Genomic DNA, 72,089 nt, shown 5'->3' on the forward strand with positions numbered 1-72,089 from the left:
TGAGCAGACCACGCAGCGTCCCCCAGACGTTTGGGTTGAACCATAGCTGGCCTTCACCGATGATGATTTCTGCTTCTGTTGTGATTGTGTCTGACGAACACCCCTAGTGTTAACAGACCTCGATGGTAGACAGTCCAATACCTGGATTCTACGATGCAGAAATTCAGTCCGATCCGCTAGCAAATCTTGCTCCTTCGTTGCAGATAGCTCCTCCCACCCCCTGTAACAGGGTCCAGTCGAGCAGTAAGGATATTCAGCAGCAGAAGATCCTTATAATCGGCTGGCTGGATAATCTGATCGAGAGTCTGCACTATCCTCTCAAAGCCTTCCACAAGAGTGTGCAGTTCAGTTCCAGATTCTTTGGAGAGCGTAGGCAGCTTAAACAACGACTGTACCTGCCGCTTTTTCAAGTGCTTGCTGTTATTGTACCGGCGCAATAATGATTCCCAGGCCACCTGGTAGTTGGCCTTCGTGATCGGTAGAGAATCGATCAGGTTCCTTGGTTCCCCTTGCAGACACCCTTTAAGGTAGTGGAACTTTTCCACATCTGGTAGATCCACCTTCCAATGGATGAGTGACGTATATAAATCACGGAAGCTAAGCCATTCATCGATGTCACCATTGAAAGTTTGCAGTTTGATCTGTGGCAGACGAACGTGATCAACGGATCCGTGCACCGAAGCATCACTTGTTCGCATGGACTGTTCCAATTCCTGTGCTCCTTGGAAATCCTTGGCTTTGTCCATTAAAAACGACTTCGCTTCATAGTAGCGATCGCTGAACTCCGTACGCTCCTTCTCTAGCGTGGCACTTTCCGGTTTGTAGTCATCGTGGGCGAAGATTTCCACTAAGACTTCACTGTAACTTTCCCAAAGTTGATCCAACTTACCCAGGCGTACCTCAACCTCAGTAGCGGTGTTGGTTTCTCTAAACGTTTGCACAAACCGCAAAATATCGTTGAAGGACAGGTTGATTTCCTTCAAACGAGCCGTCAATGCCCTCATCGACGGTGGCTTCTTGGTAGCGGTAGGTAGCATGGTAATATGTCACGATAATCGGGAACCAAAGAGAGAAGCGTTGTGTAGTATGCTGCGAGTTGACCTAGCTTCGCTTAGGCATATACTGCATTAATTTACCCGAGAAAACGAATAGTGGTGCTCCAGTTCAATCGAGTAAAGATGATCAACCCAAACAAGTCGTATGACGTCACACAATTCACCGAAATGCAGCAATAACTCAGGCGGCGAAGCGGAGATGCAAGCGAGGAGAGAGAATATGGTGTAGTAACCGAATAAGTTGGCTTCGGCCGGGCATATACTGAGGCAACTTACTCGTATAACCAACAGCAGTACAATCCCGGTTAAGTCCGAATATCCAAAACCAAAACGTAAATGATTCGCAAATAGATCGTTCAACGATCTTTCAGGGCTCAGCAAGTGGATGGAAAAGTGAAGAGGATAGGTTCCATTCAAAATTGTGTATTTATCTATTTCTAGCTTCGGCAGTACACAGTCACTCACCCGAGAAAACTAATGATGATACCGCCTCTTCGTTCTAAAATGCCGACGCAGTTGAGTTGCTATACGAGTCCTATCGTGATGGCTTGATGAATGGATGCAACCCCACTGATACCACAGTGGCTACTGGTGAAACTTGCCGTTCCAGGTAATCGGTAGACGAAAAACCAGTACTTCGTAGGCTCCGATGTGTGGTTGGGAGGACGGCTTCCCTTGCCGTCGGTTGATGATCGCAGGTCCAGAAAACACGTCGAAAAATTGCGTTAGTATGTTGTAGGGTCCGATTCGACCGGACATATACTGCACTATCTTAGCTTACCTGAGCAAGAATGCGTTGCGCCAGTCCAGCGATCCAAAAACGATTTCCAATTCCGGGTATTCGTCAGCACAGACCGTCCGTGGTTTGACTATCATGCAGTGGCCTATCAATTTCGTTGCATGCAAAACTCGTTTCCAGTAATTCAATTCCAAATGGCTGTCCCAAGCCAAATCGAGCCTAAGAAACCGCGATGGCGCTCCAGTCCATGCGACTCTAAATCCCAAGCGATCAGGCTTTGTGCAAAGTGCGATGGCTCCCATGCAATTGTTGCAGAGTGCGGTGACCTCTGATGGTGTAGTGTGTGGTGATGCAATGGCGTTCGAAAGCGATGGCCGAAACCAGCGTCGACCCAGTGCCGACGGAGTATTCCAGAGCACGCAGATGGTCCACCATCCGGCTCGAAGAACCAAAATGTGTGGTTCCTGCTTGCTTACCGGTTCGCCTTATCCTTCAATAGCGGCGTTGAGCGAGGCAGCCAAACCAACATCGAGCAGTAGAGGTGACTTCCGACGAACAAGGGGAAGTAGGCATGCATAGTCCACATTCAATCGTGGTAGCAGAACTTAAACGCCATCGAATTTCTTCACCGAACGGCCACTCTTAAAAATGCGAAGCAAAGGGCACTTATAAAAAAAAAACTCTACACTTTATTACACGCAACGACATTTAATTCTACGGACACTACATGGGTTTATTCTTAACTTAAATGAACTTATACTAAACACATTAAAATTTAGTTTCCGACGTGCGGGTCGAGCACCCTTTCTTCACCGTGACCTAGGCGATACTGATATGACCTACATCCAGGCAGTTCATCCGAAGGTCTTCAGCAGCCGACAATCCTGCGATGTTTTCCTCTCCCATGCGAGAATATCTCACGATCAGCCATCCTTCTTATCACGCCACAACGGTTGATAAGAGCGATCGTGAAATCGTACCTAATGTTTTCTCTTTCGTTCCAGTCCTTGTTTCGGTGATGATGTGATGATCATAAGTGGATGAGAGTGAGAGTGGTCCAGCTCAGGGTTGACGCATCGGGGGGTCGTACTCTTCAACACCATGTTTCACATATATCACAATCAGCATTATGAAGTAAACATTTGAACGAGTCTAGTTTAGGCACTAGACTACGGCAGTTCCACTGTAGCACAGTGATCATATCTTCAACCTCGTTCGACGAATTATCCATCGAAAGATATGATTGATGCAAGGAGGGGCCATGAAACAGTCAATTGCTTAAGATATGATTCTAATGTTGGAAGCAAGGCAGAAACTAAGCTTCTAAGAGGGTCTTGTATGTTGAACATATTTAATATGAACTCCACAATGTCCGAAAAAGCTAGCAAACCTCGTTCGGACTTGGATTTCTTTTGAGAAGTTTGAGGAGCAGCTTTATTATTTTTCTTATCTTTTTTGGGCAATGGTGGAAAATTCCTGCTGCATCCAGGGATTGGTTCACCAGGAGCCTTCGGTTTCGTTTTTTCATCCCCATTACCCTGGGAATTTGCCAATCTTCTGGAGGTGACTTTTGTTTTCTTACGGCGCACTTTCGGGGAGGGGCATTTTCTTTTTGAGGATCCGTCCATTTTTGAAGGTGCGTGTACCACCGTAGAATCACCTTCATCGGATGAGTCAGAGTCCGATTCTTCAGCTGACAAAATCGAAAATTGGTTTGCATCTTGGACGGCTGATGCAGCCTTCACCATTTGAGCATATGTCTGCTTGGAACGTCCAGAGATTGAACGCTGCACTTTATCGGAGTGCTGCTTGTACATCGGGCACTCCTGCAAGGGGTGAGGATTCTCGCCACAATAAGCGCATTTTACTGATTCTTTGTGGCAAGAATCCTCTTTGTGGTTTTCACCACATTTGCCACAACGAGTTTTGTTGCCGCAATGGCTGGCCGAGTGTCCCAGCCTTTTGCAGTTGGTACAATTGTATACCCTCTGTACAAACAGCCGCACCGGAAAAAAAGCACCATCAATTTTAAAAAAGTTTGGGAGAACCGAACCTGCGAAAGTCACGCGAAACGAGTCTGAATGCCGATAAACTTTTTTACCGTCTAGCAAAGATGCTGAATGCAATTGCCTTACATTCAGTATCTTCACTAGCGCGGTAGCGAATGTGGAGTTTTTAAAACTTCCCGAGGCACGTTTCAAATCCTCGACAGTCAGACTTGCGTCGGAGACCACGCCTTCTATCTCCACATCTCGAGAAGGGATGTAGATGTTATACTCAACACTAAAAAGCTCGTGTTCAGCAATTTTATTTGCCACATCATACACACTTAAATTTTTTCGCCGAAATTCCAACAGCCGAGTAGTTCTGCAATTTATTTTGCTGAGATATGGTAAAACAATTGCCGAGACTCAGCTAACACATAAAATTTTGCTGAGATCTCAGCTAACAAACACATATTTTGCAGAGATATCAGCAAAAGTAAATGCCGAGGTAATCGGCTGTTGGAGATTTTACCGAGCTAGATTAAGTGTGTAAGTCGTTGCTTCTACCCGCAGTTTGTTGAATCTTTCCTTGTGTACCAAGATTCCCGGATACTTCCGCAGCAAATCTCTCGTAATGTCGAGAGTTTTCAAAGGTTTATTTTTGGGCCGAAAAAAGACAACCCATGGTCCTTTCGAAGACGGTTGGTAGTATCTGCGCAGACAAACAGACGTAACTCTTCATTGTGTATCTTCGTTCATGCATTTAACGGTTGATTTGAATATTATCAGTTCCGCGAACTACTCGCCGCAGCGCTGGCATCGGATCACTTTGACGTTTCTATATATTCTATAGAACTTTTATGCAATATTGTTTACGAGTTAGCGAGCAAGCTTGTTTTCCGCAAGAAGCCAGAGAGATGTCGCACATGATGCGAAAAAAACCACGCGGGTGGAAAAAAAAATCACAACTAATACTTTATGTCAATATACTCCACAATATACTCCAGGACATATTTCTTCAGAAAGTATAACACTGTCTTCATGTACGTCGATATTGTTCAGTTGTTTTATGATTTCGCATCTACCAGGTACACAATTTGAACTAATTTGCCTGTTTATTATTGGAATGTTAAGTGTTTCAGATTGATTTGACAAAATTACTAGCCAGGATTCATAATCAACTTTGCATTTATGTTTCACCAGGAAATCTCTTCGTAGAATTCCATCGGTTGCCTTTTTGACCGACATTTGAGTTTCGACTGATACTGAGTGGTTGCGGTACAAGCACATATCGTCGATAATAGACGATTGTTGTGTATCCGAGAACGCTTGCACAAAAAGACTAGGGTGGGGAACGGATTCGAAACTCAAATGTCATTAGCCCAATACATCCGTAGACCATAGGTCCACCGTTGTATCACAAACGAAGTGACAGACGGAGCGGCTCGAAAACTTTGGTGACTAACCTTCTATTGCAATTTTTCAGTGTACCACATGGCAACACCACTACTACTGGATTGTACCACATGGCAACACTACTATTGGATTGAACTAGCATTTTCACCAAATGTACTAGAATATTTTGGTTCTATCTCTTTCACTCTACTCAAAACTGAAATGCATAAAAAAACGACAAAATGATACGCACTCTTTGCACACTGTCAAAGAATCATTGTACACAAAATCAACTTTGTTCAAATCAAAACAAAAAAAAACTAACCCATCTGGTGGATGATGGCACAAGCTTCCAAGAAAATTCTATTACAGTGAACACATTATTTAAATGGATTTCTTCGCCAGTAAGTCGTCTGTCACTTCGTTTGTGGTTGTATCAACAATCAATACGAAACTAACGATTTTAAATTGGCTCACTACTTGACTAGCCTATTGGTCCCAAGCAAATCGATTACGTACCCCATTCTAGTCAAAATTCCAGTACTACACTATGTTTGTTTTGATTCGCTATAAAAGTTTGACAGATAAAATGAGGGGTTAGTGGATTTTCCTATGTTTCGAGGGGTGAATCGATTAGCTTGGGACCGAAGATTGTACCAGAGCTGAGCCAAAAAGTTGAGCATGTTTCTTTGGGACCTACTAGTCTTAGAGTTACCTCTATGGTTGTATAATTGGCAATGCACCCGTGTACTGAATGGGAATTGTGGATTCGAATCCCACCGGTGCCCTTAGATTTTTTCGCAAATTTTCTCACACACAGGTCTCTAACCGATGATATGTGCTTACCTCTCAGTATGTTCAAACTTTCCTGTAAACATAAACAAAGCAGAAATTCATATGAGCATTAACTGCCAGCTCTACTGTGATCTGTCAAAAGTTCTTGGTAAACAAAAAAGTCAGCTGATCGCAACTGTCTCGTGGACTGCCTTATTGTCTTTTTTTCAACTTTCTCCTTTTTCCGAGGAGCATTTTTTTATCTACTTTTTTAATGTTTGTTTCAATTCTTCTATCGGCTACTCCATCACTGAGTGCGTCAGGGAGCCTGCCAAACATTATCTCCTCTACCGTCCTTCTGACGGGGAACTTCTTTCATCTCCCGGTTTACTCCACTGCTCTTCCATCAGGGATCCTACCGGGAACATTTTGTTTTGTTTTCGTCTTTCGGCGTACTTCACTGGCCATTCTACCAGGAAGCCTACCAGAGACAGTTCTCCTCTACCGTCCTTCTGACGGGAAGATTTTATTTTTTTATCTCCCGGCCTACTCCACTGCCCTTCCGTCAGGGAGCCTACCGGGGACATTTTTTTTTCGTCTTACTCTTAAGGCCCACGCACATTAGATCCGGATCGGACGCGTTGCGCAAAGTGACAGCTAAATCTATTGTCTAACTGTCAAATTTACGTCAACGCAACGCAAACGGATCAAATGTGGGTGGCCCTTTACTGGATAATCTGCCATGGAGCCTACCGGTGACATTTTTTTTTTCATCACCTTCATATATTTTTTTTTTTTTGGTTTCCAGCCTACGAATCTCGGCTGATCTGCTTCCTTCCACTGCTGCTGGTATTTCTGCTGCTGATGCTGTTCCTGCTGTTGCTGTTTCTGATGCTGCTGCTGTACATCCGTTGCTTTCAACAATCGTCACAAGAATGCTTCAACGAGCTCAGCTAGCCCGTATTTATACCCTACTTACCCCTTGTTCACACTACTAGCTGTGTCGGGATTTCCCCTCATGAAAAATGAAAGCTGTATTGAGCCACACGAGCAGCTTAATGGAACCTGATCCTTTTAGCTTGTGTACAATCTATGAATTTTTACATGGTTTTTTAACTCGTCCAGATAACCTGGAACAAACACAGTGCATCCGAAAACAGGACAAGATAATCCTGTTAAATATCGGATGAATTGCAGAAAAAAAATTAAAAAATAAATGAAAACTATTCTTACCTTCCAATTTCTCGTATTCCTCCGGATTCAGCTGTTCTTTTAGGCATTCCGTACCGGTAGGGTATCTCGGATTAGGAAATTACAATTACAGTCGTCAGACTCTACCGATTTGCAGTTCAGCGGTGTATTTTCTTCTGCGTTTTTTTTTAAATGGCGTCACTTTCACACTGAATCAGTAATGAATATTTTTTACACATTTTTATTCCAGAAAATGTTTTCAAAAAAGGGTAAAAAGCACCAATTTTTCAATATTACGAAAATACTCATTTTTTGAAATTTTAGAACCAGTTCTAAAAATCAGTACAAGATACTCATTTAATGGGTACTTTCAAGTTAGCGTATATATATAGTCAATAATATCGAGTCTTTTATACACAGTAACCGCAAAATACCCAATAATGACTACAAAGTAAGCATTTTCAAGGGAGACTGGGACAACCCATTAAATGAGTAAAAATATTACTCATTTATGGGTATTTGTTATTCAAAAATGAATACTTACTACGTTGGTGTTGAGTACTTGGCACTGATGAAGACTGCAAGCAGTAGACAAAATACCCGTATCTGTCAAAGATAAGCATTTATAACGGAATTTAAAGGAAATAAACCAACCCACTCAAAGCTCTTCATAAAGGGATTCCGTTAAGAGGTTCGACAAATTTAAAGGACTTACACGGTAACCGCAAAATACCTAATAATGACTGCAAAGTAAGCATTTTCGAGGGAAAATGGGACTACCCATTAAATGAGTAAAATTTTACCCATTTAGTAATTACAACTACAAAAATAAGTAGTAAGAATTCAATTTTGAGTAACAAATACTTATAAATGGGTAATATTGTTACTCATTTAATGGGTAGTCCCAGTCTCCCTTTAAAATGCTTAATTTGTAGTCATTATTGGGTATTTTGCGGTTACCGTGTACTACTTGTTTTTATAGTTGTAATTAATCATAAATGAGTAAAATTTTACTCATTTAATGGGTAGTCCCAGTTTCCCTCGAAATTGCTTACTTTGTAGCCATTATTGGGTATGTTGCGGTTACCGTGTAGTCATTATTGGGTATTTTGCGGTTACCGTGCACGCTATTTTAAGGCTGTGCACGCTATTTCAAAACTTACCAAATTTGGGTAGAATCCACCCAGATCAGTCAAAACTGAACCTACCCAAAAATGGGTAAACTGTGTTGGGAGTGACAAGTTGACAATTCACGGAAAAACGAGTCTATGCATTAATGACACAGGTTAGTTCAATGGTAAAATACATGTATAGTAATTATAGACAAATAATGTTAATAAACAATTTAGAATTATAATTTTCTTTCTATTTACAGCATTTTCATGGTGCGGTAGCCCACCAACAACAATTATAAACGTAAGCATTTCCCTTTTGTTTTGTATTTTACTATGTAGATAATGAAAATGTCGCAATCAGCAGTTCACCAGTTCCTTACGGACAAGTGCAGGTCGTGCCGGCGATTGACACCAAGAACTACATCGAGTACACGAAGAATACGAAGTTTATCGGTTGGTTCCGGAGATGCTCCGCTGTCAATCAATCGACTTATTGGACCGGAAGATGATGGCGAAAAGTAAGATGGTAGGTATATCTATAGATTGTTCAAGTCCTGTAAATAATCCAACCTCTTCCACAGCAGCCCGCAGACGCCTCCGGAATCACACAACCAACGAGATACAACGATGATCGCAATCGATGAATCAGCTCTTACAACACAGGTTAACAGCAATCCGACGTGACCAACATCCGATATGGCTAACATCCTGTCGGCATTCATCAACAATCTTGCCCAGCGCTTGCCAATGAAATCGGATGTAATATTTATTAATTTATTTTTTTTATTTTTTCTTAGTTTAAGATATTGAAAATATAAGAAAAACACACAAAACATTCCAGTGTATAAGTACTAACCACTTACGAGAAAAACGTCTTTATTCATTAATGATTAAAATATAACCATTACCAAGAAAAACGCGTTTATTCATCCGATGAGTAAACAGCGTTTATTCATTTTATGAATATGTGCGGGTTTTCTCGAAACTGTTTAAAATTTAAACATTATTGCATACTTTTTTCTTAGCGTGTAGGAACTCAAGGCACGCTCACGCAAACCAACATAACCGTCGGGTAGGGGAAGTCTTCTCCTACCCGATGGTGTTGTTGATTTGCATTGGCAAGCCTTAACTATCTAGAAATTATCAAAAGAAATCATTGTTTACAAAAGCTGTTACGCCCTAATTCCAGCTTTATCTAGGTATAGTGTAATAGCAGGAACATCGATTGACACTGATAGCTCGACTTTGTTTACCTTTGTTACTTTCGACGTAATGAAAATTTGCTCTTGAAAAATTTATTTTCGAAGTGTCAAAAATGTAAGTGAAAATTCACTAAATGGAATACACGCTATTTGTAAACCAACCAAATTTGGGTACAATCCACCCAGATCGGTCACAACTGAACCTACCCAAAAATGGGTAAACTGAGTTGAGAGTGACAATTTGACAAATGAATGTGTGTGAATGAGTGACAATTTGATAAAACAAATGAACAACATTGACATGAATCCGATCGACGTTCCACATCCACATCCACATCCACAGACCACCCTTAATCGACCCCGACAAAGAGCGGGAATTTACATGTCCTGTCTGCAGACATTTTATTTATATGCTATCCATTTTATTTTTCTGTATCTCGCTTTCAAATACTAAAATAGTTTAAAAATTATGTTTGTTTTTAAAAAGAAAACATTTTTAAAATAAATAAATTTATTTTTGTTCACTTTGACAACAAAAATTATCACGTTTATTTTAAGCTTGAATATTTTTAAAATAAACGTAACATTATTTTTATTTTAAACGTTGAAATAAGGCTTTTTTATTTTTGTGGCCAAAACAAACTGAGTTTACGTTTAAATTTACCTCAAATATTTTTGTTTTAACGATGGATTTTTCTGCGTGTAGTTTACCGATTAAATGAAGAGGGGCACTTTTAGCGGAAATGGGTATTTTTATACCCAGTAATGAGTGTTCGCGAAACACCGTGTATTGTTAGTCATCATTTCATTGCCAACATTTCAAAGGGGCGTAATTGTATTTGTAAACAATGGCTTTAGCCGTCGATTTCTCGCGAATAAAAACTCACTCATGATAAATAATGACACCAATAGGTAGAGGAATGTTTTCTCTATCATCTAGCATTGTTATTTTGAAGGAGTGAGCTTTAAGATGCGAGAAATCGACAGCTAAAGTCATTGTTTACAAAAGCAATTACGCCCCTTTGAAATGTTGGCACTGATTTTTGCCCATAGAACTGCTTAAACAAGTTTTCATGCCAATTTATATTTTCAAACTATATTCTAATTACCTAGTATGATACATTCTTATTACACGTTAAGCTAAGTAATGGAATTCCATTTGATATAAACTTAAGGTTTAAAACAAAATGATCAAAAAATCGAATGCGGCAAGGAATATGGAATGCGGCAAGGAATATGGAATGCGTCAAGGAAAATGGGATGCGTCAAGGATAATGGAATCGCCTTTTACCATCAAAACGATATCCGTAAGCAGCAGCGTTACGGACATCAACTAATGAAGGATTTCTGTTCTTGAAGAAGCTTCCATGCGAGAACGGTGCTCTTGCGTTTCCATTACGTATACCATACATTTCGCGTGGGTAAAATGCTGCAAACGTACCGTTGGGTGGAATTACATTTTTCAACTCGACATCTTCTGGATCGTACGCCAGTGAAGTAATAAAACACGTTAATGTGAACAGCACAAAAAACACTAAGCTATATTTGTACTGTGGGAAATATAGGTAAAAAAAAAACATCAGCAAGAAACAGGTAACAATTATAGCGAATTCGTTTATTATTGGAGTTGGAACCAGTTCCAACCTAGTGCGAAACCGAACTTTTTGTCAATGCGAACCTCAACCTGAGCTGTTTTAAAAACAAACGAGCAAACTGACGTTTGTCAGAAAACAAGCAGACCCAATCTTGATACCCGATCCAGGTTAGAACTAAATAACAAACGAATTTCGCTATTAAGTAAATATATACACTTACCATATTACTAGTTTATCATGAGATTCAAGTAAGAATGTCAATTTCGCCGTACTGATAATATGTTCAGGCTCTTCCTGAGCTTAATAAGTATTATATTATTTGAGCATAATACCCAGTATTTGGAGAGTAACTACCGTAACTACAGACGATTTGATAGAGTATCTACAAATAGGTTACTACACGGTAAGAAAAAAGTCCTCACGGTCAGCTCACTTTTACCTACTTTTGACTAGTTTGTCTCCTTTTCTCCTCACGGTAACCAGCGTTAACACATTAATGTGTAAAATTTCACACATTTAGTGAAAATAGGAGCCTACACGGTAAGAAAAAAGTACCCAAAATTAAGTTCTTTTCACTCATCTCAGCACTATAGTGCAGGAACCCAAAAGTAGGTAAAGCGGGCCAAAGTAGTTTTCATTTACTTGTGTGGAATTTTCCACTCGCTTTCTACCCAAAAGTAAGTTAGTTGTACCCAAAAGTAGGTAAACATGATTATACTCAACGTTGAGTTCCCACACTTTACTACCCCTGTTGGGTGGTTTTGCTCCTCCGTTTTTGACAACATTAGAAGGCGAAAAGAAGACAAACTAGTCAAAAGTAGGTAAAAGTGAACTGGCCGTTGGGTACTTTTTTCTTACCGTGTACTCATAAAATGTGAAAACTGCGTTTACACATTTATGTGTAAACCCAGCAAACGTCAATAGAAGTGTATTTTTTTTCATTCCGTATCGAGCGCTGAGTCAGTTAACACGGTCCCGGTCTCTCACACGACATTAAGGCCGTTCGCAATGCTGTTGTATTTTATAAGGCCGTTCGCAATGCTGTTGTATTTTATAAGGACTGTTTCAATTTGAAACTAGAACAGAAACGCACCTCCCCTAATAAAAATTGTATGGTTAATTTGCTTAACGACGTGTTCTGGGTATCATCCAAACCATTTGTGGAATAGTTCAATGATTTGGGTTGTCGTTCGTTTATGGTTATTTTTTATTAGGGTCTCGCAATGCTGAGTTGCAGTTTCATTATTCGAGCACTATTTTGCACCAGATTTGCAACTGCTCGACTATTCTGTTTTATTTCTGAGCGAGTTTGAAACACGAATGGAACTCTGTTTCAAATTTCTTTGGATGTGTTTAAGATGTTTCGAAGAGCTCCACAAATAAAAAACGGAGAACTTCATAGAGAACAGTAAGGCCGTTCGCAATGCTGAGTTTCAAAATTGTTTCAAACTACTCGTCAATTCTATAATTTGAAACTGTCAAAAATAAAACTGCAACACGATCAGCGCAACGCACAGTTCTAAAACATGTTTGTAATCATCAAGTTCCATAAACTTTACTGTTCTCTATGAAGTTCTTCGTTTTTTTTGTGGAGCTCTTCGAAACATCTTCAACACATCCAAAGAAATTTGAAACAGAGTTCCATTCGTGTTTCAAACTCGCTCAGAAATAAAACAGAATAGTCGAGCAGTTGCAAATCTGGTGCAAAATAGTGCTCGAATAATGAAACTGCAACTCAGCATTGCGAGAGGTGCGTTTCTGTTCTAGTTTCAAATTGAAACAGTCCTTATAAAATACAACAGCATTGCGAACGGCCTAAAGTTTATGGAACTTTATGATTACAAACATGTTTTAGAACTGTGCGTTGCGCTGATCGTGTTGCAGTTTTATTTTTGACAGTTTCAAATTATAGAATTGACGAGTAGTTTAAAACAATTTTGAAACTCAGCATTGCGAACGGCCTAAGGACTGTTTCAATTTGAAACTAGAACAGAAACGCACCTCTCGCAATGCTGAGTTGCAGTTTCATTATTCGAGCACTATTTTGCACCAGATTTGCAACTGCTCGACTATTCTGTTTTATTTCTGAGCGAGTTTGAAACACGAATGGAACTCTGTTTCAAATTTCTTTGGATGTGTTTAAGATGTTTCGAAGAGCTCCACAAATAAAAAACGGAGAACTTCATAGAGAACAGTAAAGTTTATGGAACTTTATGATTACAAACATGTTTTAGAACTGTGCGTTGCGCTGATCGTGTTGCAGTTTTATTTTTGACAGTTTCAAATTATAGAATTGACGAGTAGTTTAAAACAATTTTGAAACTCAGCATTGCGAACGGCCTAAGCATTACTTGTGATTTTGTTTCCACCCGCGTGGTTTTTTTCGCATCACAGTACAGTGTCCAGGTGATAAGCGCGCGTGTTTCGGAAGCACCGAAATTCGGCGAGCCCGTTTATTTCGAGTGTCCATCTCTACCCATCCCGGTGAAAGATCACCATCATCACGACGTATCCATTGTATCGCCGTTATCGACATCTCCATTGTATCGCCACCTGCAGCTGCAAGCAAGCAGTAGCAAACGGTATAAGTATTGTTCGCACCCCTCCGGTGCGAATGAAAAACGATTTTCAAAAGTAGGTCTTTTGACGGACAAACTCAACTAAAATATATTCAAAATTAACAACTATTTACATTAAACAAACTTACAATCGACAACTTACAATTTAGTTTTTCAACGCCTGCAACTCCTCAATGCCAATCTACGTTCGGCGGGCTTAGCGAGGTCCTATCAATTAATTAAATAAAAGACACTGAACAACATGTCACCTTTACATAATATTTAACTTACGGTAATTGAACAGTAATACACTAAATGAAAACATATCTGCTTCCCGCGGTACAACCATAGAGGTAACTCTAAGACCACTGGGTCCCGAAGAAAATCATTATTATTTTTGGCTCACTCAGTACCAGAACAACGATCCCAAGCAGTCCCAAGCTATTTCACTCACCCCTGCATGTTCTGCATGAATCCACACACCCCTGATGTTATCTGTCAAACTTTCATAGCGAATCAAAACAAACATAGTGTAGTAATAGAATTTCAACTAGAATAGGGTACGTTAATCGTTTGCTTGGGACCAATCGTCCCCCAAGGCTCTCATTTGGGACCTCTCCTTTTTATTCTATACGTAAACGACATATCTTACATTCTCAAAAAACTTAAATTGCTTATTTATGCCGACGACATGAAGCTCTTTTTGGAAATAAGAAATGAAGAAGACATCAATATATTCCGGAATGAAATACACATATTCTACATATGGTGCAAAAAAAGTCTACTAGAATTGAATGTAAAAAAATGTAACTTAATATCATTTAGTAGAAAAAGAACAACTTCAAATATTTCAATTGCATTAGGAAATCAAACTGTAGACAAATGTGAAAGAGTTAGGGATTTAGGAATTATCTTAGACTCTAAGCTAACTTTCATAGACCATTACAATACAATTATTCACAGGGCAAATAACATGCTAGGCTTTATCAAGCGCTTTTGCTATAACTTTCAGGACCCTTACACAATTAAAACACTATATATTGCCTATGTGAGGTCAATACTGGAATATTGCAGCATTGTATGGTCTCCATTTTCAATCACGCACGAAGAAAGATTAGAATCAGTACAAAAACAATTTCTATTATACGCTCTTCGTAAATTAGGTTGGACTTCATTTCCTCTTCCATCATATGAAGCACGCTGCATGCTTATAAACATACAAACATTAAAAGAGCGTCGTGAATATGCAATGGTTTCATTTGTAAATGATATCGTTTCGCAGCGAATTGACTCAACAGAACTTTTATCAAAATTAAATTTCCATGCACCCACTCGGCAACTCCGAAATCGAAATTTATTTGCCATAAAACATCATCGCACAAATTATGCAAAATATGGGCCATTAAACCGCATGATGGCCTCTTACAATAAACACTGCGAAACCATTGACTTTACAATGTCTCGGCATAAACTAAAGCAATATTTTTATTCCATAAGAAATAACAACTCATAAAAGAAAAGACAAGAAAGCTGACACTACTTTTTTATATAAATATATATTTAAGAAAACAAAACTGTATTAATTAATTGTACTAGTCTACGTTGGTTGACGAAATAAATAAATAAATAAAATAGGCTACTAAAGTGGTGAGCCAATTTAAAATCGTTAGTTTCGTATTGATTGTTGGTACAACAGTGGCGAACAATCTATGATTTCACAATATTTAAAAAGCTACAAATAAACTAATAAACTACAAGTTACACAACTTACTAGGTACAATAATCGGCACAAAACATAATTCGCAACAACAAAAACACATCTATCGCGATGGAGTCTATACTCTCCTCTTTCCAGGCCAGCTGCTGGGGTAAACAAACAAAGTAGTGCGAAAGCGATGGCCGTGTTCAGCTTATCCCACTCGCTATCGCACCTCTTTGTGAATACATTCATCTATGCGCCTCACTGCTACAGCGACGGCAAGAAACGTCAAAAACAGGCGCATCAAAGGGGCGCGTTCACGGTAGTTATGCTACCGCAACCCTTTCAGGCCTGACTGCAACGGCAACATTCCCCCGCCCGTAAACCCTGTGGCTGGTTCCATCAGGAACAGTACGGGGATTACTCCTTCGAAGTGACCTCCAGAACGGCTAGCTTCGCTACCGGTCTGACCTTCTCGCCTCTGCTTGTCTGAACGGACGCTGAACGGACTCTTCCGTCACTCCCAACGAACACCTTCTTCACCACGCCTCGCTCCCAGACGTTTCGCTTCTCTCCATCTGCCACGAACACCAAATCTCCAACCGCTACTTGTCGCTGATCCACGAACCACTTAGACCTCTTGTTTAACATCGGCAGGTATTCCCTCTGCCAACGATCCCAGAATCCATCCGCCAAGAACTGTGCGCGATGGTAGCTACTACGCAACGTGTTGGCCAGGTCAATGGGATTCCTCGACGGCAGACACTCGACCGATGAACGACCACGCAAAAAGTGGTTCGGCGTCAACGCTTCCTTGTCTTCCTTCACGTTGGTGGACACGTAGGTGAGTGGACGAGAGTTGATCAGGTTCTCCGCCTCGATCAGTGCCGTCTGCAGGATCTCGTCCGTCAGCTTCCGACCATCTGTGAACGTTTTTAGCGCCTCTTTCACCGAGCGCACCATTCTCTCCCACGCACCTCCCATGTGTGGGGCAGCCGGTGGGTTGAAAGTCCAACGAGTCCTCGCACCGGTAAAGGTATCCGCACATGCTAGATTTATTTCCTTCAGCAGATCTCGACTGGCACCGACAAAGTTCGTGCCGTTATCCGAAAGGATCTCGATCGGACTGCCACGCCGCTTTACGAACCTCCTGATCGCCATTTTGCACGACTCAGTCGTCAAGTTGTACGCCACCTCCAAATGTACCGCTCGCACAGTTAGGCACGTGAAAAGTGCCACCCATCGCTTTTCCTTCATTCGCCCAATAGACACTTCCAGTGGACCAAAATAGTCTATGCCGACGTACGAAAACGGATCGACCCTCGCCGCCAAACGCTGCCCTGGTAAGGGTGCCATTCTCGGAACAATTGGTTTCGCCTTTTGAATCTTGCACCACACACAGGCTCGCATCACTTGATCTACTAGCGCTCGGAGACACGGAATGTAGAATCGCTGCCGAACTTCGTTTACAACGGTTTCTCTGCTGCTGTGCCCATACTGCCGATGGTAGTGTTCTAATAACCTTCGAGTCACCACGTGGTCCTTCGGCAGAATGATCGGAAACCTCGCATCAAATGCCGCATATTTCGCCGCTTCTGTACGACCTTCCATCCGCACGACACCATCCTCATCCAGGAACGGCGCAAGACGATACAGCTTACTCGACCTCTCTAGTGACATTTCATGTACTGTCGAATCCTTGTTCTTCACCAGGGTCCTCACTTCGTCGGCAAACTCGTCTGCCTGAATCACCTTCCACAAAACTGTTTCTGCAGCCTGGTACTCCTCCTGTCGCAACGGCACATCCACGGCGGGGAACGTTGATCCTTGCAGTCGCCGGCAGTTGGACGCGAATCGGAACACTGTTGCTAGGGTCCGCACCATTACTGTCCAACGCGAAATATGCTGCAACCTCTCCGTAAACCCCTCGGGTAACACGATGTGATGCAGCAGCACTCTCGCCCGGAGCTCTTCGGCACCTTTGGACGCTTTTGCTTCGGCCATTCTTCCACTCCGTGATACAGAAAATCCGGTCCATGGAACCATCGGCTTCCCGACTTGATCTCCGTTCCTTTGCCCCACTTCGTCAAATCGTCCGCTGGATTGTCCTTCGTTCCTACCCAACGCCAATCTTCTGGATTCGTGATGCTGAGGATCTCGCCAATACGATAGGCAACGAACGGCTTATACCTTCGTTGGTCCGATTTCACCCATGATACTACCGTATCCGAGTCACACCACAGGAAGTGCTTCGCAACCGGAACGGAATTGGCATCGCAGATCGACTTTGTCAATCGCGCACCGAGAACAGCCGCTTCTAGCTCCAACCGTGGTGTAGACAGGTACTGTAATGGCGCCACCTTCGCTTTGGCCTCAATGAATGTGCAGTGAACGACTTCGCCGTCCTCGAACCTGAAGTAGGCCACGCATCCATATGCCGCATCTCCAGCGTCAGTGAAAACGTGTAACTGCACCGTTTCATAGACCTTCGAGTCCAATCCGCCGAGGTAACACCGTGGAACACGAATCTCATCGATTAGATGGAATAGCTGTGTCCACTGCACCCACCGCTTGTAGTGAGCTTCCGTGAGCTTCTCGTGCCAACCTATGCCGCTACGCCATAAATCCTGCAAAATGATCCGTCCGTGTATCAACAGCGGAGCCAGGAACTGTTTCGGATCGAACATGCTGGCAATGCACCGCAACACAATCCTCTTTGTTGGCCAAGCACCTTCCCGAATGTAGGGCTGAAGGTCTTGGCGAATCTCCGTTGAGAAAACGAAGTGATCACCTTCCGGGTCCCACAGCACTCCCAGGACTCTCTCCGTAGTGCAATGCTTGTCTACTTCTAGTGGTTTCACCACAGACTTCTCCTCTCCGAGCTGACGTAACACTTCCTGTGAGTTGGAAACCCAGTTCCGAATCTCGAACCCACCGTTGGCGTGTACACGTCGCACATCCATCGCTAGTCTCACCGCTTCCTCTACTGTATCGGCACTGTCGAAATAGTCGTCGACATAGTGCTTTCGGACGATAGCATCGGCAGCCTCCGGATACTGCTCGGCATGTTCCCGCGCGTTCAAGTTTTTCACGTACTGTGCGGAGCAAGGCGAACAGGTCGAGCCAAAGATAACCACATCCATCACGTACGTTTCCACCGGACCCACGAATAGGAACCGTTGTGCCTGACGGTCTTCTGCACGAACCCATGCTTGATGAAACATTTCCCTAATGTCACCTCCAAACGCCACGTTTCTCTCGCGGAATCCACTTATAACAGCTGGTAGCAACGTTATCATGTCTGGACCCTTCAACAGCTTATCGTTAAGCGAGACTCCATGAGCCCTCGCTGCCGCATCCCAGACCAACCACACCTTGCCAGGTTTCTTCGGATGTACCACGTAGTTAAGCGGTAGGTACCAAACTTTACTCTTCGGCGTCTCCTTTAACTCCTGCTCGGTGATACGATGCGCGTAGCCCTTGGCAAGATATTCTTCCAACTGCTTTTGCAAACATTCCTGCACTCCAGGATTCCGGTTCATCCGAGCTTCCAAACATCGCAACCGCTTCATGGCCATGTCTAAACTCTCCGGAAATCGAACATCATCTTCTTTCCAGAGTAATCCTGTCTCGAACCTGCTACCCACTCTTCGAGTGGTCTTCTCCAAAATCTCGCGTGCTCTACGATCTTCCTTCGATTCTAAACGAATAGGTGACACTCCGACGTCTTCAAGTTGATAATGTTTCTTCATCGCCTCGTCCAGATCCTTATCCGCTTTACTGCACTCCTCACACGAGCACCGATGGTGTCCCAGAAAATGCACCTTTCCTACGACGTTTGGTTGTGGGCCATAAGCCGTCCAGCCGAGCTTGCACAAAATGGCAACTGGTTTATCAGATTCTCCGATTCGTGAGTCAAGCGGGGCGATCAAGTGAAGATTATCGATCCCCAGCAGCACCTTCGGTGTAGTTCTCTCGTAACTGGGAATGTCGATGTCTTCAAGGTGCTTAAACTCCTTGACCAACTTCGCTGAATCCAGCTTCTGTGCAGGGAGGTTTAACCTGTGCACCGTATGAGCTTCCAGCAGATCGTATCTACTCGACGAGTCTCTGGCAGATATCTCAAGCACCACTTTCTTCGACTGATACTCCGTGCGCTGTACGCCGTTTGTCCAAGTCATCTGCAGTGGTTCCACTGCTCCATCGGCACCCAACGTTCTCACCAATTCACTGTCCACCATGGTAACCGAAGATCCTTCATCGATGAGTGCTAGAGTATCTACTCTTTTCTTGCCGTTGTACAGCGTCACTGGAACCATCCTAAACAGAACTGCACATTTCGACTGACGATGACTATTACACTGCACCTGAGTTCGCGAGTATCCGGCTGGTCCACCATGAAGAAGGGCATTGTGGTTTTCCGGACAGCCATCTACCTTGCAACGAACTCTTATACGACATGATCGTTGTCCATGGTCGTAAAGCCAGAGTGGACAGAGGTTCAACCGAGTCACCGTTTTCCACCGCTCTGCAACACTCTGTTTGAGCAATTCCTGGCAGTTCCTTCCGTAATGCCCAGACTTTTGGCACACGGAACACTTCAACTCTCGGCGCTGGGGTTGGGGTGACGAATTCTTCCCAGCTGACATCACACTCCCAGACCGGCCGCTATCTCCATCCGTGACGTGAACGAAAGCCTTCGTTTGTGGTCTATTTCGCATCTTACCCTTCTCCTTTGCATCTGCCTTCTCGAAGGTTGCTTCCAACGCCTTCTCTACGAGACCTTCCATGAATGCACCGAATGTTTCCAAGTCGACTGACTGTGCGCGTCGCTTGTAGTCCACCCACTCCATGGCATAGTACGACGGCAGCTTCTGAACTAGACTCTGCATCAAAATTGGGTTCTTCCAGTGGTCCATCAGCCCGGCCGCTTTGAGATGCTGAGTAAACTCTTCGACGGCACTTCCGAACTCGATCACCGACTCCAAACTCTCCGAGCTTGGTCCCTCTAGCTGCTGGATCTTTGTCGCCAATCTGGTTGACAGGATCTCCGGATTCCCGAATCTCTTCCTCAGCTTCTCGATGATCAACGGCACGTTCTCCGGCAAAAGCAGACGATTTCGAACCGTATCCAATGCTTTCCCCTTCAGAGCATCCTGTAGACGGACCAAATTCTCTGCGTTGGTGAATCCACAGGACTGGTTTGCCTGCTCGTAGGCGCTGATAAAGATCGGCCACTCTTCTGCTGCTCCATAAAACTTCGGCAGGCTCCTCGGAAATACCTGTCGAGACGCTATCTGGAGCCGTGTCGGTCCATCCGCAACTACTTTATCGCCTTTGTAGTCCCCACCGTCGAGGATTGACTCTAGTGCTTCATCATCTTTCTTGAAAGACGGACGAGGCAGTCTCGGATTTGCAGAAAGCAATGATCTCGTTCTTGTGGACTTTCCTGGTACTGGCTTCTGGGGTTTACTTCCATTTCGATCTTCCAGAAGTTCCTTGAAACGATCGAACAGGTCCTGTATATCATTTTCGGCGGACCTTTTCTTTGGATCTTTGCGAACCGCACCTAGACTCTTCGGGAGCTGCTTCTCCGGCTGCGGTTTCCCGCTTTTGTCCATCGATTCAACTTCGGCCCCTGAATCTGATTCGCCATCAGAACCGTTGATAATCTGTGTCAGCTCCATCCGTCGCTCGAGCGCCTTCTTCCGTCTAGCAATCCGCTTCCGTTGAAGTTCGAGGATTTTTTGCTGATTTTCCTCCTCAAGTTCGTCCAAACGGTTTCTTTCTTCCAAGTCTCGAAGTTCTCTCAACGCACGAACTCGTGTTGACTCCGCCGACGGTACACTGGCACTTTTCCGGAGCACACTTTTCCCAATTCGGCTACTCTTCGGTACTGAATCGGTGGGATTAACGCGCGCGGGTAGACTTGAATGACGATTTAACGATTTTAAAAGATCGTTTAAGAATCTAGTGTGGTTTTCTGACTTTTCTGTTTGCACATCTAGTTCTTCATCGTCTGAACTTTCCTGCTCCTGTTCTGATGTTTTATTTGTGTTGCCATCATCTTCATCCTGCGCTACTGCCCTACTAATGCGACCTTTAGTCAAAGATATGTTCTTACTCGCTACCTTATCGACCTTTTTCCCGCTACTTTCCGTCTGACTTCCTGGATGATTGATCACCATCGGATGAATCCGAGTTTGACCTGGTACACCCAACGACTGTCTGATCGATCTATCCTCACCGACACAAGTCGAGCAGAACCAGACCACCTCCGCAACAGATTCGTCGACACCAACGCACTCGAAGTGGTACCATTCTTGGCACTTTTCGCACTGTACGCTAGCATCGTAGTCCTCATCGCAGTCACAGCACGGGTATCTGTAGGTCTCCATTGATAAATTTTGAGGATGCTCGCACCCCTCCGGTGCGAATGAAAAACGATTTTCAAAAGTAGGTCTTTTGACGGACAAACTCAACTAAAATATATTCAAAATTAACAACTATTTACATTAAACAAACTTACAATCGACAACTTACAATTTAGTTTTTCAACGCCTGCAACTCCTCAATGCCAATCTACGTTCGGCGGGCTTAGCGAGGTCCTATCAATTAATTAAATAAAAGACACTGAACAACATGTCACCTTTACATAATATTTAACTTACGGTAATTGAACAGTAATACACTAAATGAAAACATATCTGCTTCCCGCGGTACAACAGTGGCGAACAATCTATGATTTCACAATATTTAAAAAGCTACAAATAAACTAATAAACTACAAATTACACAACTTACTAGGTACAATAATCGGCACAAAACATAATTCGCAACAACAAAAACACATCTATCGCGATGGAGTCTATACTCTCCTCTTTCCAGGCCAGCTGCTGGGGTAAACAAACAAAGTAGTGCGAAAGCGATGGCCGTGTTCAGCTTATCCCACTCACTATCGCACCTCTTTGTGAATACATTCATCTATGCGCCTCACTGCTACAGCGACGGCAAGAAACGTCAAAAACGGGCGCATCAAAGGGGCGCGTTCACGGTAGTTATGCTACCGCAACCCTTTCAGGCCTGACTGCAACGGCAACAAGTATAATAGATAGTTTTTTTCGATTGCCTTGCTATTGTATAGCAAAGTTGCCTTGTGGCAGTGTGCTCTCCCTAATAGGGTGGGGCATTTTTGTAACTAGTAAAAAGTTAATTTTTTTTATATCATTTTTTTTGTATGGTTGCTTGCACACCGGGCAACAAAACATTAACAACTAGAAGCTAAGTAAATTAATTGGTGAAGGTTATTTTTAAGTTTTTTTTTTCATTTTTAAGCTGTTGTGCACCGCTTTTGCACATCACTTATGGCGTCTTCGGATGCCTACGTTGCGCGAACCAGATACTACCAACCCCAACCGTCTTCGAAAGGACCATGGGTTGTCTTTTTCCGGCCCAAAAATAAACCTTTGAAAACTCTCGACATTACGAGAGATTTGCTGCGAAAGTATCCGGGAATCTTGGTACACAAGGAAAGATTCAACAAACTGCGGGTAGAAGCACCGACTTATGATGTGGCAAATAAAATTGCTGAACACGAGCTTTTTAGTGTTGAGTATAACATCTACATCCCTTCTCGAGATGTGGAGATAGAAGGCGTGGTCTCCGACGCGAGTCTGACTGTCGAGGACTTGAAACGTGCCTCGGGAAGTTTTAAAAACTCCACATTTGCTACCGCGCTAGTGAAGATACTGGATGTAAGGCAATTGCATTCAGTATCTTTGCTAGACGGTAAAAAAGTTTATCGACATTCAGACTCGTTTCGGGTGACTTTCGCAAGTTCAGTGCTCCCAAACTATGTTAAAATTGATGGTGCTTTTTTCCGGTGCGGCTGTTTGTACAGAGGGTATACAATTGTACCAACTGCAAAAGGCTGGGACACTCGGCCAGCCATTGCGGCAACAAAACTCGTTGTGGCAAATGTGGTGAAAACCACAAAGAGGATTCTTGCCACAAAGAATCAGTAAAATGCGCTTATTGTGGCGAGAATCCTCACCCCTTGCAGGAGTGCCCGATGTACAAGCAGCACTCCGATAAAGTGCAGCGTTCAATCTCTGGACGCTCCAAGCAGACATGCTCAAATGGTGAAGGCTACATCAGCCGTCCAAGATGCAAACCAATTTTCGATTTTGTCAGCTGAAGAATCGGACTCTGACTCATCCGATGAAGGTGATTCTACGGTGGTACACGCACCTTCAAAAATGGACGGATCCTCAAAAAGAAAATGCCCCTCCCCGAAAGTGCGCCGTAAGAAAACTAAAGTCTCCTCCAGAAGATTGGAAAATTCCCAGGGTAATGGGGATGAAAAAACGAAACCGAAGGCTCCTGCTGAACCAATCCCTGGATGCAGCAGAAATTTTCCACCATTGCCCAAAAAAGATAAGAAAAATAATAAAGCTGCTCCTCAAACTTCTCAAAAGAAATCCAAGTCTGAACGAGGTTTGCTAGCTTTTTCGGACATTGTGAAATTCATATTAAACATGTTCAACATACAAGACCCTCTAAAAAGCTTAGTTTCTACCTTGCGTCCAACGTTAGAATCATATCTTAAGCAATTAACTGTTTCATGGCCCCTCCTTGCATCAATCATATCTTTCGATGGATAATTCGTCGAACGAGGTTGAAGATATGATCACTGTGCTACAGTGGAACCAACAATCAATACGAAACTAACGATTTTAAATTGGCTCACTACTTGACTAGCCTATTGGTCCCAAGCAAACGATTAACGTACCCTATTCTAGTCTAAATTCTAGTACTACACAATGTTGGTTTTGATTCGCTATGAAAGTTTGACAGATAAAATGAGGTGTTAGTGGATTTTCCTATGTTTCGAGGGGTGAATCGATTAGCTTGGGATCGAAGAGAGTACCAGAGCTGAACCAAAAAGTTGAGCACCTTTCTTCAGGACCTTCTGGTCTTAGAGATACCTCTATGGTGGAACTGCCGTAGTCTAGTGCCTAAACTGGACTCGTTCAAATTTTTACTTCACAATTCTGATAGTGATATATTTGCTCTCTGTGAAACATGGCTTTCTTCCGATAAAGAACTCAACTTCCTCGATTTTAACATTATACGTCTGCATAGAGACGATTCTTATGGAGGAGTACTTTTAGGGATCAAAAAGTGCTACCCTTTCTACAAAATTTCCCTTCCTGCTCTATCAGGCGTCGAAATCGTCGCTTGCCAAATAAATGTGAAGAACAAAGATCTTTGCATAGCTTCAGTTTATGTTCCACCAAGAACCTCCATTAGCCGTAGTCAACTCTGGAATCTAGTTTCGGTTCTTCCATCCCCAGTATTAATTCTGGATGATATGAACTCCCATGGTACTGGGTGGGGCGATCTAACGATGACAATAGAGCGGCTATTTTTTACGATTTATGCGACGGTTTCAACTTGACTATTTTGAACACTGGTGAAGCGACACGTATAACAAAACCTCCGGCTCGAGAAAGCCGACTCGACCTATCTTTGTGTTCAAGAGCGCTATCATTGGATTGTCTGTGGAAGGTTATCAATGATCCCCATGGTAGCGATCGTTTGCCAATCATCATTTCAATTAAGTGTGCCCCTCACTCTGCAGAACCATCTCGAGTTCCATTTGATCTTACAAGGAACATAGATTGGCATAAATATGCAACGGCGGTGACAATCGGTGCCGAATCAATAGATACGCTTGCACCATTGGAAGAATATCGATTCCTCGCCGATTTGATTTACAAAAGTTCACTGGAAGCACAAAAAAAAAGTGCCAAGTGCGCCCTTCAAAAGGAGACCAGCCACACCTGGATGGGATGAAGAATGCACAAAATTGTATGTACAAAAATCTGATGCTTTCAAAGCTTTTCATAGACACAAAACCTCCACATACTTCGAGGAATATTCAAAGCTTGAGACAAAGCTGAAACAATTAATAAAAGCAAAAAACGCGGTTATTGGCGCAATTTCGTGAGGGACTCTCACAAGAAACCTCAATGAACACCTTGTGGAGGGTGGCTCGGAACATGCGTAACCGCTCATCTTCTAATGAGAATGAAGAATACTCCAACCGATGGATATTCGATTTCGCTAAAACACACAACATCCGTTCAATTTGCCGCACATGGTGGGGTGCTCATCCGGGAGACCTCATAACGCTTTATAAAACAACTATTCTCTCTGTTCTAGAGTACGGCTCTTTCTGCTTTCTCTCGGCAAGAAAATGTCACCTAATAAAATTGGAACGAATTCAATATCGTTGTCTGCGTATTGCTCTTGGCTGTATGCACTCAACGCATAACATGAGTCTCGAGGTTCTGACAGAAGTAACACCCCTCCAGAACCGCTTCTGGGAGCTCTCTCTCAGAATACTTATCAAATGCGGAGTGACGAACACACTTATAATTGAAAATTTTGAAGAAATTCTTGGGCTGAACACACAATCTCGATTTATGAGAATCTACCATCACTACATATCGTCAGATATGTGTCTTCCTTGTTACATTCCAGACAGTCCTCACTTCACCAATCGCAGTTCCTCAATTGAATATGATCTGACCATGAAACAAGCAACTCATGTGATTCCCGATCCCGCGTATTTTTACTGAAAAGTACCAACACGTCAATTGCGTGAACAGATATTTTACAGACGGGTCACGTCTCAATGGATCCACTGGCTTCGGTGTCTTCAATGAAAACTCTAGCGCCTTTCGCAAACTCCAGGAACCTTGTTCCGTTTTTGTTGCTGAGCTGGCAGCAATCAACTTCGCATTGGGGATGATTTCCAACATGCCCGCAGACCATTACTTCATCTTCTCGGATAGTTTCAGTTCGATTGAGGCTATTCGGTCGATGAAACAAGGTAGGCACTCATCTTATTTCCTTTCAAAGGTAAGGGAGCAGATGAGTGTGCTTGTCGAAAGATGATTACCTTTGTATGGGTCCCCTCACATTGCTCAATCCCACGCAATGAGAAGGCGGACTCTTTCGCAAAGGTGAGTGCGCAGGAAGGCGAATTTTATGACAGGCAAATTTCACACGATGAATTTTACCATTTAGTGCATCAGAGTACCCTTTCGAGTTGGCAAACCGATTGGGACAATGGAAATCTTGGACGGTGGTTACATTCAATTATTCCTAATGTTTCTTCGAGAGCGTGGTTTAAAGGCTTGGACTTAAGTCGTGACTTCATTCGCGTGATGAGTAGACTTATGTCCAACCACTACTCGCTAGATGCTCATCTCAATAGAATAAACCTCGTGGACAGCAACATCTGTCGGTGTGGAAACGGTTACGATGACATCGATCACGCAGTTTGGCAATGTGCGATATCTGCTATATGCAGTCGGTTTATGTGTTTCTTTAAATGTCTAGTATAAGAATTTAATTCCTTTGTCTTTTGTCTCTCTTTATTAGTTTTTGTTTGTCTTGTCGGGGGGACAAGACAAACAAAAACTAATAAAGAGAGACAAAAGACAAAGGAATTAAATTCTTATACTAGACATTTAAAGAAACACATAAACCGACTGCATATAGCAGAAATCGCGAGTTCCCAACACGTCTCTGATAGGAACATAGGGTTGTCTTCCTTGGGCCTCAAGGGTATTCAAAAGTCGCTCTCTGGCGGCGTAATTATCCGTACATTGCCAAACTTCGTGATCGATGTCATCGTAACCGTAACCGACGGGGGGTCTCAATGAGTCTCATCGTCGCCCACTGGACACCATAGCCGGTCAAACTCCAGACGAAACGAGAACCGCACTACCGTTCATACTGGCGACAACGCTCTGATGAGACAACGAAACCTTGCCCCCAAGTTCCTCCTCTGATCCTATCCTTCGACAATGTACCTCTCTAACCTCGAGTAAGCCGCGAGTATTCGGCGCAACTCCTACTAGACATAGAATTAAGTGAATTTTGTTACAAACAAAGAACAATGAACTATCGGCTCCGTAAAGCTAACGCGATTGAGCCTACCAAATAAACCAACTAGTTAAAAAAAAGAAGTGTATTTTTTACACCTTTTTCAAGAACGGTTTTTACAGCAAAATGTGTAAAAAGTAATCATTTCTAGAACTTAAATATAAAGGGGTGCGCATGGTTTTTTGTTAACCTCGGAATTTTCTTATTTGTGTCAATGATAAAATAAAGATTGCTCGATTACAATAATTAGTTAAAGCTAAGTTGTAGTTATGTTCATGTTACATCCGGAAAACTTCAGTTCTTGGATGTTTTTGTAACTTCTTGGAAGTTCTAGTTAAGGTAAAATTAAGTCAAAGTTAAATCAAAATTGAGAATTAAAAATTTGATTAGTTCAAGTTAAGTAATAGTTGAAAATAAGTTAAGTTAATTAGTAACATTTTAGTAACACATAAGTTTATGTTTTATTAGAGATAAAATCGAGTTCAGTTAAGCTAAAATTTAGTGAAGGTTAGTTAAGGTTAAGTTGAAGTTTAGTTAAAGTGAATGATATGTTAAATTCAAGTTAAAGTTATGATAAAATTAAGCTAAATTATGTTAAATTTCAGTAAAAAATAAGTGGAAGTTAATTTAAACTTAAAATTATGTTAATTTAATAAAATAACGTTTTAAAGTAAGGTTAAAGTGTAGTAAAAGTTTAGTTGAAGTTTTTTTTCAAGAGAGCTTCTGTTCAAGTTATGTTAACGTTAATTATAATTTAAGTTAAGATAAATTTATGTAAAACTATTAAGTTTAGCTTAAGTCATGGAAAAGTTATTTCCAGGGAATTTCAGGGAAATTTCCAGAGAACTTCAATGAAACTCCAGTTATTGAAACTTCTTGAAAGATGTTGGAAGCTTTTGAAATTTTTTGAATGCTCTTCGAATTTTTGAAAGTTCTTGGAAGTTTTGAAACTTCTAGAAATTTCTTGAGAACTTCCATGTGACGTTTCTTACTACGTTAAAATTAAGTCAAAGTTAAAGTTAAGTAAATGTTTAGTCTAAGTTAAGTGAATGTTTAGTTAAAGTTAAGTGAATGTTTAGTTGAAGTTAAAGTAAAGTTGAGGTTATAAGTTAAACTTTAGTTAATGTTAAGTTGAAGTCTGGCTAAAGATAAAATCAAGTTGTGTTCAAATTAACTATAAGTAATGAAATTTAAAATAAACTTAAGATAAAGTTTAGATAAACTTTTGTATTAAAATTGAGCCAAATTTTTACAAAATTTTAAAGTTATGTAAGTTATGTTAAGGAACTTCATGGAATGAGTTTCCATAAAGTTCACATGAATGTTTAGTAAAAGCTATGTTGTAGTTAAAGTGGTTAAAGTAAAGTGAAGCTAATTAAAGTTTGGTTTTATAAAATAAAGTTAAGTTATAATTAAGTTAAAATTTAGTGAACGTTACGATAAAACTTATTTAAAGTTTAGTTAAAGTGAAGTGTAAGGTTTTATCATAGTAATGTTAATTTCGACAGTGAGCATGCATAAGGGCCTATACGCGAACTAGCGTGCACAGGAATCTGGTTAAGGAGGGGCAATTTTTTTTATGGTGCATTTAATCTGGGGATAAGGAGTACTCCAAAGTGCGTGGTGGATAGTGCTATCCACCCACGACTGTTTACCTACTGTTCAATTTAGTTAATTTCTTTTTTTTTGCTCCGGTGATGGTTCATCTCCTTCAATGAAAACTGCTTTCAGACAGCCAATGGAAATTGGCAATTTAATCCCATCGACGATGTCGATGATGATCGTTTCGTCATATGGTTGCGATAGGAGGGGTTTAAGGTGATACTCTAAGGAAGCCTTAGCGTGAAACTTTGAAGGCACAAATGTCAGTTTCCACAAAACATACAAATTTGAAATTGCTACTCCTTGTTTGCTGTGCTACTACAAACAGAGAGTAGCAATTTCAAATTTGTATGTTTTGTGGAAGCTGACATTTGTGCCTTTGAAGTTTCACGCTAAGGCTTCCTTAAAGTATCACCTTAACCGAAATGATACATTTGCTGGAATGTTGTTACATTGGTGGTTGAATTCAGCTGAAGTCACGTCAGATGGTGGTGATAGTACGATTGTGTGGCGATCTAAATGACTGGTTCTTTGTTGTGTTGTTTAATTAAATGGTAAACAAGTATTAATGTTAGCAGATCAGATATTCTATTGATTTGAGAGGCCGGTAATACTTAATAGTCAATAATTATTTTTTTCTTATTGAAATGCAACACGGTTTCTTCAATAAAGTTATACAGCAACTTTTGATTAATATAAATGGTGGACCTGCTCCTCTACGAACACGTGTTTATAGAAACCTACCATTTGGTAATAAATTTGTCACGATAGATAATTACAAAACTTACCATTATGAGCTGAAAAGTTTTACAGAATACAGAATTCATACTAATGCCTCCTACAGAAAAAATATTGTATATGTGATATCTCTTACGAAAAATGAAAGCGAGCATCGATCTGTTGAGTGGAACCGGCGGAGCTTTCGGGAAATGAAAATTTCTGAAATAATCGGGAACAAAAATGAACAATAAGAAATCCTTCGGAAGCAAAATAAGAAAAACTAATGTCTTACCAGTCAAGACATTCCTTTGACATTCCACGACGGTTGCATGGCAGCCGCATGCGAGCATCGATCTGTTTGACGGATTCGTTGGATCGTGGCTGGGAACGCTTGGGTTGAGCTGATTCGTTGTCGATGGCACCATGCGCACCACCACGGGTGTATGGCAGCCGCATGCGAGAATCGATCTGTTCAACGGATTCGTTGGATCGTAGCTTGGAACGGGTTGAGCGGCTTTTTGGAATGTGGATGAAGGTATCGATGTCACCATGCACACCATCATGACAGCTGCATGTGAGCATCGATCTGTGACGGATTCGTTGGATCGAAGCTGAGAACGGGTTAAGCGGGAAGTGGGCACAAGCACCGATCTGCCCGATGGATTTGAAGTAAAGTAACCTAGTTCGAGCTGTGTTCGCAGTGTATTGATGCGCACCACCACGAGTGTATGGAAACTGCATGTGAGCATCGATGTGTTTCACGGATCCGTTGGATCTTAGCTGGGAACGGGTTGAGCGGGATGGGGGTACAAGCATCAATCTGCCCGGCTGATTTGGATAATGGATGGATCGATGTCGCCATGCGCACCACCACGGGTGAATGGCAGCTGCATGCGAGCAACAATCTGTTTGACGGATTCGTTAGATCGTGGCTGGGAACGGGTTGAGCGGAATGTGAGTCGAGCTATGTTCGCTGTGTATCGATGTCGCCATGCGCACCACCACGGGTGCATGGCAGCCACATGCGAGCATTGATCTGTTCGACGGATTCGTTGGATTGTAGCTGGGAACGGTTGGGTTGAGCGGATTTGTTGTCGATGGCACCATGCGCACCACCACGGGTGCATGGTAGCCGCATGCGAGCATCGATCTGTTCGACGGATTAATTGCATTGTAGGCGGGAACGGGTTGAGCGGATTCGTTGCTTGTAGCTGTTCGACGGATTCAGTGGATCGTAGCAGGGAACGGATTGAGTGGATTCGTTGGATTGTTGATGGAGATATCGATGTTGCCATGCACACCACCACGGGAGCATGGCAGCTGCATGCAAGCATCGATCTGTTCAACGGATTCGTTGCATCTTGGCTGGGAACGGATGGAGCGGAATGTGGGTCGAGCTGTGTTCGCTGTGTATCGATGTCGCCATGCGCACCACCACGGATGCATGGCAGCCGCATGTGAGTATCGATATGTGTGACGGATTCATGGATCTTGGCTGGGCACGAATGGAGCGGAATGTGGGTCGAGCTATGTTCGCTGTGTATCGATGTCGCCGAAAGTCGTTGAAGGGTATTATGGTAGCCGGGGTTGGCATGGACCCTTGTCCACCATAATTTTGAACTCGTACCGGTCTGTAGAAATCGGACAACTTGGATCGTCCGAAAAGACCGGCAGCAAAATGATTGATTGTGTAGAATCGGCAAGTATTTGCAAGCCCTTAGATGCTGTTGTAATTACATTTTACTATTACCGTTACGAGTACGTTGAACTTGGTCATTTCCAGCGAAAATTGAAGTTATAATTTTTCAAATTTTGGCCCAAATGCCAAGGCTAATAGGATCGTTAAAAAGGTTTAAAAAATATGTAACGATTGGTACAATAGCGCACAAAACTATTTTAACAAGGAAGTGCGAAGGATTGAGCATGTCTACCACGTCCCAAAGTACCGCTTGTCGGGGTGACAGAAAATGATGCCGAAACATGTTTTATTTATTGTAACGCACATAAACAGCTGTAACTTTTTAACCACGGTACCAAATGACTAGACATTTTCAGAGAAGATTATTAGACAAATTCTTAGTATGACAACAATAGACCAAGGTTTGACGGAGAACTAATACCCACTTTTCAATTAGGGAATCCAAAAGCTGTCTTCAAACTTTGTATAGTTGCGAAAAAGTCCATCCTCAGAATTCAATATCCTTGAGATTCTTTTCGAAATTTTTTAGAACTCAATGAGCTCTTTTGAAATTCTTCTCAGAAGTCCTCTGGAATTATTTTTAGAACTCTTCATAACTTTTTCTCAGAACACCTTGCAACTGAAATTTCCTTAGAGTTTCAAAATAATTTATTCAGTATTATCCAGACATTCTTCCCGAAATGAGCTACACAGCAAAAATTAAATTTTAATATCACATCAAAGTGGATGCACTTCAATCATGTCAAGAATATGGTATAATATAACTTGCTAAAACTGAACAAAATTATCATTAATACAGTGCATGAACTGACATTACGGTGCTTTTACTGCATTTGTCTATTTTTGTGGCCATAAAAATTGCATAAAATTTTCGACATGGTTGAAGTGCATCCGCTTGGATGTAATATTAAAATTTATTTTTTGCTATGTAGAAATTATCGGTACTCAATTGAAATTTTCCTCAGAATCCCTTTGGAATTTCACTCATAATTTACTTTTCTCGGTATTCCATTCGGAATTGTCTTGGAACTATCTGCATGATTCACTAGAAATTATTCGCAGAATTTTCTTGGAATACTCCCTAGAAATCCTTCAGAACTGTCCTCAGAATCCAAGAGCTCTTTTGAAATTTTTCTTAGAAGTCAACTGGAATTATTAAACCCTTCGTGATTTTTTCTCAAAACACCTTGGAACTGAAATTCCCTTTTCAGAGTTTCAGAAATTTTTTCCGGAATGAGCTAGAAATCATCATCGGAATTCTCTTGAAATTTTGCTTATAATCCCTTTGGATTTTCACTCCAAATTTTATTTTCTCGGTATTCTTTTCAAAATTATCTTGCAATTAACTAGTTAAAAAATAATAATCTTGGAATTAACTGCAGGATTCACTAGAAGTTATCCACAGAATTTTCTTTGAATTCTCCCAAGAAATCTTTTGGAACTGTTCTCAGAATTCAATATCCTTGAGGTTCTTCTCTGAATTTTTTAGAACTTTTTTTCTCAGAACACCTTGGAGCTGAAATTCCCCTAGAGTTTCAGAAGAATTTCCTCTGTATTCTCCAGAATTCTTCCCAGAATGAGCATGAAACTATCCTCGAAATTCCCTTCGAAATTTTCCTCAACATCCCTTTACAGTTTCAATCAGATTCACTAGAAATTATTCTCAGAATTTTCATGGAATTCTCGCAAGAAATCTTTTGGAACTGTCCTCAGAATTCACTTTCTTGAGATTCTTCTCGGATTTCTTAGAATTCTCCTAAGAGTTCTTTAAAATTCTTCTTAGAACTCCTTTGGAATTATTTTTAGAACTCTTCACGATTTTTTCTCAGACCACCTTGGAACTGTAATTTCCTTAGAGTTTCAGAAGAATTTTCTCAGTATTCTCCAGAAATTTTTCCGGAACTGAACTTGAAATTTTCCTTGGAATTCCCTTGAATTTTTATTTAAAATGTAGCTATCTGCAAGAATCACCAAAAATTATCCTCAGAATTTTCATGAAATTCTCCCCAGAAATCTTTTGGAACTGTCCTCAGAATACACTATCCCTGAGGTTATTCTCGGAAATGTTTAGAACTCTCCTAAGAGCTCTTTTGAAATTATTCTCAGAACTCCTTTGGAATTATTTTTAAAATTATTCACGATTTCACAGTTCCTGATGAATTTCCTCAATTTTCTCCAGAAATTTTTCCCAGAATGAGCTAGATATTATCCTCGGAATTACCTTAAAATTTTCCTCATTTTTGGAATTTCACCCGACATTTTATTTTTTCGGTACTCTTTTTGAAATTAAATTCTGTTCCATTTAGAATTTGGCCGCACAAAATAGGTTATTTCTCCAAGGGGAAATAAAGTACAAAAAGGCTTAAGGTATCATTTTGTTGGATTTTTATTTAACTTTAAGGGAAAAATAAAACAAAAATTATTCATCTGTAGTACTGTCAACCTCATCTACCATCCTTTTCCTCCACTTCTCCAAATCAGATGGTGTTTTGATTGTTTTGCCACATTTCTTCAATTTGCGCTTGATAATTGCCCAAAATTTTTCAATGGGATGATACTTTTCTCAATAAAATCGACATTATTCTGCTTATACCATTCTATGACATCGCGGCTGTAATGGCAGCTGGCTAAGTCAGGCCAGAACTTTATAGGACCTTCGTGTGATAGAATGAACGGCAAAATTATGTTCTGGAGACACTCCTCCTTGTAAAGTTGTCCATTCATAGTAGCTCCTGTGATGAAAACCTTTGTTTTCTTTCCGCAATTGCAGATGCCTTGCCAAATCATCAACTTGCGAGCGAATTTATCTGCAAAGACAAATTTGAATTTATCCGTTATCCCCCTTACGTTTAGCAAAGTAAAAATTTTAGCCCGGGATTTATCCAAAGTCCATTTTTACGTAAGTTTCATCGTCCATCAAAATACATCCGTTATACTTGGTCAGAACTTGCTCGTACAGCTTCCTTGCAGGGTTTTTTGCAACCAGGTTTTGTTTCAGCGTCCTTTTGGGATGTTTGCTGGCATGGTACGACCGGAAACCTTCTCGAATACAGATTCGCCAAACTGCCGCACTGAACCTTTTTGCCAAATCACGGCCGGAGATCCCAGGATTCTTTTGGAGTGCTCTTATAACCTTTGATCGTAGTTTTCGTTCATATGTTCCACTTCAACATTTGTTTTGTTTTGCACGATCCAACTTTAGTGTTTCCCGGTAACGTTAGCACGGTATTTACAGTCAATTTTGGAAATTTGAGAGCCTTTGCAATCATTCCTCCTGACCACCTTGGATTTTGCACGTGAGTGTGCAGAATTTTTTCACGTCTGTCACGTTCCATCTACGATAACTTTTGAACAAGTTTATGAATCCTGATGAAATTTTCACTACTAAATAAACAATCCTGATTCGGAAGCTGTCAATATTTTCTTGCTACGACAACTAGAGGCGCTACAATAGTTAAAAAGAAGCAGCCGAATACTAACTGGAACAGACTTTACCTTGGAACTTTTTTTTTTCATTGAATTTATTTTCCGTCGATCTTGTTTTTTTGTTTTCCGTGCTGAGCACCAATGCTACCAACGCCAGGGAGGCAGCTCCCACCCACACCTGGACCCTACCTATCGAGCCATCAACAAACTCATGAACCGGCGACCAAAACGGCTTTAATTCCCGTGAGCAGAGATGTTATGCCTCAGAACATCCCGGCTGTGCTAACTGGTATTGAACCCAGGCCTGGTGGGGTGAGAGGCAATCACGCTTACCACTACACCACCAGCACCGCTTACCTTGGAACTATCTGCACGAATTTCACTACCTCCCTACTTTCCAAAAAGGTTGAGAAATCATAAATTGCTTTAAAAAAAACATCGATTACCCCATGATAGTATGTGGTCACCTACCCAAAATCGGTTTTTTAACAATATCTGTAAATTTAAGGGGTGTTAGAACAATTTCAAAAGTGCTTTCATGATCCACTCGACTAGAATAACAACCTACAATAGGTCACTTTAAACGTTTTTTTTTGTTATTGTGACACAGTGTTATTGTTAAAGGAACAAATTAGAAATGAAAACTTTTTCCGGCCTGATTAAGCACTGTAAACTAAAAATCACCTGTACCGTTTACATTGTATTGGTATGACTAATTAGAGATAAGCATAGAGTATGACCCAAAAAATATTATGTATTGCTTACTGAATGCAAAGCTTTTTAAAGGAATGCTCAAAGTTTGCCTCAATCGAAAAATTATGCACAAAACCTCAAATTCTCTTTTTATGTTTTCTTGCTCAGTTTATTAATAAACTACTAGCTGAGTGTGCCCGGCCTTGCTCGAGATTCATTATTAGCTTGAGTTTATGCGCCGATTAAAAAAAAAAGCATGCTATATTGTACGTGACCTTCCCCCCTCCTCTTATCTCAGGGGCCCCTATGACCTTCACATACCAAGTTTGATTCCATTTGCTTGATTAGTTCTCGAGTCATGCAGAATTTTCTGTTTTATTTGTATGGGAGCCCCGCTTACAGAGGAGGGAGGGTTTCGAACCATCATACGAACCTTTCTTGGCCCCAAAAACCCCTGCATACAAATGTTCACGCCGATCGGTTCAGTAGTTTCCGAGTCTATAAGGGTCAGACAGATAGACAGACAGACATCATTTTTATATACCGTAAAATGGGGTAACATTGATAGTTTTTTAAAGTATATTCTAAATAATACTTACAGCAAAGAATGTTTTTCAAATTTTATATTTTTAAAACAAGTACTGAGGATCCAAGAGTCAGTTCGTCAGTAATATGTTTAAAGGAAATTAAAGCATTTGTACTATAGTTTTAGTTTTGTGACCGAACTTCAGTTTTTAGATTTGGAGTTACTTTAATAATGCTCGATAAATGTAGAAAAATATGGTTGAAACTCAAACAATTTAGTTCTTTGAATATGAAAGTTGTAATGAGAATATAATCAGAAAACATCATAAGCAATAAGAATACCACATTGAATTTGTAATGGCTATATCGTAAAAACATTTCATAATTAATGGTTTGAGTGCTTTTTCAAACAAGCGAAAAACACGAAAATTGTTTTTTCATATGTTTGTAAAATATGTAACACATACTATATAAAAACTATATACAATATCAACGGAAATACCCTAAGCTACAATATGGAACCAATGTTTCTTATTTAAAATTTAATTTAATTTAAATTTAATCTTTACATTATACTATCAAAGTTACCCACATTATCAAAGTTACGCACATTATCAAAGTTACCCACATTATCAAAGTTACCCACATTATCAAAGCTACCCACATTATCAAAGTTACCCACATTATCAAAGATACCCCGTTTTACGGTACATAGATTTCTGGGAATTGGAAGTATAAAATTGTTTGTTCCGAATTTATAAATATCGAACGAAAAAACAACACCAAAAGTGTTGAATTAACGTGTAAGAGATGAAGATTACTCTGGCTAAAAATCTCTATAATAAAGTAAAAAAAAAAAATGAATTAACGTGCATATGTTTATATTTTAGGAAACTAATTTTTTTTTTTTTTTAATAATTCGTTTATTTTTCCAGGCTCATTTGCTGTAGCTTTGCGGAGCCGATATTCATTGTTTAGATAACAAAATTACTTAAAACTAACGTTAGTAAAGCGGGGGCCGATTACTCGCGGCTATCTCGAGGTTAGGGGTAACAAATTGTAACATATGGATGGCAGGGTAGGGATTGTGAACACAAGGTTTGGAGAGCAATGTGCTCTTGATCTCGAACTAGGCGACACTCTGATGAAAAAGACAAACATGGGGGTACACCGATGGGTAGCTAACAACTTGGGAGAACACAAGATGACACTAACTTCTAAATCCTCAAATCTATCCGCTTTAAAAACACATAAATTAAATTCAAATAGTCAAGGTCTCGGCTCGCCAAGACATCTCTAACGGGTATCGCGGGTTGTTTTCCTCGGGCCCTGAGGGATGTGGATAACTCAGATCTGGCAACACGGTGTAAGGTACACGACCAAACAACATGCTCGATATCGTGATAACCACTGCCACACGCACATAAATTGCTGCCTGAGAGCCCAATTCGATAGAAGTGCGAGTCTAACGAGCAGTGATTGGACATAAGCCTTGATATAACGCGTATAAAGTCGCGGCTCATGTCCAACCCTTTGAACCATGGTTTGTTCGACACCTGTGGGAGAATAGAATGTAACCATCTTCCCAATTCACCATCATTCCATTTTTGTTGCCAACTGATGAGGACATGCTGGCGAGCAATGGAGAAAAATTCGTTGAAGGCGATTTGTCGCTCAAAAATATCGCCTTCCATAGCGCCCACCTTAGCCAATGAGTCCGCTTTCTCATTACCCGGAATTGAACAATGAGATGGGACCCAAGCTAAGGTGATAGTATAGGAGCAGTTAGATAAAGCACTCAGTTTAGTTCGTATTTCAGGCAGGAAATACGTGGAGTGCTTCATCGGCCTCATTGAACGAATAGCCTCCAATGAGCTAAGACTATCCGTAAAAATGAAATAATGGTCAGAAGGTAGTGAGGCAATTCGCTCTACTGCGTAAAATATAGCTGCGAGTTCCGCAACGTATACGGAGCATGGTTTCTGCAGTTTATAGGAGGCACTATGAAATTGATTAAATACACCAAATCCAGTGGAAGCATTTATGGTTGACCCATCTGTGAAAAATCTTTTATCGTTACTTACATGGTGGTACTTGATTGCAAAAATTGAGGGAACAACCATCGACTGATGGTGATCTGGTATTCCATGGATTTCTTGCATCATGGTCAGATCAAAATTTACAGAGGAACTATAGAAGGCTTGAAAGCAATCACGATTGGAGATTAATGAAGAAGGACCAACCTCCAGCGTCATGTACTCATAGTACAAACTCATGAATCTTGTTTGAGGATTTTGGTCGAGCAGCTTCTCAAAGTGTTCTATTACCAAAGGATTCAATACTTCACAACGGATGAGAAACCGGAAAGACAGCTCAGCGAAACGATCTGTCAGTGGGAGAACACCCGCGAGTACTTCGAGGTTCATCGTATGAGTCGAGTGCATACAGCCTAGCGCAATACGAAGGCAACAGTATTGAATCCGTTGCAGCTTAAGAATGTGTGTTTTTGCTGCGGATTGGAAGCAAAAGCTGCCGTACTCTAAAACCGAAAGGATGGTTGTTTGGTACAACCTGATCAGATCTTCCGGGTGTGCTCCCCACCAAGTTCCGGTAATTGTACGAAGAAAATTGATTCTTTGTTGGCATTTTTGTTTCAGATACGCAATATGTTTTCCCCATGTGCATTTGGAATCGAACCAGACACCTAAATACTTGAAAGATATACTTTGAGTGATTGTTCTACCCTTTAGTTGAAGCTGTAACTGTGCAGGATGATGCTTCCTAGAAAAAACAACCAACTCAGTTTTCTCCGGAGAGAATTCGATACCCAGCCTCATAGCCCAAGTAGACAAATTGTCTAAGGTATCTTGCAATGGTCCTTGCAGGTCCGGTGCACTTGGCCCTATAACGGACACAACGCCGTCATCTGCAAGCTGCCTTAGCGAGCAATTTTCATCAAGACAACCATCAATGTCTTTTACATAAAAATTATAAAGAAGGGGGCTTAAACATGAGCCCTGGGGGAGACCCATGTAACTAATTCGTAAAGTTGTCGAGTTTCCATGAGAAAAGCTCATATATTTCTCAGACAACAAGTTGCTCAAATAGTTGTTCATAATTGGTGAAAGCCCACTATCGTGGAGTTTATCCGAAAGGACATCGATACAAACAGAATCAAAAGCCCCCTTAATGTCCAAGAAAACTGAACCCATTTGCTGTTTTTGCGCATAGGCCAGTTGAATTTCAGTTGAAAGCAACGCAAGACAGTCGCTCGTTCCTTTGCCTCTCCGAAATCCAAATTGCGTATCTGAAAGTAAACCATTCGACTCGACCCATTTGTCTAGACGAAAAAGAATCATTTTCTCCAACAATTTCCGTATACAGGACAGCATCGCGATGGGACGGTACGAGTTATAATCCGACGCGGGTTCACCGGGTTTTCGAATGGCGATAACTCTGCTCCAGAAATTGATTGAATAAGTTCAACAAGCGTCTCTTCGCGACGTCTGGGAGATTTTTGAGCAAGTTGAACTTGATTCTATCCATTCCTGGAGCTGAGTTGTTACATGAGAGGAGCGCAAGTGAGAATTCCACCATCGAACACGGAGAATCTATTTCGTTACTACCCGACGGACTATCACGAACGTTGGTTTGAACCGACACCGAATCCGGGCATACTTTCCGCGCGAAGCTGAATATCCAAGTGTCTGAGTACTCCTTGTCTTCGTTGACCGGTGATGACGCGTTTCGCATTCTCCTGCCGACATTCCAGAGTGTTCTCATGGAAGTCTCTCACGACAAACCATCGACGAACCGACGCCAGTAACCGCGTTTTTTGGCTTTAATCAAGCTCTTAAAAGTTTTCTCGAGGTCGGTGTACCGCTCGAAGTCCCCGACCTTACCGTGTTTGCGGAAGCGTTTAAACGCGGCGGACTTCTCGCTGTTTGCGTCGGTGCAATCCTTATCCCACCACGGAGTGAGAGGTCGTTTGCGAACGGAACCACCCGGAACGCGTTTCGTCTGTGCTTGAAGAGCGCAGTCAACGATAAGTCGCGATAAAAAGGAGTACTCGTCCAGCGGAGGGAGTATCTCAACCGATTCAATACCACCGAGAACCGTGGCCGCAAATTTTTGCCAGTCGATATTTTTCGTGAGGTCGTACGCGATGTCAACCGAGCGAGTGGAAGATGAACCATTGGTAATAGAAATTCTGATTGGCAAGTGGTCACTACCGTAGGGATCTTGAATTACTTTCCACGAGCAATCCAACGATAGTGAGCTCGAACTGAGGGAGAGGTCTAATCTACTTTCTCTTGCTGGAGGTTTGGCCACTCGTGTTACTTCCCCAGTGCTTAGAATTGTCATATTGAAGTTATCGCAAAGGTCGTATATCAGGGTTGAGCGGTTGTCATCGTACAGTTCCCCCCAGCCTGTACCGTGGGAGTTAAAATCTCCTAAGATCAACCGAGGCTCAGATAAAGCTGAGCAGATATCTGAGAGACCTTGGCGAGAAATCGCAGTTCTTGGAGGAAGATATACTGAGGCAATGCTGAGGCTTTTACCTCGAATATTTACCTGACATGCGACAACTTCAATGCCTGTCACGGAAGGCAGATCGATTCTATGAAAGGAATGGAGCTTATTAATCCCGAGAAGCACCCCTCCATACGAATCTGCTCGATCAAGGCGAATAATGTTAAAATCGTGGAAAGGGAGATCGGTGTCTGAAGAAAGCCATGTTTCACAAAGAGCAAATGCATCACAAAGTGAGTTGTGACCTAAAAATTTGAATGTGTCAAGTTTCGGTATAAGACTTCTACAGTTCCACTGAAGAACAGAGATCATATCCCCGACCTCATTCGGAAAATTATCCATCAAAGGATATGATCGATGCAAGGAAGGACCACCTAGAAGCTAGTTGCTTCAAAAGAGTTTTCACGAATGGAAGCACTAAATTAATAATGTTCCGAGTTGAGTCAGAGACATTGAATATATTGAAGATGCTCTCCACAATTCCAGAAAACGTGAACATGGCATCATGTTCTTGCTGATTATTCAGCTGTTTTTCTGGCTGAAAAACTGGGATATCTGGGGTTTTAGATGATCCCGGAAGTGGCGGAAAGTCCTTGTTAAAATTACAAGACTTAAATCCCGGTGGTGGGGGTTTCGGTACATTTCCGCTACCTCTTAAATTTGTCAAGGTAGGTTGGGAGTCCATACGAGAGGTCTTACGCGGATTTTGAGTGACGTTTTTTTTAATCGCTTTCTCGTATTGCCTTTAAAGACAAAGGGACTACCTTCACCAACCTCTGAGTCAGAGCCCTGATCATCATCTGGCAAAATGGAGTATGTGTTTTTGGTTTTTGGGATGGTTTGGGAAGATGAAGCGGTGTTTTTTAAGAGTTCTGCAAGTGACCTCTTGGAGCGAGCTTGCAAAGACCGCTTAAGTTTTTCTCCCTGCTGTTTGTACTCCGGGCAATCAACCAAAGCATGCAGAGTATCCTTGCAGTAAACACATTTTGGGGTAGCTCGGCAAGGACCATCTGCATGCAGCTCGCCGCATTGATCGCAGCTCGGTTTGTTGGAGCAGAAGTCAGCGGTGTGACCAAGTTGCTTGCATTTTGAGCAGTTCATTACCCGCGGTACAAACAAGCGTACAGGCAGTCGAACCTTCCCAATTACGACGTAGTCAGGTAGCGCCGATCCTGAAAAGGTCACACGGAACGAGTCTGACAGAGAGTATAGGAAACTAATATCTTATTTGATTTGGCTTTATAGAATTGGAAAATTCGTTCATCCATTCTGACTATATCAATATGCATTCTGGTCGGTGGGATTTTTCTGAGGCATAAAAATCTCTGGTCACGTCTTCCTTGGGAAGGGAAGTAAAGCCGTTGGTCCCGGCCCATGTGTGTTGTGAATGGGTGCGATATCCTACGTAGGTGTGGAAGCTGCCTTCCTTGCACATTCGATTGCCGTCAATGGATGGCAATCGATGTCCGTCGGTGATTGGCACTAGATTGCGGAACAGAGACCGACGTTAAATAGAGGAAAAAAAATATGCATTCTGAAAACGATGTGCAGAAATTTAAAATGGACATGTGATTTGCAATTTCGTTTTAATAGCATGTAACTTTGAATATTTATAATTTATAAATTTTGTTATGTTGCTTGAAAGCAGAAGTTTATATTTGCCAAAAAAAAAGCGTCAAGTTTAAATGACAAACCAAATAGTGGTAACTGAAATTAGGCGTCCACTTTATCAAATAAACAGTCATTAGAACAATAATAAACAAAGAGATTACGAAGATTTTTTTGCAAAATACTTCATGACCGAATTCGCGTAACAAAATTAAAATTTCACTTACCCTGTTGACACAGCAGGAATGTTGATCTCCTTACCCATAAGAAGATCTGCGTCCTGATCCTGGTTCTTAACAATCTCCGGTTCTTCGTTAGAACTGACATTTTCATTGATTAACATTGAAGATAAAACAACGAATCGTATTGAATCAAAACATTGAATACTCAAAATAGTAATAAACAAATTTTACTCACCCCGTTGACGCATTGGTTGGATATGTAGGAATGTCGGTCTGCGTATCCAATACATACAAGATCTGCGTTCTCATCCTGGTTCTCAACAATTTCCGGTTCTTCGTTAGAACTGAGATTTTTCATAAAATTTTAGATAAACAGACAAATTGTATTTGTCAGTCCCTCTACGCATCAGACTTTTATATTTTTATAAATTCACATAACCTCAATTCCAAATCTTTCTCATTTATTTTCAAGATGGATGTTTGAGCCAAACTTTGATGCAATGATTCCACTGGAAAATCACACAGCTTTCGTAGAACATAAGAAAAGATATTCAAAGAGTAGACTGATAAAATTGGATTATCACTGTAATAAAGTGCACTCCACACGACAGTTTTTATTGTCAATATGGTTAAACATTCAATATTGACGTCAATATATCGTTCACATCGTCATAATAGTGTCAATACTTGTAAGTATAGACCATATTTCTTACCGTGTGGGGTTCTCTTAGTAATTATTTTCAAGACAGCTAGTTTGGATAACAAAATTCAAATTTTACTTACCGCCTTGTCAAAGTATGAATGATGGCTTCCAAATCCTTTGGACGAGTTGCATTGTGAACCTGGTACTGATCAAATTCCATTTCTTTGTTAGAACTGGTTTTTCCCTTAAGGCTCCACCGGAATGAGAAAATTGGTGAATTTGTAAAAAAAATCATCTGGCATCAAGGAAATGTATTGTAAATGTAAATGTATATCTCTACATGTTGCACTAACATATTTGCATATACATTCGGGGGTAAAATATATATTGGGAATTTAGTGATGGGTGAATATTATGGCTGGAGGAAGTGATCGGTCTGTATATTTCAGAAAACCATGTTAACAATAACTAGGTGGCTTTGTAGTAACATATTGGCTAAGGTTTTTGTTATTAATTTACTATAAAAAAAATGTGAAATCATTAAATCTTCAGAAGATATTTTGCACTTGTCAGTTAAAATAAGAGATTGTATAATAAGTGGTTGACACATGAAACCTGTCAGTTTCACTTTCAGAGAGGCACAATTTTATGATCGTTGAATATTCATTCTTCATGAAGAGAGCATATTTACCAGGGTTGTGGCCATTCGTTTTCTATAAAAACTGGTTTTTCAGCATTGTGAAATCAATTGATTTTATACTTGTAATTAACAAGAAGAAGTTGTTATTTATATATTTGGCACATGAATATTTTCAATTATGCTTTTAGAGAGTCACAATCAGCAATTTTATGATCGGTGAAAATTCACTCTTCATGAATAATTAATAATCATTGATTATAAAATTATGAATCTCTGAAAGCAAAATTGACAGGTTTCATGTGTAAAACACATACTTTACAAACTCATCTTGTTTCTCATATGTGCAAAATATAATCATATCATGTCATCATACATCATATCATATGATGTAATGACTCCATAAATCCGAAAAACATTTGTTTTATAGCAAATGAATGGCTGCAAGCCTGAATGATATTATGGCTGCAAGGATAAAGGTTGATGAACAAATTTTTTAAAGAACTTCAGATTATCATAAACCTGCATTCTGATTAATTACTTATTATTTTGAAGATATCTAATTGTTCAATAAATAAAATCTTGTCTCTTAGTAATTCTCGCAAGAGAAGATTGAAACGCAATTTGTACATTATATTTTGGAGCTTTTTCTATATGATCGATAATTATTCTTTCTCTGCGTCCGTATTCTTTTAATCAGTATTTGTATAGATTATGATAAAAACATATATTCATTGCTTTAAGTAATGATATTGATATTCTAAAAAAATGCATTTTCAAAATACAAAAAATATTCCACTCTTTTTTTTAAATAATTAACAAATATTTCACCCTTTTTGTTTTTTGCGTAAATGAACAAGGTTATTTTTCATTTTTTTTCAATGAGATCCACTTTATACACTTTAGGTACAAAATAATAACCATTACATTTGTCAGATCATTTAATTAGAACAAAATGTGATAAAAGGTATGTTGACAAAGTTGATAATCAGAACGAAATTTATTGTATGTGTTTCAAATGTTCTGCTTCAAAAATATAGTATATTATTGTTGCTATGTTGCTTATGAGAAGAGTTTAAAACTTGCCGATGAAAGCATTAAACTAAGTAGTCAAATAAAAAAAAATGGGGCTGGTGTTGTGTGTTCGTTCTATAACTTGAACAATCCTTAGCCTCGCAAGAAAGTAGGTTGATCCGCAATTATTATTACAATGAACATCAGAAGATCATAAACATGTACTAGGTCTCTGGTTATTTCTGGTTAGTAACTTATGATTATGAAGACCTCTAATTTTTCAATAAATCCAGTCATGTCTCTTGGAAATTCTCGAAAGAGTAGGTTTATTTGCATCTAAAGGAAGGAAATGCATCTAAAGACCTTCAAAAGATCATACACCTGCTCATCCTGGTTGATGGATTGATGATTCCTCCTTATATCTGGAATAAATTGAACAGGAATTGTTTCAAAGACCTTGAGAAAATCATGGACCTGGATGTTTCGGTATATATTCTCGAGCTCTCTTATTGTTCAATAAATCAAAATGTTGACTCTTAGATATACTAGCATGAAAGTAGATTGTTCAAAATTATTGCAAAGAACTTCCTGATCTGTATCCATCTGCACTAAGGTCTATGGATATTCCAAGTGTTATTAATTATTCTGAAAACCTCTAATTTCTCAATAAATCACACCAGGACTGTAAGAAAATCCCCCAAGAGAAGGTTGAACAGGATTTTTCCCAAAGACCTTCAGAAATTCATTGACCTGCAGTATGGTCTCTGGATATTTTGAAAATTATTCTGGTTGATTGATATTTTTTCTTTAATCTCTTATTGTTCAATAAATCAAATCATGCTTCTTAGACATTCTCGCAAAAAGGAAGGTTCATCAGAAATTATTTCAAATACCTTCAGAAGACTAGACCAGCATTATGTTTTCTTAATATGTTGGCATTTTTTTATGATTGATTATTAATTGTTTTGAAGATCTCTAATTATTAAATATATCAAATCATATCTCTTACATATTCTTGCTAGAAAAAGGATGATCCGAAATTATTTCAAAGAAGATCAGTAGATCATAGATCTGCTCTGGATGTTTGTTTGTGTCTGGATATTTCTTGTTAGTCACTTATTATTCTGAAGACCTCTAATTGTTCAATAAATCCAATCATGACTATACGATACTCTCGGAAAATAGTAAGTTGATCAGAAATTTTTCATAAACCAGAAGATCATAGACCAGCATACATTTCTGTGATTATTTTAGGAAATCTTCAAGTTGATAAGTACTTATTCTGATAATCTCTAATTGATCAATAAATCCAATCAATCATCTTAGACATTATCGTAGAATAGGTTGATCATGAATTTGACCAAATTTCTTCAGAAGATCATAGACCTGAAAGATGGTCTCTGAATATGTTGGCAATTTTTCTGGTTATTTGGTTTTCATTCCATAGATCTTCAATAAATCAAACAATGACACTAAGATATTCTCGAAACGAGCCTCCCTTAGCTCAGACAGTAAAATTGCAACTACAAAGCAAGACCATGCTGGAGGTGGCTGGGTTCCATTTCCCAGTCCGATCTAGGAATGTTTCGGGTTGAATAATTTCTTGACTTCCCTTGGCATAGAGTATGATGCTACAATATACACAAAATTATACTAATGCAAAAATGGTACAGGCATCGAAAGCTCTCAATTAATAACTGTGGAAGTGCATCTAGAAAACTAAGTTGAGAGAACGCAATAAGCTAATATGCAATATGCAATAAGCTTAAAATGCGAAGAAAAGGAACATTCTCACAAGAAAGAAGGTTAATCAACATTATTCTAAAGAACTTTAGAAGATCATAGACCTGCACTATGGTATTTTTTATATTTCTGGTTATTTACTTATTTTTCTTAAGACCTCTAATCTAATCTAATATCTCTCTCACTCTCTCGCAAAAGTTGGTTGATCAAGAATGTTTCCAAAGACTTTCAGAATATCATAGACCGCCACCAAGCCGAAGAAGTGTTCCACCCTAATTATTCTGAAGATCTCTAATTGTTCAATAAATATCCTTGTTGGGGCTCTAATTAAGTCCAACGAAAATTCTGCTGGTTTTATTGCCCTGAAAGGCCACATTTATTTGCCCTGAAAGGCTACAATGACTTGCCCTGAAAGGCCACTATTTTGCCCTGGAAGGCACCAAACTTTTCTTTATTTTCCTTATTTAATAACAAAATAATTGATTCGTTCGAACTAAATACTGTGACGGTCGAACTTGTTCTGCTGTTCTCGCAGCGCGTATCATCCTGCCTCTCGTACTTCTCTTTCGTTCTCGGAAATGCTCGTTGTCCTTCTCTCTTTCAAGCAAGCATAGCGTTTATCTTGCGTTGCGAGGGGTTAGTCGATGCATCGTAGTAGGCTGTGTTTGTAACATGTCAAAACTTTTCACTATCGTTCGGACTCGGAAGGAAGCGGACGAACATTCTCCCCGCCGGAAAATTCCAAATTTTCCTCGTCGGTCTTAGCTTTGCAAGCATTTTCCTCGATTGGGAGCGGACAAATCTTGCTGATGGGTCTTCGGAACACGCCTTGAGATGTCTGCAGATCTACCACTCTGACAGCTCCATCCTTTCCCGGGTAAGTTGTGATAACCCTTCCTATTTTTCAGGATTGCGCTGGCTGATGATCCTCCTTCAAGACAACAATCATGCCTTCACGGATATACGGTTGCTTGACAATCCATTTTTCACGTACCTGTATATGGTGCAAATATTCGGACGACCATCTTCTCCAAAAGTGCTGGCGAAGTGATTGAATATATTTCCAGCGGGTCAGCCTGTTAACGGTGATGTCCTCGTATGATGGTTCTAAGATTGCCGTAAGCTCACGTCCGATCAAAAAATGGCCTGGAGTGATCACAGCCAAATCGTTAGGATCACTGGATTGTGTGAATAGCGGACGAGATTTCAATATCGCCTCTATCTGCGTCAGCACTGTCGAAAACTCTTCGAAATTCAACGATGTTGTATGGAGTATCTTCTTCAGGTGAGACTTTACACATTTTACATTGGCTTCCCAAATTCCTCCGAAGTTGGGTGCCCGTGGGGGGATGAACTTCCATTCAATCTCTCTTGGTTGACAGAATTCATCGATGACCTTACTGGTTTGCTGGTCCTTGAAAAGCTTGTAGAGCTCATGAAGCTCGTTGTTTGCTTCGACAAAGTTTAAGCCGTTGTCCGAATTCATCTGTTCAGGTATGCCGCGACGACTTACAAACCTATGCATTGCTGCAATGAATGCTGAAGCACTGAGGTCTGAAACTAGCTCTAGGTGCACGGATTTCGTTGCCATGCAAATGAAGACAGCAATATACGCCTTCACCAAGATTGGTTTTCTAATCCCGTGCTTCACAAAGACTGGACCAGCGTAATCCACCCCGGTTTTGGCGAATGGAGTTGCCGGGATGACTCTGCTTTCGGGAAGGTTACCCATCTTCTGATTTACATCTCTGGGATAAGCACGGAAACACGTTACACAACTTCTGGTGATCATCCTGGCTGCCGATTTGCCGTTAAGCACCCAAAACCGTTGACGAATGGCTGCCAAAAGGCCGGATGGCCCGATATGAAGGTTTTCCACATGAATGGTCCTCATTAGAAGCTTCACAACAGAATTCTTCTCCGGAAGTATGAGTTGATGCTTGGAATAATCAGGTAAATTAGAGTTTTGAATTCTTCCACCAACCTTCAGCAGCCCATTCACGTAAATTGGGTCTAAATTTCCGATTCTCTTGCAGGGTTCGCTCTGCTTGACACATTCAATCTCTTCGTGTAATTCTGACAGTTGAATTACTCGAACTATCACCTCTAATGAAGCTCGAAATTCAGGAATACTCACCGAGTATCGTTTATTCTGCTTTGCGACAACCTTTTCCTTACAGTTTTTTACAAAACGAAGCACCAATCCAATAACACGCTGAAGTTTTCGGAATGAGCTGTACTTCGTGAAGACTGGGAGTACTTCAATCAACGCCGCTGAACCTTGAGTCACTCTTCGAAGTTCCGGAATCTGATCTTCGGGAAACGGATCTGCTTCGTCCGGATGGATTTCTGCTTCATTCAAAAACACCGGACCGCTCCACCATAGTCTGTTTACTCGTAGCGAATCCGCAAGTTGGCCACGAGACACAACATCTGCCGGATTGTTTGAAGTATGCACGTAATCCCATTTCGCATTCCACTTGTACGCCGATTCATTGATTTCAGCCACTCGGTTTCGAACGAAGACCTGCAGCGAGGCCGATGATTTCTTGAGCCAGGCAAGTACGATTTGACTATCACTCCACAACAAAATCTTCTGGAACTCTATTTGCAACGCAGGAACCGCCTTGTCCACAAGACGACTCAGGAGCAGCGCAGCGCACAACTCCTTCCGAGGGATAGTCAGCTCCTTCAGTGGTGCCACCTTAGATTTGCTGCACAAAAGCTTAGTGAGTACACCCCGGTCACTGTCAATGCAGCGTACATATAAGCAGGCACCGTAAGCAAGCTTTGAAGCATCTGCAAAACCATGAAGTTCGATAACCTCCGCATTCTGGGATACCACGCCTCTTGGAATTCTCATGGATGATAAGTCTGGCAACGAGCACGCAAACATTTGCCAGGCTCTTAACTGCTCTTCTTTCAACTGCTCATCCCAGCCTAGCTCGCTGGCCCAGAGATCTTGCATGATGAGCTTAGCAAGCACAACGATTGGCGATACTAGGCCCAGTGGATCGTATAGCCTGGCTATCTGCGACAACACGTATCTTTTGGTGATCTTCTCCATTTCTACCTTTTCTGCTTCTGGAACTGCAAACAGGAACTCATCCGTTACAGGGTCCCATAGTATACCCAATGTCTTGATCACTTCACAACCACTGATGTTTTCTAACTCGAACGGTTTTTCCTTCTCTTCCTCAGGAATATTCCTCAAGATCTCTGGAGAATTTGATGACCACTTGTGTATCGGGAATCCACCGGATTCCAACAGCTGCTTCAACTGTACTATTCGATCTGCTGCTTCCGGAATGCTATTTGCACCACTCAAAATATCGTCCACATAAAAATCGTTCTCAACGATCTCTGCAGCCATAGGAAACCGCTCTTTTTCGTCCATTGCAAGCTGCTTCAACGCTCTTGTTGCCTGAAACGGTGCGGATGCCGTTCCGTATGTCACCGTTGTGAGCTCGAACACTTTTAATTGCTGACTCGGATTCGATCTCCAGAACATTCGAAGATACCTAGTGTCTAGAGGATTCATCCAGACTTGCCGGTACATCTTTGTAACATCAGCTTTGAAAACGACTGTATGCTTCCGGAACCGCAAATCGATGGAGAAGAGGTCGCTCTGCACTACAGGACCAACATGAAGAACATAATTAAGCGACCTTCCCGATGACGATTTTGCTGAAGCATCGAACACGACCCTCAATTTTGTGCTGGAACTTGAGGGTCTCAAGACAGCGTGGTGGGGCAGGTAGTATGTTTGCAAATTTGGTGGATCCGTTGACTCATTGATCTCCTTACAGTGTCCCAAGCTTTGGTACTCATTCATGAATGCCTCGTATTGATGCCGAAGGTCCGTACAACGACTTAAACGTTTCTCCAACATCATAAACCGCTTAACGGCCATTGCTCTGGAATCACCTAGTTCGTTGACATTATCCTTGAAAGGAAGTGACACAATGTACTTGCCATTCCTATCACGACGATGGGTCTCCTGGAAATGTCGTTCACAAAAGTCTTCGCTTGCAGCTTCATCCCGGTCTGAGACATCTTCAATTTCCCAAAATTTCTGGATCAACGTCTTCAACGACGGTGACACGATAGCGGCATTCGAATGCACAACCACTGTTTCTGTTTCTTCTCCGTTGCTGTTAATTTCTCCTGTTACGATCCAACCAAGCCTGGAATTGTGAAGCTCAGGAAGATTTGCAGCTAACTTCAACGTTCCTGGAACCAGTAGCTGCCAGAACAATCCACAACCGATAAGCAAATCGATATCGTCTGGCCGGTGAAACTCTGGATCAGCTAGATCAGCAGTTGATTTGTGCAGAGAAATCCGAAATCCTGGACGTAAACTCAACCGCCATCCGCTTGTTTCCGGTAGACTTGGTACCATTGATTCCAGTAACGGTTACGTGAGTTGGTGATGATGGCAGATCAAGTAACTTGGCCATCCTGGTCGATAACATGTGTGACATAGAGCCTGGATCAATAAATGCTCGACATTTTTGAACTTTGTGGTTTTTATCCTTCACATGTACTACTGCTGTCATAAGCAGCACCTGACTGGGCGAATGAGGCATGCTATACGAACAAATGGTAGACTTATCGGAATCCTTTTCCTCTGCTGATGGTAAACGTCGTGGCTTGCTGCTTCCTGATTCCGCATCTTCTTGCTGCTCCGATTGCTGCGCCTTGTTCCGGTTACTTGATCCTTTCTGTGCATCTTCCAGGTGTAGAAGAGTATTGTGTTTTAACTTGCACACCATGCACGTCTTCTTTGATTGACACTCTGCCAGCCTATGGCCTTTACGAAGGCAGGTGAAGCAAACCCTTATGTTCTTGGCTCTAGCTATACGCTCGCTTGTACTCAACGCACGGAACTCTTCACAACGGAACGTCTGATGTACCTTGTTGCATAGCTAACATGAATACCCGTTGGTATTGTCGATGGTTGCTACTAAAGTTTTCGTAACACTTTTAGTTGGTGCTGACTTCACGTTCACCTTCGCTTTTGGGTTGACTGACGATTCTGGAGCCTCGCATCGTTCCAAAATTTGACAACGTTTCCTCAGAAAATCTATTGTCTCGTTGTACGTTGGCAGCTCTCCATACTCCAATGTAGCTTCCCATAACTTCTTTGTTTCAGGATCCAAGGCATCGGACAGGTGGAGAATAACCATTAAATGGGAAACTCCTTCGCAGTGTTGTCCCATGAACTCCAGGTGGTCGACGTGCCGTGTACATTCCTCGACTAATTCACGAAGCTCGGTAGAGGACTCCTTTGTCATCCTTTTCATCTTGCTCAATCCTCGGAGGTGCGTTTCTATAATGTTGCGCTTGTTTTCGAAGCGATCCTCTAGTATTTTCCATGCCCGCTGGTAGTTGTTGTCGTTTATGGTTTTGATGTCGATAACCCCAGCTGCAGCTCCTACCAAGGACTTTTCCAAGTGATAGAGCTTAACAGCATCTGAATCACTGGAATTTTTTATTAAGTCCAAGAACATGGACTTGAATTTGGGCCAATTCTCATATTTTCCGTCAAATGTAGGCAGGGGTACTTTCAAGCTCTGTTGTTGAACGACGACTCTCTCTGATGTTCCAGCGAACAGATGATCCGGGTGGTGGCAATGATAGACAATTTACGATCGTTTGGAGCATCACCAATGTGTCCGTGTACAGCTCTTCAAATTCTTCATATTTTATTTCTTGAGATTTCCTACCTTTTTTGTTGACGTTGTCCAGTACCTGACTGTGGTACAGCAAGTACTCGTCGTAGTGCTTGGCCAGGTTGCTCTTCATTACTTGCGCCCTTGGTAAGTTAATATTACGCCGTTCCATTCGCAAGGTGCTTCGGAGTCTTGTCACTTTCGCTTTCACTTGCCCACGCTTGTAGATAAGCAAGCTTAGCTCGTCTTCCTCTTCTTCTTCTTCAATTTCTTCTTCACTCGCTTCTTCATTTTCTTCTTCGTTTTCTTTCTGCACTTGGCCATCGTCGGCCGGTTTTTGTGGCGGAGTATGTATGAGCGACATTGTTCACTACTCGGTGCACTATCACTTGCTCAAAAAAACTCTCTATTCCACCTTTCACTGTTCCGAAACACCTTTCGGTTGATTTTATAAACTTTCTCGCAAAACGTGGCAATTATCCACTTTTCTTCGGTATCCGGTGTTGAAGGACCATATGTTGGGGCTCTAATTAAGTCCAACGAAAATTCTGCTGGTTTTATTGCCCTGAAAGGCCACATTTATTTGCCCTGAAAGGCTACAATGACTTGCCCTGAAAGGCCACTATTTTGCCCTGGAAGGCACCAAACTTTTCTTTATTTTCCTTATTTAATAACAAAATAATTGATTCGTTCGAACTAAATACTGCGACGGTCGAACTTGTTCTGCTGTTCTCGCAGCGCGTATCATCCTGCCTCTCGTACTTCTCTTTCGTTCTCGGAAATGCTCGTTGTCCTTCTCTCTTTCAAGCAAGCATAGCGTTTATCTTGCGTTGCGAGGGGTTAGTCGATGCATCGTAGTAGGCTGTGTTTGTAACATGTCAAAACTTTTCACTATCGTTCGGACTCGGAAGGAAGCGGACGAACAATCCTCTTAAATATTCTCGCATGCAAGTAGGTTATTTATAAATTATGAAATTCTCCCAAGAGTTGATGATCATAAAATTTACAAAGACCTTTAAAAAACCATAGATCAGCGTTATGTTCTCTTATTATCATGGTAATTCTACTGGTTGATTAGTAATTACTCTAAACATCTCTAATTGCTCAATAAATCAAATCTTGTATCTTAATCTTATTTTCTATTCTCGCAAGAAAGTAGGTTGATCAGAAATTGTTCCAAAGAACTTAAGAAGGTTATAGACCTGCACTATGGCGTCTTAATTTTTATGGTTAGTTACTTAATAGTCGGAAGACCTCTAATTGTTCAATAAATCAATCATTGTATATTAGAAAGTCTCCCAAGAGTAGGTTGATCAGGATTTTTTTACAAAGACCTTCAGCACTATGGTCTTTGATTATTTTGGTTATTTTCCTGATTGATTTGTAATCATTCCGATGATTTCTAATTGTTCAATAAATGAAATCATGACTCTTAGATATTCTCGCAATTTTGGCGTCCTAGCAAGAAGTTCGGTCGACTTGTTTCGCGCTCCGTTGTTTTGGAAGTTTTCTCGGTATTCGCTTGATATAAATTATCAGTTTTTTCTCACTAAGTGACTCCTGGCATAGTTCCCGGTAAATTGATCGAAAAGTGAGTTTTTTTAGTAGAAAGTGTCATTTTCGGAACGATTAATCCGTGCTATTGGTAATTCGAAAACCAATTTGGGCATCATCGTTGCGCGGTCACGCATACGCGCTCACGCATACCCGCTCACGTATCATCATCATCGAGTGTGCACCCGTTTCTACATCTACATCGTTCATCAATCATCATCGTGCGCCTGTGTGCGCTGAGTACCGAGCCTCGATCAAGTGCACCACAACGAAGGTCATCCACGCAGCGCGTCTCTTCCAGCCATCTGTGTAAACGCCTACACATATAACGCTCGGTGGTAGTAGTATAGAATTATCAGATAAGTTTTTTTTTTTTGTTTCTTTTCCTCCCCCATTAGTTGAATTTTCATTTTGTATTTCTGTGTTTGTAGTGTTTTCTGTGTATTGTGTCTTTGCGTTCAGTGGGAGAGCGTTTTGCGCTCCCACTAGTTGAACAAAATGGATGTTTTGTCAGAAGACGACATGGATGACCATTCATCTAAGAAAAATGATGATGTCATCCATGGTTCGTCGTCTCAGTCTGTCAATGAGCAGGCTGAGAAAAGCTCCAGATTGCGGGCCTACCCGAATGACTCGACTGGCCCATGGGTTGTCTATTTTCAGCCCAAAAACAAACCCTTGAATGTTGTTCAGATATCTGATGATCTGACAAAGCGATTCTCTGCCGTGACCGAAATAACGAAGGTTAGGCACAACAAACTTCGTGTGACCGTCGCTAACCTGAAACAGGCCAATGAAATTGCTGTTTCCCAGTTTTTCACACTGGAATATAGGGTGTACATTCCAGCCTCTGATGTGGAGATCGAAGGCGTGGTCACTGAGGCGAGCCTGAACCCCGAGATACTGGAGAAGCAAGCGGTTGGCCGATTCAAGAACCCCTTGCTTCCTCCGGTAAAGATACTGGCCGTTCATAGAATGAAGTCAGTATCGCTCAGCGAGGGTAAAAAGAGTTTTACCCCCACAGACTCGTTTCGGGTGACCTTTTCTGGATCTGCCCTTCCTCAATACATCGAGCTGGGAAAACTTCGTCTTCCTGTGCGGTTGTTTGTACCTCGGGTCATGAACTGCCAGAATTGTAAGCGGTTGGGACATACGGCCTCCCACTGCGGCAACAAGGCACGCTGCTCCACATGCGGGGAGAAGCATGAGGATGGCGCCTGCGCAGCTACTGCACCAAAATGCGTGTACTGCAACGGAACTCCTCCTCATGCTCTCTCGTCGTGCCCGGCGTACAAACAGCTCGGGGACAAAATGAAACGCTCCCTTAAGGAACGTTCCAGGCGGTCTTTTGCAGAAATGCTTAAGACAGCCACGCCATCGACCAATGACAAAAATCCCTTTTCTCTTTTGTCAGATGACGAGACTGACTCTGACTTGGCTGAGGAGGGAACTTCTTTCAGTTTTCCGGAAGGTTCTGCACGGAAACGAAAGCGCATCCGTTCGCGGATTGTTGCAAATAAAGAACCCCAAATCAGCTTGCCCAAATCAAGGAGTGGTGGAAAAAAGGAGACTTCTACTCCTCCTGGATTCCGCAGAACTGACTATACCCAGGATTTTCCACCTCTTCCGGGGACATCCAAAACCCCTGATGCCCCAATTTTAAGAACAGAAACCCCTTCTTCATCTGGGCTGTTCTCATTTGATGACATTGTGGACGGTATTCTCACATACCTCAACATTTCTGATCCTCTGAAAAGCATTGTCCTCACATTGCTTCCCACTGTGAAATCCTTCTTGAAGCAATTGACTTCAAAATGGCCCCTTCTTGCAGCTATCATCTCCTTCGATGGATAATTTTCCAAACGAGGTCGGGGATTTGATCACTGTTCTACAGTGGAATTGTCGAAGTCTTATTCCGAAATTAGATTCGTTCAAGTATTTAGTCCATAACAATAATTGCGATGCATTTGCCCTCTGTGAAACATGGCTCTCTTCAGAAATTGATCTCCCTTTTTATGATTTTAACATTATTCGATTGGATCGTGAGGATTCACGTGGAGGAGGGGTACTTTTGGGGATCAAAAAGTGCCATTCCTTCTATAGAGTGAATCTTCCCGAATTCCCCGGTATTGAAGTTGTCGCATGTCAGGCTACCATTAAAGGTAAGAGCCTTTGTATTGCTTCTGTATATATTGCTCCTAGAGTCTCTGTTAATCGCAAACAACTTTTCGACATATGTGCGGTACTTCCCGCTCCATGGTTGATCATGGGAGATTTTAACTCCCACGGTACAGGCTGGGGGGAACTGTACGATGATAACCGTTCTACTTTGATTTATGATCTCTGCGACAACTTCAACATGACAATCCTTAACAATGGAGAAGTAACACGTTTGGCTGGTCCATCCTCGAATGGTAGCAGATTAGACCTCACCTTTTGCTCCAATTCACTATCGTTGGATTGCACTTGGCATGTAATCCAGGATCCGCACGGTAGTGATCATTTGCCGATCAAAATTTCGATTGCCAGTGGGTTCAACTCGTCAGAATCCGTTAACGTCGCGTATGATCTAACCCGTAACATCGATTGGACTAAGTTCCAATCCGCGATAGACGATACAGTATCGTCAGTGGAAGAGCTTCCGCCGTTGGAGGAATATAATTTCCTCTCTAATCTCATCGTCGACAGCGCACTTCAAGCTCAAACACGACCGGTGCCGCGATCGTCTATTCGTAAGAAAACACCATCGCTCTGGTGGGATCAACAATGCACGGAGGTTTACCGTAAAAAGTCCGACGCGTTTAAACTTTTTCGGAAACGCGGAACACGCGAGCATTTCGACGCATACACATCTCTTGAACGCGAACTCAAGAGCCTCATCAAGGCCAAAAAACGGGGTTACTGGCGGCAGTTTGTAGACGGATTGTCGCGCGAAACGTCTATGAATACGCTTTGGAGTACGGCGCGAAGAATGCGTAACCTGTCTACTAACAACGAAAGCGAGGAATGCTCGGATCAATGGATTCTTAAATTCGCGCGAAAAGTGTGTCCGGATTCCGTGCCGTCGCAGTTGATTCCTCGCGAAACCGCGAATTCGGTAGACGAAATCAGTCAGCCTTTTTCAATGGTGGAACTTTCACTAGCTCTCCTTTCGTGTGGCAATTCTGCCCCGGGATCTGATAGAATCAAGTTCAACTTGCTGAAAAACCTCCCAGACGTCGCTAAGAGGCGCATGTTGAACTTGTACAATCAGTTCTTGGAGCTCAATATTGTTCCCGACGATTGGAGACGAGTAAGGGTGATAGCCATTAAAAAGCCTGATAAACCCGCGTCGGATCACAATTCGTATCGGCCCATCGCGATGCTGTCGTGTATTCGGAAATTGATGGAGAAAATGATCCTTTTTCGCCTCGACAAATGGGTTGAGACGAACCACCTTCTTTCAGATACTCAATTTGGTTTCCGTAGGGGTAAGGGAACGAACGACTGTCTCGCGTTGCTTTCCTCGGAAATTCAGTTGGCTTTTGCTAAGAAAGAGCAAATGGCTTCTGTGTTCTTGGATATCAAGGGGGCTTTTGATTCAGTATCCGTTGAAGTTCTTTCAGAGAAACTCCACGCTTGTGGTTTGTCTCCATTAATTAATAATTTTTTGTACAATTTGCTGTCAGAAAAACATATGAGCTTTTCTCATGGAAACTCTACAGCTTTTCGATTTAGCTACATGGGTCTCCCCCAAGGCTCATGTTTAAGCCCCCTTTTGTACAATTTCTACGTTAGAGAAATTGATGTCTGTCTTAGTGACAATTGCACGTTGAGACAACTTGCAGATGACGGCGTAGTGTCTATCACAGGGCCAAAAGAGGTTGACCTGCAAGGACCCTTACAGGATACCTTGGACAATTTGTCTACTTGGGCTATTCAGCTAGGTATCGAATTCTCCACGGAGAAAACTGAGTTGGTCGTTTTTTCTAGGAAGCATAGCCCAGCACAACCGAAGCTTCAACTTTTGGGTAAACCGATCACTCATTCCATGTCTTTTAAATATCTCGGGGTCTGGTTCGATTCCAAATGCACCTGGAGATCCCACATTGAGTATCTGAGACGAAAATGCCAACTAAGGATCAATTTCCTTCGATCAATTACCGGAACGTGGTGGGGAGCCCATCCACAAGATCTTCTGACGTTGTACCGGACAACGATTTTATCGGTTCTAGAATATGGTAGTTTTTGTTTCCAGTCGGCAGCTAAAACGCACATCATCAAGCTGGAACGGATCCAGTATCGTTGTCTTCGTATCGCGTTAGGATGCATGCACTCGACTCATACTATGAGTCTCGAAGTGCTGGCGGGCATGTTGCCACTATCCGTCCGTTTTTCAGAGTTATCTCTGAGGCTCCTCACCCGTTGCGAAGTAATGAACCCACTGGTGATCGAAAACTTTGAGCAGCTTCTGGAGCTTAATCCTCAAACATGTTTTATGACTTTGTACTACCTATATTTAACACAGGATGTCAGCCCTTCAAGAAATATTCCCAATCGTGTAGTCGTCTCCGGTTTCGGCAATTCAGTGAATTTTGATTTATCTATGACGCAGGAAATCCGCGGAATTCCAGAGCATCATCGTCCTAGGATTGCTCCGTCATTATACGCTGCAAAGTTTGGCCATGTTGATTCCGCAAGATCGTTCTTCACAGATGGATCACTAATAGAGTCGTCCGCTGGTTTTGGTGTATTTAATGAATTTCATAGCGCCTCTCGAAAACTTGAAGCTCCTTGTTCTGTGTATGTGGCTGAACTGGCAGCAATTCACTACACTTTGGAAACTATTGCTTCACTTCTTCCACACCACTACTTTATTTTTACGGATAGTCTCAGTTCTGTCGAGGCTATCCGTTCCATTAGGCCGGTAAAGCACTTCTCGTATTTTCTCTTGAAAATACGAGAACTGCTTAGTGCTTTATCCGTGCGCTCTTTCATCATCACCTTCGCGTGGGTCCCTTCGCATTGCTCAATTTTGGGCAATGAAAAGGCGGATTCACTTGCGAAGGTGGGCGCTATGGAAGGTGACATTTATGATCGACAGATCGCCTATAGTGAATTTTTCTCTATTTATCGTCAGCAGTCGCTCGTTAGCTGGCAACATCAATGGAGTGAAGGGAGCTTGGGACGATGGCTACATTCAATTATCCCTAAGGTGTCGAAGTTTGCATGGTTCAAAGGGTTGGACTTGAGTCGAGACTTCATACGCGTGATGTCTCGTCGCATGTCCAATCACTATTGTCTAAACGCTCACTTGTTCCGTGTGGGGTTGGGAGACAGCAATCTCTGTGAATGTGGACAAGGTTACCAGGACGCTGATCACATCCTTTGGTCTTGTGCGGAGTATCGTGGAGTCAGATCACATTTTTATGATTCCCTTCGGGCTCGAGGTAGACAACCTAATGTTCCAGTTCGGGATATTTTGGCTAGACGCGATCTGGAGTTTATGAAACTCATATATGTTTACTTTAAGGATATTAACCTTAGATTGTAAGTTTGATTAACCTTGTGTTTAGTTTGTATTTTGTATGTGTGGGGTTTTTTTTTTTCAATGTTTGTTTTCAAGATGAATAGAAATAATTTTATGCTTTAGGAATAAATAAAGGGTGATACGGTCAAAATTTGGTCAAGGGAAAACGCGTGTAAATCGGTGAAATCGTTTATTTAAAAAATCAAATTAAATTTCTTTTTCAAGTTCAATTAGTATAAAATTCAGGAAAAATATTCAGTTAGGCTTCCGCTTTTCCAAATCCGAATTGCCGGGCCTTACGCTTGACCCCTGCCATCAGATTTTGTACAGCCACCTTGTCCACCTTCTTCGCCGCAGAAAGCCAGTTTGCCTTGAACTGCTGCTCGCCCTTAGCAGTTTTTTTGGTCTTCTTTAGGTTCCGCTTGACAATAGCCCAGTATTTCTCAATTGGGCGGAGCTCTTGCGTGTTGGGAGGGTTCTTGTCCTTGGGAACCACCTGCACGTTGTTGGTGGCGTACCACTCCATGGCCTTTTTACCGTAATGGCAAGATGCCAAATCCGGCCAAAACAGTACGGAACAACCGTGTTTCTTCAGGAAAGGCAGCAGACGTTTATTCAAACACTCTTTCACGTAAATTTCTTGGTTGACAGTCCCGGAAGCTATGAAAATGCTGCTTTTCAAGCCACAGGTACAGATGGCTTGCCAAACCAGATATTTCTTTGCGAACTTTGACAGTTTCATGTGCTTGAAAACATCTGCTACCTTTCCCCTTCCTTTTGCCGTATAAAACTCCTGTCCCGGAAGCTGCTTGTAGTCGGCTTTGACGTAGGTTTCGTCGTCCATTACCACGCAGTCAAACTTCGTCAGCATCGTCGTGTACAGCCTCCGGGATCGCGCTTTGGCCGTCGTATTTTGTTTATCATCGCGATTTGGAGTCACTACCTTCTTGTAAGTCGATAGTCCGGCTCGTTTTTTGGCTCGATGCACGGTTGTAGACGATACACCCAGCTTATTTGCGGCATATCGGAGAGAGAGGTTAGGGTTTCGCTTGAAACTACCGGCAACTCTCTTTGTCGTCTCAGCGGCTTCCGGTTTTCGATTTCCCCCCGATCCAGACTTCCTGACTGTCGACAAACGTTCCCCAAACACTTTAATTACATTTGTAACGGTTGATTTGGCAACTTTTAGCGATTTTGCCAACTTTGCGTGCGAGTAGCTCGGATTTTCGCGATGCGCGAGCAAAATTTTGATACGCTGCTCTTCTTGCTTGGACGGCATTTTGACAACTGAAGAGTGAATTCCAAAATCAAAATAGGAGCAACATTCTACACACACACACCTTCAAAATGAGGGGTGTGCAGGTTTTTTAAATGCAAAATTGAAAGAAATACGTCAAGTTGATATTGACCAAATTTTGACCGTATCACCCTTTAAATAAAATAAATAAAGTAAACCACATTTCAAACCTCCTTCTTCCCTTTTCCCATCCAAAAAATTGTAAATCTCCACTAACCTCGAGACAACCGCGAGTACTCGGTCCAGTTCCTTTAACTTTAAATTTAGGACAGTAACTATGTATAACGCAAAGGATAACTCGGCTCTGTAAAGTTTATTCGATTGAGCCTGTACAAATAAAGTAATTATAAAAAAAAAAAAAAAAGATATTCTCGCAAGAAAGAAAGATTATGATTTTTTCCAAAAATTTTAGAACATCATAGACCTGCACTGTGGTATCTGGATATGTTTAATTAGTTAATTGTAATTCTGAAGACCCCTAATAATTAAAAAAATCCAACCATGTATCTTACAAATTCCCGCAAGTGTTTCCAAAGACCTTTCGAAGATCATATACCTGCTCTATGGTACATGGATACTTTGGAAATTCTTTTGGTTGATGGGTGCGGCTCCATTTCAGTATACCTTATTTCATACAGTTTTTGTTTACAGCATTCATAATTTAATACGTCAGAAATTTTTTTTTCTTGGATTTATTTTACGCCGATTTTGTTTTACGTGCTGAGCACAAAAAATGTCAAAAGCAGTTTTTTTTTTCATTCAAAACCGAATTTCTATTCATGAAAATGTTTTCCTTCAGTTCCACTTGTCAAGAAGATATTAGAGAACCTTTTCATAAACAGAATTTGAATTTTGATCAGAAAAGCCAGTAAATTAGTAGAAAACATGTCTGCGTCCCCTTGCATCTAAATAAAAATTTGATTCCAAACCGCAGCAACTTTTGAATTGTGCTACCACAATTTGAAAAATGCTAACACCCACAATTTCAAAACTTCCGCAGTCTGATATTAAATTTATTTTATCCCAAATATAAGTGCAGATGGTCCATTAAAATTTCAGTAAAAATTAAACTTTTGTAGCTCTCAGAAAAAGCCATATGAACCATCTTTCAAGGTTCTGTACCGGGAGGATTCTGTTGGTCATAAAAATACTGAATACTAAATATATTCCAACCTAAATATCACTGAAGGAGAGCACCAGCTAATGTTTAAAAATTTAACATTTTGCTACATTATTAATTACATAGAGACGAATTGTGGTGTACATACTACAATCCAATACAATAAGTATTTAATTTTAAGGATGATCCGGATCTTCCAGGAGACCATCCGGTGACCACTCAGTATGACCAGGTCAAAAATCAACATTTTTATACTTTTCAGTTACAGATACAAATCAACGCATACTACAATCTAATCTATCACTCAGAGTCTAATACCAGCTGATGAATATAAATTCAGTGCTTTACTACATTGCATAATGATCACAACCAAATACAGGAAGTATTTAATTTTATGGATGTTCCTAGGACCATTCGGTGAGTCTTTGACTACCTGATATTTTAACAATCAGTATTTTGCTACATAAAAAATATTGATATATAGACAAATCAAGGCATACTACAATAAAACTATAAGGTAATAAGTTTTACGGATTAGAGATGAACTAGCCTTGGGCTAAAAATCTCTAAAATAAAGATTAAAACACTTATCATTTTCAATTGATCAACGAATCAGTATCTAAGGATAAAAGGAAAATAGTGCCGAAAGTAACAAACAGTCCTTCCGAAACGCCTGCATGTATGATTTTTAGTTTAGTTTTGCATATACATGTTCGAGTGACATATTTGTGTATTGTGAACACTACAAATGTTTTGTCTAACCGTGAAGCAACAAAGTGTGCTCATTATATAATCGGATAAATGAATGGTCGTAATGATACTAGATTTGAGTATTCAAAAAATATTTCAATGGAAAGGGCATCAAATCTTCATGAATATGTGCAGCGTATTGTTCAAACTGAGAATAAAGTTAAATTTTGTTTCTTCTGGTTATCACATTGTGCAAGCAACAAATCATATTTTGATATATACATCCAGTGATAAATTTTTACGTATGTATGAATTTAAAACGATTTGATTTTAAAAGGTGCTGTTCACTCCTCAAAGCGGTATTATTTAAAATTATGCCAAAAATTCATGATTATAATGTTGTTCAAGTAGAAAATGGACCACTGCATCGTCAATAGGGAAGTTATATGAAGTGAAACTTAACTTTAACTTAACTTTAACTTAACTTTAACTTAACTTTAACTTAACTTTAACTTAACTTTAACTTAACTTTAACTTAACTTTAACTTAACTTTAACTTAACTTTAACTTAACTTTAACTTAACTTTAACTTAACTTTAACTTAACTTTAACTTAACTTTAAGTTAACTTTAACTTAACTTTAACTTACCTTAACTTTAACTTAACTTTAACTTAACTTTAACTTAACTTTAGCTTAACTTTAACTTAACTTTAACTTAACTTTAACTTAACTTTAACTTAACTTTATTTTAACTTTAACTTAACTTTAACTTAACTTTAACTTAACTTCAACATAACTTTAACTTAACTTTAACTTAACTTTAACTTAACTTTAACTTAACTTTAATGTTACTTTAACTTTACTTTAACTTTACATTAACTGCTGTAGGCTAGATCATCTCTAAGCTGAAAAAGTGAATATTTATAATATAAATGCAAAATTCATTAATATAAATGAAATATTATAATATAATCCTAGAGGTGTTTCATCATCGAAGAGCTGAAAACAAGCTTAAATAATTAAAATTCATACATCCCGCATGAATGAAAACTGAAAAAAAGTGTATTATTATTATGTAAATCTAATGTTCTCATATATTCAAATATTCAGTGATCTGAAAATAAACTTTTCTTATTTAAAACAATGGATCTAACTTGAGTGAAGGCTGAGAAAAACCATTACGTTATAAATCCAAAGATGTTCCGTCATCAACGAACTCAAAAGATGTTTGTCTCTTGAATTGGTCGCGTCGCGTTGGCAATTATGCACGGCCCACACAAATTTTAAAAAATGTGCATGCACAATTGTCTACGCAGGGGGGGGGGGGGGGGTCAAGAATCCCAAAATCCTGTCTACGTAGTTAATGAACAGCCCCTAAGAGCAATCTTCAACTGGAACGTACTCATCAAATCAATATATCCGGGAGCCCATTCCCGATGTTTATTTTCCTCGATAGAAGAGCAATAGTTTGTATCGCTTAACTCGATTTGTTTACATTTGTTACATTGGTCTATTTGAAAAGTGACGCGAGAATTGTTTTTGTTGATTCTAACAGCTCGAAGTGCGTAAGACAGAGATAGAGATCGATGTAGAGATATAAAAAAAAGAGTAAGAAGCCTGTTGAATCCTCTTCCTCTTAGGTTATGTTAGCATGGCAAAGATGAAATGATTGCAAAATGGAGCAACGAGCATAAAAAAAATATATATTCACAATACTTATCTTGATGACAGCTATTTGTCACACTAGTCGACATCTCCGTTCGGAATGACACAGAAATTCTATTCTATAAAATGCCGACAGGTGTCAGCCATCACTGCTATGCTGGTACCAATCTCGTTTTATAAAAAAAAGCTCCGTCAACTTAGGTCGACGCCATTCTTCGATGCGTATACAGCAACTTAATTTATCACTTTTTTCTCTTTTTCTACCTCAATGGGTACTAAAACTCTACTGAATTAACATGCTACAACACTTAACAGAAACTTTACAACACTTGCAGACTTTAAAATAGCTAAAAAAACAACATAAAATGCTAATTATTTTATGAGTAGATCCTCCTAAAACCTTCCACTTGGCATGGTTGCCAGCTCTCTTCTCGTTTGATTCAGCTCTAGAGGTAAGTAAGTATGCTGCTGTTGCAAAATATAAACAGTTTTTTTTTTTTCCTTGATTTTTTCCGTCGATCTTATTTTCAGTACTGAGTACCAATGCTCCCGACGCCAGGAAGGCAGCTCCCACACCTGGACCCTACCTATCGACCCGTCAACTCATGAACCGGAGAGATTTTATGCCTCAGAAAGTTTTTTTTTTAATTCAATTGTAATTCTGTTGGTAACAAATAGAAAACAAAACATAAAAATAATCGCAAATTGTTAAAATTTGAATCAATAAACATATTTTTATTTCTACTGCGTATATTTTTAGGCTTAATAAAATAAATATGATTGAATCAACAAGAAATCTCTTTTAAAAACAAACATATTTTTTTGTTGACCCAGCTGCCAAATTTGACAGGTTATGCAAAACCATAAAAGCTCTTGTAAATTCGAAAAGATTTTCTTTTTGATTTAACAATCCATGGGTTTTTAAAAAGAAAGATACTGGATTGTTGAAATAATAATGATTTCATTTTGCAGCCAAAACAAAATGAAATTCTTATTAAATTTACGTCAAATATTATTACGTTTAAAATATTTTCTGCGTGTAGAATAAAAAAAAAAAATTAGTGGAATCCTGTTCACTTTTGAGAAGGTATCAATGGCCGTATAATAAGAATTTCGCATTTAAAATAAATGGCAAGAAATCGTCTTTCTTTTAAAAGACACCTCCTGATCCCGGAATTATTTAGCTCTAATCCCATATGCAACGTAGAGTCAATCAGAGCGGTTACACAAGTGAGGTATCAATTAATCGCGCTAACAGGAAGAATGACTTCATGAGCAACAATTTACATTTTTTTTATAAATGTTGCCCAATATCGGTTTTACCGGTATTACATTTCTGAGTACAGAAAAACCGGTTTTGGGAAAACAAGCCCGGTATTACTAACCCTATTCATGAGATGTTTCTGATTATAGCTGATTTTTCAACTCAAAAATTTTCAAGTCAACTTAAGTGCTTTTGTAAACAAAGAATTCAGAAGATAATTGCCCTCGCAAACTAACATTACTAACAGTTAGAAAGAACTTTACGCTATCTGACGGTTTTGTTAGTTTTCGTGATCGAATTATCCATTTTGATAAATTAATGCTTTAAGTCATTGTGTTACAAAAGCTCTTACGGCGGTTAAAAACATTTCCTCCGAAACTCCGGAGTGATTTGAGTTTTGAGCGTATCTATTTGGTGAACAAAAAGTTAAACCGTCGATTTCTCGCGCATTAAAGGACAATTTTGCAATTCGACTCAACCAGATGATAGGGGAATCATTCCTCTATCCTTTTAGTTAAGTCGGATTGCAAGATTGAGCTTTAATCCGCGAGAAATCGGCGATTTAAATGTTTGTTTACAAAACAGATGCCCCCAAAACTCGAATCACAATCCTATTTTCTAACGCTTGGAAGAGCACATTCGCGCTAAAATAGTGGCGTCTGTTTCTGGGCAGAACATGTTCAATTCCATCGCAATGAATATATTCGATCTTAACGTTGATCTAAATTGATTACTGGATACCCCTAATTTAATTGTTGAGTATGACACAGCACAAAAGTGCGGAGTCACTAATCTTGAAGTTTCGAGTTCGATTCTTGTTTCGGGTTGGGGAAAAGTTTTTATTTTTTTTTTCACTCATCCTGAAAAACAGTTTCGTTACATAAACACTCATTGTTTCCTTAGATGAAAGGTGGCATCGAAATAATTAAGGGAAATGCACACCACGGTGTTTCTGAAACGCCGCGCGGCATTCATGAATCAATCAGTGTAAATGGGTAATGCTCGGTTTCTGAAGATCGATGGGACGTTCGAAAAAACGTGACAAGTTCTCCAACATCGGATACGAACAGCGTACATCTCAATCTCAATCCTAAATTTTTTGTCTTCACTATTTGTCTATTTGGGCCCATGGAAAATGAGTGACGAGAGGTACGATACAATCTGCACGCAGAAGGTTTCATTCAGAACGGGAGGGCAACAGAAATGCTAAAAATAAACCTGCTTCCATACAGCGCAGCAACCGAAAAAGGGCAGAACGATTGTTTCATTTTACTATAGTGTGTATATACACTGTGCAGAATTTGCGATGGTATGAGAGAGTCAGTTTGAGTATTTGTCTTTTTCATACCAATTTTTGCACCCGTTATTTGCTATGAAACTAACCTCCTCCCAAAATGCTCCGATGCGGTGCTATTTTCACAGCAGAAATTTTCTGAAAACTAGACATCCATGGACCATTTCAGTGCGATTGTTCCACGAGAAATATTTATTTATAATATTTTTATTCCTCGCCGTTCATCAGCATGAGGCAAATTTCCAGTCAGAAATCTTCGATAAAGCTTGTCTTAATAGGCCATTTGTTAATATGTTAATAATGCCATAAATGTTAATATTGCCCCTCCATTCACCAGAACGTTGCAAATTTAACACTACACAGCAAAAAATAAATTTTAATATAACATCCAAGAGGATGCACTTCAATCATGTCAAAAACCTCATGTAATTTGTATGGTCACAAAAATAAACAATTGCAGTAAAAGCAGCGTAATGTCAGTTCATGCACTGTATTAATGATAATTTTGTCCTTTTTGGCAAGTAATTTAACACCATATTATCGATAGATTGAAGTGCATCCACTTTGATGCGATACTAATGTGATTGATTGATTTATTTTGTTTATTTAAGAGACTTTCAGCCGCAGGCTAATATTCTATTTTGTTTTGCTGTGTATAAATTTTCAATACACCTTGCAGTTCTATTCAACGGTACTATCAAATTTTAAATCAGGAATTTTCAGTTAAACCCCGTCTATTCACTTTAACGGTGCAAATTTCACACCACAATTTTCCAAAACAAAAAGCTTGCCCCTCCATTGGCCAGAACGCTGTAAATTTTCCAACATAAATGTTCAGAAAAATTTGTGCCTCCATCACCAGAAGGGTGTAAATTTTCCACCACTAATTTTCATTGAAGGTTTCCCTTCCCCTGTACACCAGCTAGGAGCTAAATGTGTACTATAAATTTTCAATAAAGCTTGCACGATTCTCCATTTAAAAAAACGGTGCAAATTTTCCTCCAATATTTGCAATACAGCTTGCCCTTCCACCAACACTTAGTAATTTACACCAATTTTCTGCAATTAAGCTTGCCCCTCCATCACCAGAAGTGTGTAAATTTTCCACCATAAACTTTCATTGAAGGTTTCCCTTCCCCTATACACCAACTAGGAGCTAAATTTGTACTATAAGTTTTCAATAAAGCTTGCACGATTCTCCATTTACAAAAACGGTGCAAATTTTCCTCCAATATTTTCAATACAGCTTGCCCTTCCACCAACACTTAGTAATTTACACCAATTTTCTGCAATTAAGCTTGCCCCTTCATCACCAGAAGGGTGTAAATTTTCCACCACTAATTTTCATTGAAGGTTTCCCTTCCCCTGTACACCAGCTAGGAGCTTCATCACCTGAAGGGTGTAAATTTTCCAACACTAATTTTCATTGAAGGTTTCCCTTCCCCTGTACACCAGCTAGAAACTAAATTTGTACTACAAATTTACAATAAAGCTTGCACAATTCTCCATTCACAAAAACGGTGCAAATTTTCCTCCAATATTTTCAATATTTGTCCTTCAATTCACCATCACTTAGTAATTTACACCAATTTTCTGCAATTAACCTTGCCCCTCCATCACCAGAAGGGTGTAAATTTTCCACCACTAATTTTCATTGAAGGTTTCCCTCCTCCTGATACACCAGCTCGGAGCTAAATTTGTACTATAAATTTTCAATAAAGCTTGCACAATTCTTAATTTATAAAAACGGTGCAAATTTTCCTCCAATATTTTCAATACAGCTGCCCTTTCACCAACACTTAGTAATTTACACCAATTTTCTGCAATTAACCTTGCCCCTTCATCACCAGAAGGGTGTAAATTTTCCACCACTAATTTTCATTGAAGGTTTCCCTTCCCCTATACACCAGCTAGGAGCTAAATTTGTACTACAAATTTTCAATAAAGCTTGCACAATTCTCCATTTAAAAAAACGGTGCAAATTTTCCTCCAATATTTGCAATACAGCTTGCCCTTCCACCAACACTTAGTAATTTACACCAATTTTCTGCAATTAAGCTTGCCCCTCCATCACCAGAAGTGTGTAAATTTTCCACCATAAACTTTCATTGAAGTGTTCCCTTCCCCTATGCACCAGCTAGGAGCTGAATTTGTACTACAAAAATATTCAATAAAGCTTGCACAATTCTCCATTTACAAAAACGGTGCAAATTTTCGTCCAATATTTTCAATACAGCTTGCCCTTCCACCAACACTTAGTAATTTATACCAATTTTCTGCAATTAACCTTGCCCCTTCATCACCAGAAGGGTGTAAATTTTCCACCACTAATTTTCATTGAAGGTTTCCCTTCCCCTATACACCAGCTAGGAGCTAAATTTGTACTACAAATTTTCAATAAAGCTTGCACAATTCTCCATTTACAAAAAGTAAGAGGTTGTATCCAAGACACGACCATAGATTTGACGTAGGATTACGAAAGGTAGTATAGCAAAAGTATAGTAAATATTAAATTGATTTCGTACAATTGCCCATCAATTTTGGTATTCGAAAATGAAATCTGCTTTAGGATTGGGCGATCTTGGATCGATCTTTGGAAGATCGATCTTTTTCATCCCGATATCCGATTTTTCGGATCGATTCTTTGTCCACGAAATGATCGAAAAAATCGATCTTTCGATCTTCATAAAAAAAATAGGTGTTAAATTTTTAAAGTGTATTTACATCGAAAAATCGATTTGCTCTCACCACATACTGCGTAGTAGATTTAACGAACATAACGTCAACATCAGCATCGCTCCCTACAAGGACGTCACTATTTGCGTTTCCGATATATACAAATACAGCAACATTTGAAGGTTTTTGCTACCTCCCTCCTGTGCTCATTGGTGAGATATAAAAAAAAGAGTAAGAAGCCTGTTGAATCCTCTTCCTCTTAGGTTATGTTAGCATGGCAAAGATGAAATGATTGCAAAATGGAGCAACGAGCATAAAAAAAATATATATTCACAATACTTATCTTGATGACAGCTATTTGTCACACTAGTCGACATCTCCGTTCGGAATGACACAGAAATTCTATTCTATAAAATGCCGACAGGTGTCAGCCATCACTGCTATGCTGGTACCAATCTCGTTTTATAAAAAAAAGCTCCGTCAACTTAGGTCGACGCCATTCTTCGATGCGTATACAGCAACTTAATTTATCACTTTTTTCTCTTTTTCTACCTCAATGGGTACTAAAACTCTACTGAATTAACATGCTACAACACTTAACAGAAACTTTACAACACTTGCAGACTTTAAAATAGCTAAAAAAACAACATAAAATGCTAATTATTTTATGAGTAGATCCTCCTAAAACCTTCCACTTGGCATGGTTGCCAGCTCTCTTCTCGTTTGATTCAGCTCTAGAGGTAAGTAAGTATGCTGCTGTTGCAAAATATAAACAGTTTTTTTTTTCCTTGATTTTTTCCGTCGATCTTATTTTCAGTACTGAGTACCAATGCTCCCGACGCCAGGAAGGCAGCTCCCACACCTGGACCCTACCTATCGACCCATCAACTCATGAACCGGAGAGATTTTATGCCTCAGAAAGTTTTTTTTTTTTTAATTCAATTGTAATTCTGTTGGTAACAAATAGAAAACAAAACATAAAAATAATCGCAAATTATTAAAATTTGAATCAATAAACATATTTTTATTTCTACTGCGTATATTTTTAGGCTTAATAAAATAAATATGATTGAATCAACAAGAAATCTCTTTTAAAAACAAACATATTTTTTGTTGACCCAGCTGCCAAATTTGACAGGTTATGCAAAACCATAAAAGCTCTTGTAAATTCGAAAAGATTTTCTTTTTGATTTAACAATCCATGGGTTTTTAAAAAGAAAGATACTGGATTGTTGAAATAATAATGATTTCATTTTGCAGCCAAAACAAAATGAAATTCTTATTAAATTTACGTCAAATATTATTACGTTTAAAATATTTTCTGCGTGTAGAATTAAAAAAAAAAAATTAGTGGAATCCTGTTCACTTTTGAGAAGGTATCAATGGCCGTATAATGAGAATTTCGCATTTAAAATAAATGGCAAGAAATCGTCTTTCTTTTAAAAGACACCTCCTGATCCCGGAATTATTTAGCTCTAATCCCATATGCAACGTAGAGTCAATCAGAGCGGTTACACAAGTGAGGTATCAATTAATCGCGCTAACAGGAAGAATGACTTCATGAGCAACAATTTACATTTTTTTTATAAATGTTGCCCAATATCGGTTTTACCGGTATTACATTTCTGAGTACAGAAAAACCGGTTTTGGGAAAACAAGCCCGGTATTACTAACCCTATTCATGAGATGTTTCTGATTATAGCTGATTTTTCAACTCAAAAATTTTCAAGTCAACTTAAGTGCTTTTGTAAACAAAGAATTCAGAAGATAATTGCCCTCGCAAACTAACATTACTAACAGTTAGAAAGAACTTTACGCTATCTGACGGTTTTGTTAGTTTTCGTGATCGAATTATCCATTTTGATAAATTAATGCTTTAAGTCATTGTGTTACAAAAGCTCTTACGGCGGTTAAAAACATTTCCTCCGAAACTCCGGAGTGATTTGAGTTTTGAGCGTATCTATTTGGTGAACAAAAAGTTAAACCGTCGATTTCTCGCGCATTAAAGGACAATTTTGCAATTCGACTCAACCAGATGATAGGGGAATCATTCCTCTATCCTTTTAGTTAAGTCGGATTGCAAGATTGAGCTTTAATCCGCGAGAAATCGGCGATTTAAATGTTTGTTTACAAAACAGATGCCCCCAAAACTCGAATCACAATCCTATTTTCTAACGCTTGGAAGAGCACATTCGCGCTAAAATAGTGGCGTCTGTTTCTGGGCAGAACATGTTCAATTCCATCGCAATGAATATATTCGATCTTAACGTTGATCTAAATTGATTACTGGATACCCCTAATTTAATTGTTGAGTATGACACAGCACAAAAGTGCGGAGTCACTAATCTTGAAGTTTCGAGTTCGATTCTTGTTTCGGGTTGGGGAAAAGTTTTTATTTTTTTTTTTCACTCATCCTGAAAAACAGTTTCGTTACATAAACACTCATTGTTTCCTTAGATGAAAGGTGGCATCGAAATAATTAAGGGAAATGCACACCACGGTGTTTCTGAAACGCCGCGCGGCATTCATGAATCAATCAGTGTAAATGGGTAATGCTCGGTTTCTGAAGTTCGATGGGACGTTCGAAAAAACGTGACAAGTTCTCCAACATCGGATACGAACAGCGTACATCTCAATCTCAATCCTAAATTTTTTGTCTTCACTATTTGTCTATTTGGGCCCATGGAAAATGAGTGACGAGAGGTACGATACAATCTGCACGCAGAAGGTTTCATTCAGAACGGGAGGGCAACAGAAATGCTAAAAATAAACCTGCTTCCATACAGCGCAGCAACCGAAAAAGGGCAGAACGATTGTTTCATTTTACTATAGTGTGTATATACACTGTGCAGAATTTGCGATGGTATGAGAGAGTCAGTTTGAGTATTTGTCTTTTTCATACCAATTTTTGCACCCGTTATTTGCTATGAAACTAACCTCCTCCCAAAATGCTCCGATGCGGTGCTATTTTCACAGCAGAAATTTTCTGAAAACTAGACATCCATGGACCATTTCAGTGCGATTGTTCCACGAGAAATATTTATTTATAAT

General features: G+C 40.4%; 4 protein-coding genes across 4 annotated transcripts in view; all 4 read right to left on the bottom strand.

Moving 5' to 3' along the window:
* Positions 1-1,037, bottom strand: part of LOC135714549 (uncharacterized) — a 2,069-nt gene extending 1,032 nt beyond the window's left edge. The window contains exons 1-2 of the mRNA XM_065237929.1: positions 396-1,037; positions 1-141 (exon numbers count right to left, since the gene is read on the bottom strand). The exon at positions 1-141 is cut by the window's left edge and continues 1,032 nt beyond it. Of these exons, the coding sequence (XP_065094001.1) occupies positions 1-141; positions 396-1,037 (783 nt within the window). The remainder of the gene's footprint in view (positions 142-395) is intronic.
* Positions 1,038-15,728: 14,691 nt separating this feature from the next.
* Positions 15,729-17,192, bottom strand: LOC135714550 (uncharacterized). The gene has a single exon (XM_065237930.1). It carries the CDS (start codon positions 17,190-17,192, stop codon positions 15,729-15,731), a length of 1,464 nt encoding a protein of 487 aa, XP_065094002.1.
* Positions 17,192-21,706, bottom strand: LOC135714551 (uncharacterized). Its single transcript, XM_065237931.1, has one exon. The coding sequence runs from the start codon at positions 21,704-21,706 to the stop codon at positions 17,192-17,194; it is 4,515 nt and encodes a 1,504-aa protein (XP_065094003.1).
* A 9,108-nt stretch (positions 21,707-30,814) lies between these two features.
* LOC135714552 (uncharacterized) lies at positions 30,815-52,332 on the bottom strand. Its single transcript, XM_065237932.1, has 7 exons — positions 52,023-52,332; positions 51,300-51,769; positions 50,650-51,221; positions 50,101-50,480; positions 48,534-49,926; positions 42,492-42,600; positions 30,815-30,955 (listed from the first exon to the last, which is right to left on the bottom strand). Exons 1-7 carry the CDS (start codon positions 52,330-52,332, stop codon positions 30,815-30,817), a joined length of 3,375 nt encoding a protein of 1,124 aa, XP_065094004.1.
* Positions 52,333-72,089: the final 19,757 nt, after the last annotated feature.

The sequence above is a fragment of the Ochlerotatus camptorhynchus genome, unplaced genomic scaffold, assembly GCF_037179485.1.
Source record: "Ochlerotatus camptorhynchus isolate MF236.1 unplaced genomic scaffold, CSIRO-AGI_Acam_v1.1 ptg000661l, whole genome shotgun sequence".
NCBI lineage: Eukaryota > Metazoa > Arthropoda > Insecta > Diptera > Culicidae > Ochlerotatus > Ochlerotatus camptorhynchus.

Coding starts and splice junctions, on each gene's coding strand:
- LOC135714552 (XM_065237932.1), bottom strand. CDS start 52,332: ATGTCGCTCATACATACTCCGCCACAAAAACCGGCCGACGATGGCCAA. Junction 51,770..52,022: donor GGACAACGTCAACAAAAAAG/GTAGGAAATCTC, acceptor CCAGTGATTCAG/ATGCTGTTAAGCTCTATCAC. Junction 50,481..50,649: donor CGGATGGCGGTTGAGTTTAC/GTCCAGGATTTC, acceptor TCACAATTCCAG/GCTTGGTTGGATCGTAACAG.
- LOC135714550 (XM_065237930.1), bottom strand. CDS start 17,192: ATGGTGCGGACCCTAGCAACAGTGTTCCGATTCGCGTCCAACTGCCGG.
- LOC135714551 (XM_065237931.1), bottom strand. CDS start 21,706: ATGGAGACCTACAGATACCCGTGCTGTGACTGCGATGAGGACTACGAT.